Source organism: Somniosus microcephalus, chromosome 11 (genome assembly GCF_052327205.1).
Source record: "Somniosus microcephalus isolate GS21.2 chromosome 11, FLI_Smic_1.0, whole genome shotgun sequence".
Lineage (NCBI taxonomy): Eukaryota > Metazoa > Chordata > Chondrichthyes > Squaliformes > Somniosidae > Somniosus > Somniosus microcephalus.
This window is the reverse complement of record NC_140997.1, coordinates 116,876,997-116,948,728: the sequence shown is the minus strand read 5'-3', so window position 1 is coordinate 116,948,728 and position 71,732 is coordinate 116,876,997. Positions and strand designations below refer to the sequence as shown.

Sequence of the window (71,732 nt, the reverse complement as noted above, 5' to 3'; positions counted from 1 at the left end):
CCGGTGACGTTGGAACTGTCCTCCCCTCGTTCCCCATAAAATCTGCCTGGCCTGCCTTTGGACTTATGAGGCATACCATGCCTTTTGCCTTCCGGAGGGCCCGGCTCAGATTTTCTATCCTCTCTTTACAGGGGCTGTGGTCTGCCTCCTCAAACCTCTGTTCGCTCGCTAGCTTATATGCTGCCTTTACCTCCTGTACTTTCTCTTCCCATTCCCATCTGCCTTGCCAAGCGGGCGTTTTTCTCTCGCAACCTCAACTCATTTCCCTTGGCCTCAGTGATTTGGCACCATAGGTATTCCAACTGGGCCTTGTGTTCTCCCACTAAATGCACTCTCTCCTGATTCAAAGCCTGCAAAGCTACTAATAACTTTTCCCCTGCAAGAGCCTTATCCTGGATCTCCAGGGCTGACTCCCTTAACTCAACTGCCTGTGCTGCAACGAGCCTGTCCAAGAGCTTGACCTGCTTTTTAAAGCACATCAGCCAAACTGCCTTCTCTAAGGACTTCTTGTGTTCCTTTCCCTCTGTCCACTTAGCTGCTGCATCTATCGGACGCCCAGCCTTTAACAGAGTGGTGATCCACTTCTTAGCGATATTCACCTTGCTAAACACGTAATCAGAAATCCGTTCCTCCATCATGGTTCGCTCATCCAAACCACTGTCCACTGCATCGCAACCTTGTTGCTGATGTCCTGCCGCGGTCGCCATTATGTAGGGGGTTGTGTGGGATGGCGCGTACGCCCAGTCAGTTATGCCTCTGACTGTTTGTGAGCGGTTCGAATCGCTCCCACGCCCCTGGGTTCTAGACACCGGACTTAGGTACAAGGCGGCGATACAGAAAAGATTCGAGTAGACAGGTGGTTGGATGTAAGCAAAACCAAGATTTTTATCGAAGAGGAAATTAATACAATCTTATGAAAAAGTTACTGGTATACACTTCTACAGGCAAAATACATAAGAATAACTATACTTATACAGGAATGGGGAACACACGGCACATCGAGGGAAAACAACTATTTTAACAATCCCCTTATCCTTATCCCACCCCCTATACCTAACTAGATTAAGCTATGAGGGGTCAGAACTTCATGCTCACCAATCAAAAGGGGTCCGCTGAACTTGAAACAGCGGTGGGGTTCGGGCTCCGCTCTTGGTGCTCTCTGGAGCCTGCCATCGCCACGTGGTCTCCGGGTGCTGCAAGAGCATTGTCCAGGTACAAGTACCCCAAAGTTAAAGTCTCTGCTTGGGTACTTTACCTTGCAGGGATGGCGGTTTCTCTTCCTCGGCCGACAGTTTGAGTTTGCATGAAGATAGTCGCAGGTCAGCTAAGGCTGAAGGCCCAATGATTTGAAGCCTGTCTTCAGTCGTCTTCCTCACTTTGTCTCCCCCTCGCCTCGTCGTGTCCCGCCTCGCCTGGCCTGAATTGTCCATGTCTGCCTGATGCAGTGCCTGGGCGAGTCCGGATGGAGTGGGGAAAAGGCACAGGCAAAGACCAGGGGGTAAGCGTGGGACGGGGAAAGAGCAGCAGCCACAAGGGCGAGGGGCCAGAGCTGGAGCAAGGCTGAGAGCAGAGCAGAGAGGGTTGCTGGTGGGCCTACAATTATACTTCTTTGGATGGCCCTTAACTGCGCGCCAAATCAGGTTAGTTCTTTGTCTTAATTTTGGTGGGCTATTTTAAATAACGGTGGCAATCTACTCTAACTGTTTTTAGATGGCCGGTAATCGCATCTACCGGCCCGATAATTGACTTGTTTTGTCATGAATGTACCTTGATGGGCCTGTCCAGCCTCGATGGCTTCCTTAATCTGTTGCCGATTATATATGCAAACTGCTTGATGGCCTTAACTATAGGCCTAACTGGGTTTAGATTTGTCTCCAATTTGATCTAATACATAATTCAAAGTCCTGTTTGGTTTTACAAAGGCAAAGTCTCTCTTCACAGAAACTGCAGCTTTGGTTTTGATTTCTTCACAAGCTGCCTGTGCCGCAGAGTCCAAGTTTTAAAAATCTCACAGGCTTTCTGCCATGAGGTGCGGACGCCATTTTGGGTACCCTTTTTCATTAAAATGTCCATGCAGGGTCCCTTTTCTTAATAATAACCTTTGGGAAAATGTAGAAATTTTGCAAATCTTACAGCCTGTAGAATACTTTACTATTTCTTTTTATATTCCTTGATAATTTAATTTTGACATTTCTATTTGCCTTCTGAATTGTTTTTTTGACTTCTTTTCTAACCTTTTGATATTCCCTTTTGTCATCCTTAGTTGAGGTGAATAGCATAGATGCATTTAAGGAGAAGATACATAAACACATGAAGGAGAAAGGAATAGTTGATGGGGTGAGATGAAGTAGAATGGGAAGAGACGCATGTGGAGCATAAACACTAGTATGGACCAGTTGGGCCAAATGGGCTGTTCCTGTGTTGTAAATTCTATGTGATGTACTGTGTTATCTGTTTGGACCTGCTAAGGTGTGTTTGTCATTGTTGCAGGAGAATACCTCAGACTGCGGTGGTGGAGCCCTGTTGATGCCCTCATTCTGCATCTTACTAGCTCTGCAGCTGTTTCTCCTGTCTTGGACTGCCAATCTCAACCTCTTTCCCTGGGCCAGCAGCCTTTGATTTGGGACCTTCCTGTAACTAGTTATCAGCTGTGCGATTCTCATGGCTGAGGACTTCCCTTCCCCTGGAAGCCTAATTCTTCATTCCAGTCTCACATCTCCGTGTTGTCATGTGGTGGAGCTGCAAACTGTGTGTGTGTGTGGAGCTGGTCTATTGTGGTCGTCTGGACAACCAGTATTTTCCTGGCAAGATAACTTGTGGGGAAAGCAGGATTTCATGGATCTGCTTTGTGGAAGACCCTTTACATGAATAAGAAGATGGGAAACGCAAGAGGAGCCCATCGTCACCTTGTGTGGGCCCCACTGCTTTCCCAGACTTTCTCTTTACATTTAATAGGAGACCTTGGCAGTTTCAATGTTACTGGATAGCATTACTTCCATTGGTATATTCTGCTTTTATCTGCTTTTGAGACAGGTTGCATTTATTTATGCACTACTTAGTTTTGCCAAATGAGATGGCTTTGATCACATATTTTGATTGACAGCCAAGTTACAGGGCAGTTCTCCAACTGAAGTGGCTGTAACATAATGACATCAGCAGTCAGGATAGCATGTTACTCATTGTTACCTTCCAGTTGCCAGAATCCTTCCTTTTTATACCACTGCTTCCATTTTTATTCAGGGAGCTCTCTGCCCTCAGTAGTGAAATATGTACCTCACAAATTCTTTTAAACTCATCTTAAATGTTCCTTCATCTGAGCACCGGGGCTGCTACCAGGCAGGTGCCCTGTCAGAGGTTCAGGTTCTCCAGCTGTTGTTTGCCTTCCGCTCCCAAACCTGGCTGTAACTGTGGAACAGATGTGCAGGCGCATGTCACAGGCAACTTTAGAAAAATCCAAACGAAACGGTCTCATCGTAAAAAGTTGTTTTGCGCAGTTACCATCCGTGGGGTAACTGAGGAGGAAAACGGGGGGGGGGGGGAGGGGGGGGTGACTCATGGTGGAGGCTTGTTCCAGCCTCCCCTTTCCACTGTGTGCTGCTTATAGATGACTGTAAGTGACCTATGGTGATCGAGGATGTGTGTAATATATGTTAGTTGAGATTGGTCGAAAGTGTTGTCGAGTCCCTTACTTGAGAGAAAGAGAATGTGTGTTACGTTATTTGTAAGCCGAGTGGGTGTTGCCTACAGACAGGCTCATTATTTGTGCATCTGTTCCTTGAGGAAGATCAACACTTTGGAAGAATAACGTCCAAGAAATCGTTGAACAAAAGTCAGTAAGTGTAGCATTTATTGGACATGTTAAGTGCTGTGATATTGTTAAACTATAGACACTCTAGGTGGCTATAGTGAGTGAAATCCAACACCTGTTAGATATCAAACTTCCCTATAAATAAAACTTACACACCTGGGGATTTTTAAATCTCTACCATCCCAAGAGGACATTACTCTTTAGATATGTTACTTATACACAGTGGTTCACTCATAAAATAAACTTCATATCCAAAAACTATTTGCTGTGTGTTACTCTTGCTCTCCTCCCCTAGTTCTATTTTCATGTGAATAACCTTTTATTCAGGCTGGGGAACATAGCGTCCTTATTGGCTCTCATTAACAAGCACCGCATCTCAGTAGTCCTTGTTAGCAAGCAAGTGCACCTTAGTGTATTTAAACTGCAGCTACCAGTCTGATACCATGCACAGAGCTCCCCTTCCCAGCGGTTACAATGTCAATCTTTAGACAGCAGGAGTGGGAGTGTCTGCACTCCCAAAGCAGTTAAATGAGCTCCAGCTGGGTTTAAAGAAAAACTGGCTAGAGATCCAACTCTGAGCATTTTCAAACCAGGTCTGACCCTGCACTGGCTAATGTCAAACCCAAATGGCGTGAGACTGCCTCTCCCAGGGGTCTCGCACTGGTTCTCTCTGGAGTCAGGCAGGGTTAGGCCTCAACACCAGAGCTAAGGTGCAACTTTAGCATCAGCACAAACTAGCACTAGGAAGTCAGTGTATAAACGAACCTTCATTAACAAACACCCCCACTTTTTATTTGGGACAGTTTACTATATTAAAGGCGCTATATAAATGCAAATTGTTGCTGTTGTACCTTATTACTTCTCTTTGGTAAGTACCGTCTTTCAATTATCCTCATTAGGAAATGCCTTCACTTTTATCTCATTTGGAAGGATCCTTGTTAGTTCTTAACAAACCCTTGCACGTTTTATAACACAAGCAAGCAGCTGTTTTCAGAGGTTCTTAGCAGCTAGGGTAAGAATGTGAACTTGCTGGAATCCCAGCTGCAACCACTAGTGGCACTGGAGGTGCCTGTACTGCATGTTGTCCTTGTATCATGATGATCTGTGCTTACACCATGGTCCCATTATCTCCAATGTCCAGCTGTTGCATCCTCCATATTGCCACATATCATGTGCTGACCTCTATTGCCATTGGGTCAGCTCTCTGCTGCACTCCACATCACTCTCCTCTACCTACTGCCTTTCCTCTGTGTCCATGGAGTTCCATCACTAGACTACCACACTCCATGCTGCACTCCACATGACTCACATCACATTCAGGATGCTGTCTCTCTCTCTCCATGTTGAAGCCTATGCTATTACATTTCCACAAATCCCTGTAATCTGCGCCCAGTTTAGTTGTACTTTGAGGTCAGGGATCTGCAATACTTATGGGAGATGGGGACAAGAAAGAGAGAACAGTACAACGGACCTGGACAGCTGAAGGAATATAACAGAATTGAACAGGTAAGAAAAATGTAGAAAGTAGATTGAAACAGGCAAAGCCGAAAACAGTAAAATGGGGAAGAGCAGAGAAGGGAAACGGGAAGAGCAGAGGGGGCAACGGGAAGAGCAGAGGGGGCAACGGGAAGAGCAGAGGGGGCAACGGGAAGAGCAGAGGGGGCAACGGGAAGAGCAGAGGGGGCAACGGGAAGAGCAGAGGGGGCAACGGGAAGAGCAGAGGGGGCAACGGGAAGAGCAGAGGGGGCAACGGGAAGAGCAGCGGGGGCAGCGGGAAGAGCAGAGGGGGCAGCGGGAAGAGCAGCGGGGGCAGCGGGAAGAGCAGAGGGGGCAGCGGGAAGAGCAGAGGGGGCAGCGGGAAGAGCAGAGGGGGCAGCGGGAAGAGCAGAGGGGCAGCGGGAAGAGCAGAGGGGCAACGGGAAGAGCAGAGGGGCAACGGGAAGAGCAGAGGGGCAACGGGAAGAGCAGAGGGGCAACGGGAAGAGCAGAGGGGCAACGGGAAGAGCAGAGGGGCAACGGGAAGAGCAGAGGGGCAACGGGAAGAGCAGAGGGGCAACGGGAAGAGCAGAGGGGCAACGGGAAGAGCAGAGGGGCAACGGGAAGAGCAGAGAGAGGAAATGGGAAGAGCAGAGGGAGGAAACGGGGAAGAGCACAGTGGAAACGGAAAGGGCAGAGGAGGGAAAACGGGAAGAGCAGAGGGGAAACGGGAAGGGCAGAGGGAGGAAACGGGAAGCACAGAGGGGAAACAGGAAGGGCAGAGGAGGTAAAATGGGAAGAGCAGAGGGGAAACGGGAAGGACCGAGGAGGAAAACAGGAAGAGCAGAGGGGAAATGGGAAGGGCAGAGGAGGGGAAATGGGAAGAGCAGAGGGGAAACGGGAAGGGCAGAGGAGGGAAAACGGAAAGAGCAGAGGGGAAGCAGGAAGGGCAGAGGAGGAAAAACGGGAAGAGCAGAGGGGAAACGGGAAGGGCAGAGGGAGGATACAAAGCAGAGAAGAGAAAATGGGAAGAGCAGATGAGGGAAAACAGGAAGCACAGAGGGGAGAAAACGGGAAGAGCAGAGGGGAAATGGGAAGGGCAGAGGGAGTAAAAAAATAAATAATGGGAAAAGAGTTGACACACTGACCTCTGCAGGAATGGACATGTTACTTGCACATTTGACACTTGCTCACATTTGAATTAACTTTAATACAGGAAACTCTAAAGTGCAGTCACCACGTGCCAGGAGTTTGACCTGCAGTCTCTGCGGGATGTGCTCCATACGCTGTTACTTTATTATGTATATTTTTTAATTACTCACCCATGGTGCTTGCATTTTATTTTCCTGGCTGGATTTGTAGAACTTTGAATAACTCCTAACATTACAGTCATCATAATTTCAAAGCAGTTGGTTTGGAAGCAATATTCCCTCTAATTTTTATTTTTACTGGGCCGGTGACAAACTACTCTTGAGTGCGACGTTTTTGTCCATGGGCAGTTTTCATTTTTAAACAACAACATAGACCACTGAAAGCAACCATGCCAGTTAATAAGGTTGATATTTATTGAGAAATAACAACAGAAAATGCTGGAAATACTCAGCAGGCCAGGCAGCATCCGTGGAGAGAGAAACAGAGTTAACGTTTCAGGTCTGGGTCCCAGACCTGAAATGTTAACTCTGTTTCTCTCTCCACGGATGTTGCCTGGCCTGCTGAGTATTTCCAGCATCTCCCGTCTGTCTTTCTCTGTTTTCCAGTGATGGGAAATTCTGTCAAGGTTGACAATCTACCTCTCCTCGAACAGGTCACATTATACTTCTACTCTCACACTTCCCAATCTACCTCTCCTCACACCCGTTACATTCTACCTCTCCTCACACCCGTTACATTCTACCTCTCCTCACACCCGTCACGTTCTACCTCTCCTCACACCCGTCACGTTCTACCTCTCCTCACACCCGTCACATTCTACCTCTCCTCACACCCGTCACGTTCTACCTCTCCTCACACCCGTCACGTTCTACCTCTCCTCACACCCGTCACATTCTACCTCTCCTCACACCCGTCACATTCTACCTCTCCTCACACCCGTCACGTTCTACCTCTCCTCACACCCGTCACGTTCTACCTCTCCTCACACCCGTCACATTCTACCTCTCCTCACACCCGTCACATTCTACCTCTCCTCACACCCGTCACGTTCTACCTCTCCTCACACCCGTCACGTTCTACCTCTCCTCACACCCGTCACATTCTACCTCTCCTCACACCCGTCACATTCTACCTCTCCTCACACCCGTCACGTTCTACCTCTCCTCTCACCCGTCACGTTCTACCTCTCCTCACACCCGTCACATTCTACCTCTCCTCACACCCGTCACATTCTACCTCTCCTCACACCCGTCACATTCTACCTCTCCTCACATTCTACCTCTCCTCACACCCGTCACGTTCTACCTCTCCTCACACCCGTCACATTCTACCTCTCCTCACACCCGTCACATTCTACCTCTCCTCACACCCGTCACATTCTACCTCTCCTCACATTCTACCTCTCCTCACACCCGTCACGTTCTACCTCTCCTCACACCCGTCACATTCTACCTCTCCTCACACCCGTCACGTTCTACCTCTCCTCACACCCGTCACATTCTACCTCTCCTCACATTCTACCTCTCCTCACACCCGTCACGTTCTACCTCTCCTCACAGCCGTCACATTCTACCTCTCCTCACACCCGTCACATTCTACCTCTCCTCACACCCGTCACGTTCTACCTCTCCTCACACCCGTCACGTTCTACCTCTCCTCACAGCCGTCACGTTCTACCTCTCCTCACACCCGTCACGTTCTACCTCTCCTCACACCCGTCCCATTCTAAATCTCCTCACACATCCCACACCGAGACCGTTGGCTCCCCTTTCCCGACACAAAAGCTCACACTTTCAGGACAGTGGGTGAAATGCGAAAGGAGCGGGGAGGATACACACACCTTGAAAGCCTGGGCTTGGATCATAAACAACCTTAAAAATCCATTCATCTCATCAGACAGTGAAATGGCACTGACATAATCTGATCTCTCATCCATTATCCATTAACCTAGACAGCTTCAATTAACCTGCAGTTTCCAGGCTGGTATACGTGGTTCAGTCAATGCTGAAGGCAGGTGTTCATTGGCTATGCTCCATATGTATGATCAATAACCCAATCTGCACCATAAACCTGCCCGTCAAAAAGCATTAGGTGCTCATTGAGACTAAATCCACTGATCAACTTCACCCCTGACTGATTATCTGGCCATGATGGGCTGTGCCCACAGGTTTTGTGACCTTTAGTTGCTGTGGGCTCTTTCTGGACCATTTGGCTCAAGGTTCAGTGCTGAGGCATTGAGAGCTGCTGAATGGGGAGTGCTCCCGAGTCTCGCTCTAGTCCAGAGCTGTTAACCAGACGCTCCGCGGGCCTGATCACCAGGGGTGGATTGGGAACTTAAAACAGCCCTGGAAAATATTCTGAAAGTGGCCCATGTCGCCCATCCGATAGTAGTCTTATAACCTCATTTTCAGTAACCCAATCCTACTCACTCGGTTATTGTTATGTCATTTGTAGACAAATTACAAAGAACTCATGATTTTATAATAGTTTTATGAAATGTATTTATTTGTAAATACTGCTTACTGTACAATTGCATGTACTGCTTATTTACAAAGCAACTGAAAACATTAATTAAACAAAAATAGCATCATACACATAAAGCAAACTGAAAATCAGTATGTAGGACACTATCTGAAAATAACAATACAACTGTCAGGTTATTGTAAATAGAGCTCCTTGCGGAACATAGAAGATAGGAGCAGGAGTAGGCCATTCGGCCCCTCGAGCCTGCTCCGCCATTCAATGAGATCATGGCTGATCATCCAAATTCAGTACCCTGTCCCTGCCTTCTCCCCATATCCCTTGATCCCTTTAGCCTTAAGAAATATATCCAACTCCTTCTTGAATATATTTAATGAACTGGCCTCCACTGCACTCTGTGGCAGAGAATTCCACAGGTTCACCACTCTCTGGGTGAAGAAATTCCTCCTCATTTCAGTCCTAAATGGCTTACCCCTTATCCTTAGACTATGACCCCTGGTTCTGGACTCCCCGGCCATCAGAAACATCCTTCCTGCATCTAGTCTGTCCAGGCCTGACAAAATTTTATAGGTTTCAATGAGATCCCCTCTCAATCTTCTAAACTCCAGTGAGTATAAGCCCAATCGACCCAATCTCTCCTCATACGTCATTCCTGCCATCCCAGGTATCAGCCTGGTGAATCTTTGCTGCACTCCCTCCATGGCAAGAACGTCCTTCCTCAGGTAAGGCGACCAAAACTGCGCACAATACTCAAGGTGCGGTCTCACCAAGGCCCTGTACAATTGCAGCAAGACATCCTTGTTCCTGTACTCGAACCCTCTTGCTACGAAGGCCAACATACCATTTGCCTTCTTACCCGCCTGCTGCACCTGCATGCTTACCTTCAGCGACTGGTGCACAAGAACAATGAACTTCTCAATGATACATCATCAATGATTGCATCAGGGTCTATACTATGTAGAATGTTGTAATAGATTAAATCATGGTTTTAAACAAAGAAAATGCGTCCATCCGACAGTGACATGTGCCACAGGGCTGATTAATGTGAGCTGCAGAAATAGATGATTAAACGGGATCATTTTACAAATGATGAGTGGAAAGGCTCCTTGTTACTTGGCCTTTCATTCACCTGAGCCAAATGAAATTATTCTGCACCGATGACTTCTATTGTTAAGTGTTTAGTAATCGGAATAGTCTCCTCTCAAAGCTTGGTTTTATTACATAATGCGTCTCCCTCATTAAAACAGTTGATTCTAATTTGCTGGTCAAAATTGACAGCTCTCATATACCTTTAGCCGCATGTGCGCCTTCCTTGCGCTTAACTGCATTAACAGAAAGGAGACAGCAGAAACCCATTGTTCTGAACAAGCAAGGTCGCGGCGGAGCAATCGGCAGCTCCACTTGTTAAGGAAGGATGGCGGGAATAGAATACCACACAGTCCTTCAAGTTCGATTCAAGTTTAGTAACAATTTTTGAGCTTTATGAGAAATGTTGCCTCCTGGTTTCAGGGTCGGTTTAGGATGCATTCTGTGCAATAGACACGTGCAAACCAATTTTACTATTTTTAAAACGTGTTTCCCCAAAAAGATTTGGCACGCACTCCGTTTTAAATGTACAATGTCGTTTTATTTACCGTGTTTGGATTTTATGCAAATCTCTTCCAGCTCCCCCACTTATGGGAGGGGAGGGGCAAAAAAAGGAAATCGATTGAAGAGTTTGCGGAAAGCTGCTAAGTGCAGGCTGAAGTGGTCTACCTCTTCGCACGCACTTGAACCCCAGCAGGGCAGCCCAGGGATCGATCCGGGGTTGTTTAAAGCGAGTCCCACCGAGGGTGTGCCGCTCTGCCACAACACGACTTTCTGCCACCCGAGACTCTGGCTCAATCCTCTGAGCTGCACCACAAAGCAAAGTATAATTGCATCCCGGCAAGAACTGAAAGCGCAATCAAATAAAACATTAATGGCGCACGATTAGTGTTTGTGTTAATAATAAAAAGTGGCTATTTTCCGGCGGCGGCGGACCTGTGAGGAGCGGCGAGGCGGCAGCGGTGATATAAAGTGAGGCGGCAGAGCAGGTAGGCTTACCAACCTCAGAGCTCCGAGAGAGGGAGAGAGAAGTCAAAAGTAATCAAAGTGTGACATCACCAGAAAGCAGGTAAGTGATTGGTTGGTATTTCTCTCTTTCTCCTTTTTTCCAATCTTAAATTTTGTGGTTTATAGTTTATAGAATGTCTGTGGTGTAGCGGGGACTGCTGGTAAACAAGGGCCCTTCAGTATATCATTTAATTGTAGTGTAATTGGTGGGACTGATTTGATTTAATTTGAATTAATTAAAGGGTAAGTCATGGCAGCAGAGCCCGGCCCCGTTGTATGCTCCTCCTGCACTATGTGGGAAATCAGGGACACTTCCTGTGTCCCTGACGAACATGTGTGCGGGAAGTGTATCGGCGGGAATTTCAGCGGCAGCAGCAGGGCTATAAAAGTCTCCAGAGACCAGGTAAGGCCTCAGAGCGTCGGCGGGAATTTCAGCGGCAGCAGCGGGGCTATAAAAGGCTCCAGAGACCAGGTAAGGCGTACCAGTCTCCGAACTCGGAACTCAGAGGGAAGGAGAGAAGTAAAAAGAAATCGAAGTGTGACATCACCAGAAAGCAGGTAAGTGATTGGTTGGTGAGTATTTCTCTCTTTTTAAACTTAAACTCTGTGGTTTATAGTTTCTAAGGTGTGATATTCATCATCTAGAATCGGGGCAGAGGGTATTTAAAAATAATATTAATAAATTTAATTAATTACATAGAATGGGAGAGCAGGTGATGTGTTACTGCTGCAATATGTGGGAGCTGGTGGACACCATTGATGCTCACGGTGATCACATTTGCAGTAAGTGTTGGCTGCTCGAGGAATTCTGGCTCCGTGTTGATGAGCTGGAGTCCAAGCTTCAAACACTGAGACACATCAGGGAGGGGGAGAGTTACCTGGACTCTGTGTTCCAGGAAGTAGTCACACCAATTAGATTAACTAATTCAGATGTAGTCCGTGGTCAGGGACAGGAGGGTGTGACTATGAGTGAGGCAGGTATGGGGGTCCAGGAGGTAGTGTTGGAGGAGCTGCAGCCCTTGCTCTTGTCCAACAGGTTCGAGGCTCTTACTCCCTGTGAGGACAGCAGCAGGGACTACAGGGAGGATGAGCAACCTGGCCACAGCACCGTAGAACGGGGGGCCATTCAAGTGGGGGGGAGTAAAAAGAAATGTTGTAGTGGTAGGGGATAGTATCATAAGAGGGATAGATAGGGTTCTTTGCAGCCAAGAGCGTGAGTCCCGAAGGTTGTGTTGCCTGCCTGGTGCCAGGGTTAAGGACATCTCCTCTGGGCTGGAGAGAAACTTGGAGTGGGAGGGGGAGGATCCAGTTGTCGTGGTCCATGTTGGTACCAATGACATAGATAGGACAAGGAAAGAGGTTCTGCTGAGGGAGTATGAGCAGCTAGGGGCCAAATTAAAAAGCAGAACCACAAGGGTAATAATCTCTGGATTACTACCTGAGCCATGAGCAAATTTGACTAGGGTAAATAAAATCAGAGAGTTAAATGCGTGGCTCAAAGACTGGTGTGGGAGAAATGGGTTTTGCTTCTTGGGACACTGGCACCAGTACTGGGACGGGAGAGAGCTGTTCCGTTGGGATGGACTTCACTGGGCCAGTGCTGGAACTAGAATCCTGGCAAATTGAATAACTAGGGCTATAGAGAGGGCTTTAAACTAATTAGTGGGGGGGAGGTTTCAAGAGAGCGAAAAATAAAAATGTCAGCGGATAAGGCAATAGAGCAAAGTAGCAGTGGGGAAATTAAAAACCAGAGCGTGTCAGGAAGGGACAGAATATATAAAGGTAAAGTAGTAAAGGGGGTAACAACAGGAATAAATTGTCACAAAACATATTTAAAAGTTCTTTATCTGAATGCACGTAGCATTCATAATAAAATAGACGAGTTGACAGTACACATAACTACACATGGGTATGATCTGGTGGCCAATACAGAAACATGGCTGCGAGGTGACCATGACTGGAAACTAAACATCCAGGGGTATTTGACTATTAGGAAGGACAGACAGGAAGGAAAGGGAGGTGGGGTTGCTATGTTAATAAAGGATGGAATCACTGCAATAGTGAGAAATGATATTGAGTCAAAGGATCAGGATAGTGAAACAGTTTGGGTGGAGATAAGGAATAATAAGGGGAAAAAGTCACTAGTGGGCGTAGTCTATAGGCCTCCTAACAGTTGCAACTCTATTGGTCAGAGTATAAATCAGGAAATAATTGGGGCTTGTAATAAGGGAACAGCTATAATCATGGGAGATTTTAACTTTCATATTGACTGGACAAATCAAATTGGGCAGGGCAGCCTTGAGGAAGAGTTCATAGAGTGCATTAGGGACGGGTTCCTTGAGCAGTATGTTACTGAACCAACCAGGGGGCAGGCAATCTTTGATCTGGTCCTGTGTAATGAGACAGGATTAATAAAAAATGTCCTAGTAAAGGATCCCCTTGGTCTGAGTGACCATAACATGGTTGAATTCCAAATTCAGTTGGAGGGTGAGCGAGTTGGATCTCAAACCAGCGTACTAAGCTTAAATAAAGGAGACTATGAAGGTATGAGAGCAGAGTTAACTAAAGTGGACTGGGAAAATAGATTAAGGTGTAAGACGGTACAGGAGCAGTGGTGTACATTCAAGGGGATATTTCACAACTTTCAAGAAAAATATATTCCACTGAGGAAAAAGGGGCGTAAAAGAAAAGACAGCCATCCGTGGCTAAGTAAAGTAATAAAGGATAGTATCCGACTGAAAACAAGGGCATATAAAGTAGCCAAATCTAGTGGGAGGATAGAAGATTGGGAAGCATTTAAAAGCCAGCAAAGAATAACTAAAAGATTAATTAAGAAAGGGAAGATAGATTATGAAAGTAAACTAGCAAAAAATATAAAAACAGATAGCAAGAGTTTCTACAGTTTTATAAAAAGAAAAAGGGTGGCTAAAGTGAATGTTGGTCCCTTAGAGGACGGGACCGGGAAATTAGTAGTGGGGAACATGGAAATGGCAAATACGCTGAACAAATATTTTGTATCAGTCTTTACAGTAGAGGACACTAAAAATATCCCAACACTAGACAAACAGGGGGCTATGGGGGGGGGGGGGGGAGGAGCTAAACATGATTAAAATCACTAAGGAGATGGTACTTGGTAAGATAATGGGACTTAAGGCGGATAAATCCCCTGGAACTGATGGCTTACATCCTAGGGTCTTGAGAGAAGTAGCGGTAGGGATTGCGGATGCTTTGGTGGTAATTTTTCAAAACTCCCTGGATTCAGGAAAGGTCCCAGCAGATTGGAAAACTGCTAATGTAACGCCCTTATTTAAAAAGGGAGGTAGACAAAAGGCTAGAAACTATAGACCAGTTAGCCTAACATCTGTGGTTGGTAAAATGTTGGAGTCCATTATTAAGGAAGCAGTAACAGGACATTTGGATAAGCATAATGTAATTGGACAGAGTCAGCATGGTTTTATGAAGGGGAAGTCATGTTTGACAAATTTGCTCGAATTCTTTGAGGACGTAACAAACAGGGTGGATAAAGGGGAACCAGTGGATGTGGTGTATTTGGACTTCCAAAAGGCATTTGACAAGGTGCCACACAAAAGATTACTGCACAAGATAAAAAATCACAGGATTGGGGGTAATATACTGGCATGGGTGGAAGATTGGCTATCTAACAGAAAACAGAGAGTTGGGCTAAATGGTTCATTCTCGGGTTGGCAATCAGTAACTAGTGGTGTTCCGCAGGGGTCAGTGCTGGGTCCTCAACTCTTTACAATCTATATTAACGATTTGGAGGAGGGGACCAAGTGCAACGTATCCAAGTTTGCTGACGATACAAAGATGGGAGGGAAAGCAGTGAGTGAGGAGGACATAAATAACCTGCAAAAGGACATAGACAGGCTAAGTGAGTGGGCAGAAATTTGGCAGATGGAATATAATGTTGGAAAGTGTGAGGTTATGCACTTTGGCAGAAAAAAATCAAAGAGCAAGTTATTATCTAAATGGAAAGAAACTGCAAAGTGCTACAGTACAAAGGGATCTGGGGGGTCCTGGTGCATGAAACACAGAAGGTTAGTATGCAGGTACAGCAGGTGATCAGGAAGGCCAATGGAATCTTGGCTTTTATTGCAAGGGGGATGGAGTATAAAAGCAAGGAAGTCTTGCTTCAGTTATACAGGGTACTGGTGAGGCCACACCTGGAATACTGCGTACAGTTTTGGTTGGTTTCCATATTTAAGAAAAGATATACTTGCTCTCGAGGCAGTTCAGAGAAGGTTCACTCGGTTGATTCCGGAGATGAGGGGGTTGACTTATGAGGAAAGGTTGAGTAGGTTGGGCCTCTACTCATGGGAATTCAGAAGAATGAGAGGCGATCTTATCGAAACATAAGATTGTGAGGGGGCTTGATCGGGTGGATGCGGGGAGGATGTTTCCACTGATGGGTGAGACTAGAACTAGGGGGCATAATCTTAGAATAAGGGGCTGCCATTTCAAAACTGAGATGAGGAGAAACTTCTTCACTCAGAGGGTAGTAAATCTATGGAATTTGCTACCTCAGAGAGCTGTGGAAGCTGCGACATTAAATAAATTTAAAACGGAGATAGACAGTTTCCTAGCTGATAAGGGAATTAAGGGTTATGGGGAATGGGCAGGGCAGTGGACGCGAGTCTAGGTTCAGATCAGCCATGATCCAATTGAATGGTGGAGCAGGCCCGAGGGTCCGTATGGCCTACTCCTGCTCCTACTTCTTATATGTTCTTATGTATCCAGCTGCAGCTACTGACAGACTGCATTGCGGCGTTGGAGCTGCGAGTGGATGCATACTGGAGCATTCGCGATGCTGAGGATGCCATGGATAGCATGGTTAGGGAGTTGGTCACACCGCAGGAAAAGGCTGCACAGGCAGGAAGAGAATGGGTGACTGCCAGGCAGAGTAGTAGGCACAGGCAGGTAGTGCAGGGGTCCTCTGTGACCATCCCCCTCTCAAACAGATATACCGCTTTGGATATTGTTGGGAAGGATGGCTTATCAGGGGAAGGCAGCAGCAGCCAATGTCCTGGCACCAGGGGTGGTTCTGCTGCACAGGACGGGAGGAAAAAGAGTGGGAGAGCTATAGTAATAGGGGATTCTATTGTAAGGGGAATAGATAGGCGTTTCTGCAGCCGCAAACGTGACTCCAGGATGGTATGTTGCCTCCCTGGTGCAAGGGCCAAGGATGTCTCGGAGCGGCTGCAGGGCATTCTGGAGGGGGAGGGTGAACAGCCAGTTGTCGTGGTGCATTTTGGTACCAACGATATAGGTAAAAAACGGGTTGAGGTCCTAAAAGCTGAATATAGGGAGTTAGGAGGTAAATTAAAAAAATAGGACCTCAAAAGGTAGTAATCTCAGGATTGCTACCAGTGCCCCGTGCTAGTCAGAGTAGAAATAGAGGGATATTTCAGACGAATACGTGGCTAGAGGAATGGTGCAAGGGGGAGGGATTCAAATTCCTGGGACATTGGAACCGGTTCTGGGAGAGGTGGGATCAGTACAAACTGGACGGTTTGCACCTGGGCAGGACCGGGACTGATGTCCTAGGGGGAGTGTTTGCTAGTGCTCTGGGGGAGGGTTTAAACTAAAATGGCAGGGGGTTGGGAACCTGAGCAGGGAGACAGAGGAAACAGAAACAAGGATAGAAGCAAAAGACAGGAAGGAGAGAAACAAAGGTGGCAATCGGAGAAATCAAGGGTTTAAATCAAACATGGCCACAGCAAATAATAATTCTAAAAGGTATGAGTGTTAAAAAACAAGCCTGAACACCTCGTGTCTTAATGCGAGGAGCATTCGTAATAAGGTGGATGAATTAGCTGTGAAAATAGAGGTAAACGGATATGATATGATTGGGAATACGGAAACATGGCTCCAGGGTGACCAAGGCTGGGAACTCAACATCCAGGGGTATACAATACTCAGGAAAGATAGGCAAAAAGGAAAAAGAGGTGGGGTAGCATTGCTGGTTAAAGAGGGGATTAACACAATTGAAAGGAAGGATATTAGCTCTGATGATGTGGAATCTGTATGGGTAGAACTGAGAAATACCAAGGGGCAGAAAACGTTAGTGGGAGTGGTATACAGACCTCCAAACAGTAATGCGGAGTTTGGGGGTGGCATTAAATGGGAAATTAGAGACACGTGCAATAAGGGCACAGCAGTTATCATGGGTGACTTTAATCTACATATAGATTGGGCTAACCAAATTAGTAACAATACTGTGAAGGAGGAATTCCTGGAGTGTATACGGGATGGTTTCCTGGGCCAATATGTCGAGGAATCAACTGGAGATCAGGCCATCTTAGACTGGGTATTATGTAATGAGAAAGGATTAATTAGCAATCTTGTTGTGCGAGGCCCCTTGGGGCGGAGCGATCATAATATGATAGAATTCTTCATTAAGATGGAGAATGTTCTTCCTTAAGATGGAGAGTGAAGTAGTTGACTCAGAAACTAGGGTCCTGAATTTAAATAAAGGAAACTACGATGGTATGAGGCGCGAGTTGGGTAGGATTGATTGGGGAATGTTACTCAAAGGGTTGATGGTGGATCGGCAATGGCAAACATTCAAAGATTGCAAGGATGAACTACAGAATTTGTTCATCCCTGTTTGGCATAAAAATAAAACAAAAGTGACTCAACTGTGGCTAACAAGGGAAATTGGGATAGCATAAGATCCAAGGAGAGGACATATAAATTGGCCGGAAAAAGCAGTAAACCTGAGGATTGGGAACAGTTTAGGATTCAGCAAAGGAGGACAAAAGGATTAATTAAGAGGGGGAAAATAAAAACTGACTGTAAAAGCTTTTATAGATATGTGAAGAGAAAAAGATTGGTGAAGTGAAGCGTAGGTCCCTTGCAGTCAGAATCAGGGGAATTTATAACGGGGAACAAAGAAATGGCAGACCAATTAAATACATACTTTGGTTCTGTTTTCACAAAGGAGGACACAAATAACCTCCCAGAGATGTCAGGGAACATAGGGTCTAATGAGAGGGAGGAACTGACAGAAATCAGTATTTGTAGGGAAATGGTGTTAAGAGAAATTGACGGGATTGAAAGCCGATAAATCCCCAGGGCCTGATAATCTATATCCTAGGGTACTTAGAAATAGTAGGTGCATTGCTGGTCATCTTCCAAAATTCGATAGACTCTGGAACAGTTCCCATGGATTGGAGGGTAGCTAATGTTACCCCACTATTCAAAAAAGGTGGTAGAGAGAAAACGGGGAATTATAGACCGGTAAGCCTGACATCGGTAGTGGGGAAAATGCTGGAGTCCATTATAAAAGATGTAATAGCAGAGCACTTGGAAAACAGTGACAGGATCAGACAAAGTCAACATGGATTTACAAAAGGTAAATCGTGCTTGACTAATCTACTGGAATTTTTTGAGGATGTAACTGGTAGAATAGAAAAGGGAGAACCAGTGGATGTGGTGTATTTGGATTTTCAGAAGGCTTTCGATAAGTTCCCGCATAAGAGATTAACTTGTAAAGTTAAGGCACATGGGATTGGGGGCAAGGTACTGACTTGGATAAAGAACTGGTTGGCAGACAGGAAGCAAAGAGTTGGAATAACCGGCTTTTTCCGAGTGGCAGGCAGTGACTAGTGGGGTACCGCAGGGATCGGTCCCAGGACCCCAGCTATTCACAATATATATAAATGATCTAGACAAGGGAACTAGATGTAATATCTCCAAGTTTGCAGACGACACAAAGCTGGGTGGGCGTGTGTGCTGTGAGGAGGATGCCGAGAAACTCCAGTTTGATTTGGACAGGTTGGGTGATTGGGCAGAAGCATGGCAGATGCAGTATATTGTGGATAAATGCGAGGTTATCCACTTTGATGGCAAAAACAAGGCGGCAGATTATTATCTGAATGGCAATAGATTGGGAGAAGGGGAAGTGCAATGAGACCTGGGTGTCTTTGTGCAGCAGTCGCTGAAGGTAAGCATGCAGGTGCAGCACGCAGTTAAGAAGGCAAATGGTATGTTGGCCTTTGTAGCGAGAGGGTTCGAGTACAGGAACAAGGATGTCTTGCTGCAGTTGTACAGGGCCTTGGTGAGACCACACCTTGAGTATTGTGTGCAGTTTTGGTTGCCTTATCTGAGGAAGGATGTTCTTGCCATGGAGGGAGTGCAGCGAAGATTCACCAGACTGATACCTGGGATGGCCGGGATGACGTATGAGGAGAGATTGGGTCGATTGGGCTTATACTCGCTGGAGTTTAGAAGAATGCGAGGGGATCTCATCAAAACTTATAAAATTCTAACGGGACTAGACAGACTAGATGCAGGAAGGATGTTCCCGATGGCCAGGGAGTCCAGAACCAGGGGTCACAGTCTAAGGATAAGGGGTAAGCCATTTAGGACAGAAATGAGGAGGAATTTCTTCACCCAGAGAGTGGTGAACCTGTGGAATTCTCTACCACAGAAGGCAGTGGAGGCCAATTCAATAAATATATTCAAGAAGGAGTTAGATATATTTCTTAAGGCTAAAGGGATATGGGGAGGCTACTGAATTTGGATGATCAGCCATTGAATGGCGGAGCAGGCTCAAGGGGCCGAATGGCCTACTCCTGCTCTTATCTTCTATGTTTCTATGTACCACCCCCTCTCTTGTAGGACTTTCTACATGCTGGCACAAAAAGCTCTCCTGGATGCACTTTAAGAATTCCGCACCCTCTAAGCCTTTCACATTATGACTATCCCAGTTAATATTGGGGAAGTTGAAATCCCCTACTATTATTACCCTATTATTTCTACACTTCTATGAGATTTGCCTAGGTGTCCCAGGTGTCGGTGGAGATGTTGCACTTTTCCCAAGGGTGTCCTTGAAGCATTTCCTCTGTCCACCTGGGGCTCTCTTGCCGTGTCGCAGCTCCGAGTAGTGCGCTTGTTTTGTGAGTCTCGTATTGGGCATGTGGATGATGTGGCCCGTCCATCAGAGCTGATCGAGCATGGTCAAAGCTTCGATGTTGGCCTGAGCGAGAACACTGACGTTGGTGCGCCTATCCTGCCAATGGATTTGCAGGATCTTGCGGAGGCAGTGTTGGTGGTACCTCTCCGGTGCTTTGGATCCATGGTCCATGTTTCTGAAGCATACAGGAGGGCGGTTATCACTATTGCTCTGCAGACCATGAGCTTGGTGCTGGGTATGGGGACCTGTTCTTCAAACACTCTCTTCTTCGGGCGACCGAAGGCAGCACTGGCACATTGAAGGCGGTGTTGGACTTCGTCATCGACATCTGCCCTTGTTGACAGTAGGCTCCCGAGGTATGGAAAGTGGTCCACGTTGTCCAAGGCCTCGTCGTGGATTTTGATAATCGGGGAGCAGTACTGTGTGGCGGGGGCAGGTTGGTAGAGCAACTTTGTCTTACGGATGTTTAGTGTAAGGCCCATGCTCTCTTACGCTTCGGTGAAGGTGTTGACAATGGTTCGGAGTTCGGCCTGCATACTGTAATTCGATGACAGAGGATGGGATGACCTTGGATCTGGACTGGAGGCGACGGAGGTTGATCAGTTTCCCGTTTGTTCTGTAGATTAGCTCCACTCCAGCAGCGAGTTTACTGAGGGCGAGATGGAGCATTGCAGCCAGGAAGATCGAGAACAGCGTTGGTGCGATGACACAGCCTTGCTTGACCCTGGTCCATACGTGAATTGGGTCTGTGGTGGATCCGTTGGTCAGGATCACAGCTTGCATGTTATCGTGAAACAGGCGGAGGATGGTGACAAACTTGAGGGCAGACGAATTTGAGGACACGCTATAATCCCTCATGGTTGATGGTGTCGAAGGGCTTTGTGAGGTCAAAGAAGGCCATGTACAGCGGTTGGTGCTGTTCCCTGCATTTCTCTTGTAGTTGACGCGCGGTGAAGATCATGTCCATTGTGCCCCTTAGTGGGCGGAATCCGCATTGCGACTCTGGGAGGAGCTCTTCAGCTACTGGGAGAAGGCGATTGAGGAGGATTCTTTCGATTACTTTCCCTGTGGCAGACAGCAGGGAGGCTCCTCTGTAATTACCGCAATCGGACTTGTCACCTTTCTTGACGATGGTCACGATTACGGCGTCATTGAGATCCCCTGGCATGCTCTCCTCCTTCCAAATAAGAGAAATTAGTTCATGTATTCGCGCCAATAGTGCTTCTCCGCCATGTTTTAGCACCTCGGCTGGGATTCCATCTTCTCCTGAGGCCTTGTTGTTCTTCAGTTGTCGGATGGCCTTTTCAACCTCATGCTGGGCTGGGGTTGTGCTGAAGTGGTGGCGGGTAGCATGCTGTGGGATGGAGTTGAGGACACTCGCGTCGAAGACAGAGTCCCGGTTAAGGAGATCTATGAAGTGCTCCTTCTAGTGGGTACTGACTGCCTCTCCATTCTTGGCCCGCAGTGGGGTAGGACCTTGTGTGCTTGGGCTGTAGGTGGTCTTGACTGTGCTAAAGAATCCACGCACGTCATGGTTGTCGGCTAGCTGCTCGATCTCCTGCGCTTTCTCCACCCACCATCTGCTCTTTAGGTCGCGAGTTTTTTGTTGGACCTCGGCCTTCAGGCGTCTGTAGAGCTGCTTTCTTGCTCTCGAGTTGTGTTGCCGTTTCCTGATTAGGAATGCCTTGCGCTTGTGGCTTATTAGCTCCTGGATCTCCTGATCATTCTCGTCGAACCAGTCTCTGTGTTTCCTGGTTGAGTGACGGAGCGTCTCTTCACAGGTGCTGATTATTGAGGCCTTGAGTGCAGACCAGGCGCTGTGGACACTCTGTGTCTCTGAATCACTGGGAGCCGTCAGGTTGTTTGTGAGGTGCAGGCTGAATAGGGCTTTCTTAGCGGGGTCTTTGAGTGCTCCAGCGTTGATTTTCCTGTGGCATTGTTTCTGTTACTGCCGCTGTTTTGGGGCTACGTTGATGGAGATGACAGAGCGGATTAGGCGGTGGTCAGTCCAGCAGTCATCAGCTCCTGTCATGGCATGGGCGATGCACATGTCCTTGCGGTCCCTTGCTTGGATGATGACATAGTCCAGCAGATGCCAGTGCTTGGAGCGAGTGTGCTGCCATGAAGCTTTGTACTTGTTTCTCTGATGGAACAAGGTGTTGTTTATGACAAGGCCATGTTCTAAGCATTTCGTCTGGAGGAGGGTACCGTTGCAGTTGGCTTTCCCTATCCCCTCTCTGCCAATCACACCTGCCCAGAGGTCTGTGTCCTTCTAACTCTGGCATTGAAGTCGCCAAGGAGGATCAGCTTGTCGCCTGTTGGGACTCTGAACAGGGATTGCTCGAGGCTGGAGTAGAATTCCTCTTTGGTCTCGTCTGTGGCTTCCAGTGTTGGGGCATATGCACTGATGACCGTAGCACACTGGTTCCGGCCTAGGGTGAGCCGTAGAGTCATGAGGCGTTCATTTATTCCACAAGGGGAGTCTCCGTGACGTTCAACTAGCTCATTTTCTATGGCGAAGCCTACCTCATGGAGGCGGCGTTCTTCTTCAGGTTTGCCTTTCCAGAAGGTGTAACCACCGCCTTGCTGCTTGAGCTGGCCTTCCCCTGCCCACCAGGTCTCGCTTAGGGCGGCGATGTCTATGTCGAAACATCAACGATAGCAGTACGGCATTCTGGTCTGTCGCTGTTGGGGTTGTCCATGAGGGTCCTGACGTTCCAGGTCCCGAACTTCATTTTAAAGGGTGGAAGATGCATGTGCGTGAATTCTTTTAACGTGGGGTGGCCATTACTATCACACGGGCTTGACAGAGCAAGGTCTTGGTCCAATGGCAAGGGGATCCAAGACGATTGGAGACCAAGCTCTGCTACATCGGCCTAGTACACACACACATACTCCTACTGTCCTCCTCCCTCCTTCCCGCAGGTCCTCCCTGCCTGGGTTGCATAGGCTGCAGTGTGGGCCTCCCAACCCCGCTATTGGCCCGACCCAGCAGGGTCCTGCCGCGCTGCTCAGCCAATCACAGCTGCTCTCTTTTTCTGGCCACGCTGCTCGGCCAATCATAGCCACTCTTTCTCTCTCCGGCCGCGTTGTTGCCACTGGCCTTCGGTGCTCAGCCCCTCCCCCGCGGCCTGTGCGCTTCAGTGCGCGGCACCTTCTCCATTGCTGCTTGGCCGCGCACGCACCTGCCTGAGGAAACATTGATTGCACCATAGAATCGCACCGACAATCACTCGCAGTATCGCAAAGCCTCATCCCCATTATAACCACACCTAGTATCGCATGATAGCATCACCCATTCGCAATATTGCATCCCAGAATCGCTCCATTACAGCCACATGCAGTATCACATCATAGATTCGCCCCATTACAAATACTCGCAGTATTGCACCATAGAATCGCGAACCTTTACAACCACATAGCAGTTCCCCAATTAGGATGTGACCAGTTATCCTCCATAAACTTGAGCTCATCCAAAACTCTGCTGCCCATGTTCTAACTCACACCAAGTCCTCTTCACCGATCTGCTCGCTGACCTACATTGGCTCCCGGTCCAGCAATCCCTCGATTTTAAAATTCTCAGCCTTGATTTCATGTCCCTTGTCCCTCTGTATCTGTAACCTCCTCCAGCCCTGCAAGCCCCCCCGCCCCCGACAACTCTGCGCGCCTCCAATTCTGGCCTCTTGAGCATCCCCGCTTTTCATCACTCCACCATTGGCGGCAGTGCCTTCAGCTGCCAAGGCCCTAAGTTCTGGAATTCCCTCCCTAAACCTCTCTCAATACACTCCTTAAAACGTAATTCTTTGACCAAGCCTTTGGTCAGCTGTCCTACTACCTTATTAAAAAAAAATTATATAGCGCCTTTCACGACCACCGGATGTCCCAAAGTGATAACGCTCCTGTGAAGCAGCTTGGGACATTTTACTATGTTAAAAGCACTACAGAAATGCAAGTTGTCGTCGTTTGGTGTGCTCCATGCCCATACTTTACCTAATGTACGACCAGAGCACTCAGGTACAAGCATGTAAATGTGTTATAAACAGAATAAATGTGTGCTTAGAGCTCTATAGAGCAGGGGAGGTAAACATGATTTACTTCACTGTAGGCACCAGTAAGCCGTTCACCTACAGAGAGCTCGAGTCTGGGCAGCTGTAACAGGGTCATAATGGCCCGGATTTTGCAGTGGGTAATGATGGTGAACTGTCAGCGTTCGCCGCCATTAGCCCTCTGAAACTGACCACAACTTCAGGATTTAGCGCATGTGCAGCTACTTTATCCCCATGTGAAAGTCCCAATCTTTATTTCGCTCTCCAAGATTTTTAAAAAGTGAGGATAAAAGTTGCTTTTTATTTCTTGGTTTGCTGCCTGTGAGACTTCTTCAGTGTGATTGGCTGCTTAATTGCGTCACTTCTGCACTGCACTAGGAATCCCCTATTCACAGCGCTAAAATCAATTACACGTCGAGAAACCTCAGAGATCGCAAGATCTCTGGGGCAGCTTTGTATGAGGTCAGTGGCAAACACATTCACTTCGCCGCTGATCACAAATTACAGGCCATAGTTATCAAAGGGAGGTGCCCACATTCATTACTGGTACCTCAGTGACTCTAATCCTTCAAAACTACTCATCAGATCAAGCCTGATGTGCTAGTGCAGGATTCCCCCAGCTAGTGTTGTCAACCCTCCTGGATTGTCCCAGAGTCTCCAGGAATGCAACATATATCTCATGGTCACTACCGCCAGAAGCATCGGGAGAATAGAGCTCGCAAACCACCTTTGGACTTCACCGATATAAATGTCCATCTATCTTCAGCTACCGGCAGGCAGCTCCCGGGTCCCCAGAACACTCACGTGACCGCTGGGGAGAAACCGCTAGAGAGTCCCTGACTCAGGGCCCCCGCTCCACAGGCCGACCTAGAGTCCCTGGGCTCAGGGCCCCCGCTCCACAGGCCGACCTAGAGTCCCTGGGCTCAGGGCCCCCGCTCCACAGGCCGACCTAGAGTCCCTGGGCTCAGGGCCCCCGCACCACAGGCCGACCTAGAGTCCCTGGGCTCAGGGCCCCCGCTCCACAGGCCGACCTAGAGTCCCTGGGCTCAGGGCCCCCGCTCCACAGGCCGACCTAGAGTCCCTGGGCTCAGGGCCCCCGCTCCACAGGCCGACCTAGAGTCCCTGGGCTCAGGGCCCCCGCTCCACAGGCCGACCTAGAGTCCCTGGGCTCAGGGCCCCCGCTCCACAGGCCGACCTAGAGTCCCTGGGCTCAGGGCCCCCGCTCCACAGGCCGACCTAGAGTCCCTGGGCTCAGGGCCCCCGCACCACAGGCCGACCTAGAGTCCCTGGGCTCAGGGCCCCCGCTCCACAGGCCGACCTAGAGTCCCTGGGCTCAGGGCCCCCGCTCCACAGGCCGACCTAGAGTCCCTGGGCTCAGGGCCCCCGCTCCACAGGCCGACCTAGAGTCCCTGGGCTCAGGGCCCCCGCTCCACAGGCCGACCTAGAGTCCCTGGGCTCAGGGCCCCCGCTCCACAGGCCGACCTAGAGTCCCTGGGCTCAGGGCCCCCGCACCACAGGCCGACCTAGAGTCCCTGGGCTCAGGGCCCCCGCTCCACAGGCCGACCTAGAGTCCCTGGGCTCAGGGCCCCCGCTCCACAGGCCGACCTAGAGTCCCTGGGCTCAGGGCCCCCGCTCCACAGGCCGACCTAGAGTCCCTGGGCTCAGGGCCCCCGCTCCACAGGCCGACCTAGAGTCCCTGGGCTCAGGGCCCCGCTCCACAGGCCGACCTAGAGTCCCTGGGCTCAGGGCCCCCGCTCCACAGGCCGACCTAGAGTCCCTGTGCCCTGCTCCACAGGCCGACCTAGAGTCCCTGGGCTCAGGGCCCCCGCTCCACAGGCCGACCTAGAGTCCCTGGGCTCAGGGCCCCGCTCCACAGGCCGACCTAGAGTCCCTGGGCTCAGGGCCCCCGCTCCACAGGCCGACCTAGAGTCCCTGGGCTCAGGGCTCCCGCTCCACAGGCCGACCTAGAGTCCCTGGGCTCAGGGCCCCCGCTCCACAGGCCGACCTAGAGTCCCTGGGCTCAGGGCCCCCGCTCCACAGGCCGACCTAGAGTCCCTGGGCTCAGGGCCCCCGCTCCACAGGCCGACCTAGAGTCCCTGGGCTCAGGGCCCCGCTCCACAGGCCGACCTAGAGTCCCTGGGCTCAGGGCCCCCGCTCCACAGGCCGACCTAGAGTCCCTGTGCCCTGCTCCACAGGCCGACCTAGAGTCCCTGGGCTCAGGGCCCCGCTCCACAGGCCGACCTAGAGTCCCTGGGCTCAGGGCCCCGCTCCACAGGCCGACCTAGAGTCCCTGGGCTCAGGGCCCCGCTCCACAGACCGACAGAGTCCCTGGGCTCAGGGCCCCGCTCCACAGGCCGACCTAGAGTCCCTGGGCTCAGGGCCCCGCTCCACAGGCCGACCTAGAGTCCCTGGGCTCAGGGCCCCGCTCCACAGGCCGACCTAGAGTCCCTGGGCTCAGGGCCCCGCTCCACAGGCCGACCTAGAGTCCCTGGGCTCAGGGCCCCGCTCCACAGGCCGACCTAGAGTCCCTGGGCTCAGGGCCCCGCTCCACAGACCGACAGAGTCCCTGGGCTCAGGGCCCCGCTCCACAGGCCGACCTAGAGTCCCTGGGCTCAGGGCCCCGCTCCACAGGCCGACCTAGAGTCCCTGGGCTCAGGGCCCCGCTCCACAGGCCGACCTAGAGTCCCTGGGCTCAGGGCCCCGCTCCACAGGCCGACCTAGAGTCCCTGTGCCCTGCTCCACAGGCCGACCTAGAGTCCCTGGGCTCAGGGCCCCGCTCCACAGGCCGACCTAGAGTCCCTGGGCTCAGGGCCCCGCTCCACAGGCCGACCTAGAGTCCCTGGGCTCAGGGCCCCGCTCCACAGGCCGACCTAGAGTCCCTGGGCTCAGGGCCCCGCTCCACAGGCCGACCTAGAGTCCCTGGGCTCAGGGCCCCGCTCCACAGGCCGACCTAGAGTCCCTGGGCTCAGGGCCCCGCTCCACAGGCCGACCTAGAGTCCCTGTGCCCTGCTCCACAGGCCGACCTAGAGTCCCTGGGCTCAGGGCCCCGCTCCACAGGCCGACCTAGAGTCCCTGGGCTCAGGGCCCCGCTCCACAGGCCGACCTAGAGTCCCTGGGCTCAGGGCCCCGCTCCACAGACCAACAGAGTCCCTGGGCTCAGGGCCCCGCTCCACAGGCCGACCTAGAGTCCCTGGGCTCAGGGCCCCGCTCCACAGGCCGACAGAGTCCCTAGGCCCTGCTCCACAGGCCGACATCAGCTGCCGGGCCTCCAAACTGGGCAGCATTTAGTTAATTCTATTACAGATTTGAATTATACCGACAGACAGGGCAGCGCCCCGCCTCCTGTCGCGGTCTGAAGCTGTCAGTGCGGGGCGGCAAAGGTCCTGTCGCGGTCTGATGATGTCAGTGCGGGGCGACGAGGGTCCTGTCGCGGTCTGATGATGTCAGTGCGGGGCGGCGAGGGTCCTGTCGCGGTCTGATGATGTCAGTGCGGGGCGGCAAAGGTCCTGTCGCGGTCTGATGATGTCAGTGCCGGGCGACGAGGGTCCTGTCGCGGTCTGATGATGTCAGTGCGGGGCGGCGAGGGTCCTGTCGCGGTCTGAAGCTGTCAGTGCGGGGCGGCAAAGGTCCTGTCGCGGTCTGATGATGTCAGTGCGGGGCGACGAGGGTCCTGTCGCGGTCTGATGATGTCAGTGCGGGGCGGCGAGGGTCCTGTCGCGGTCTGATGATGTCAGTGCGGGGCGGCAAAGGTCCTGTCGCGGTCTGATGATGTCAGTGCCGGGCGACGAGGGTCCTGTCGCGGTCTGATGATGTCAGTGCGGGGCGGCGAGGGTCCTGTCGCGGTCTGATGATGTCAGTGCGGGGCGGCGAGGGTCCTGTCGCGGTCTGATGTTGGCAGTGCGGGGCAGTGACTGAGGGAGAGGCTCGGTGTCGGAAGGAGCGGGCTTGCGGTCTGAGCGCGATCCTGAGCGGACACACCGACAGCAGCGAGAGAGCGGCCTGTGACCGAGCGCCTTAGTGTCCCGGGTCTCGCCTCGCCGAGTCTGGGCAGGGCCGGGTGGCTGCGTCACCGCCTCTCGCAGGTTGCGACTAACGTGGTGAAGTGAAGGCCGGAGCCGGCCGGCCGGCTGGTGGGGGTTCCCCGCGCTCCCCAGGCCGGGCCGGGCGGTGCAGCCCATGCATTGCCCGGGCCGCCTCTCCCGCTCAGCGCCGCCCTCCGTCCCCAGCCCCGTGAGCCGAGCGGCCCCGCCCGAGCCGCGGCCATGAAGCGGTACCTGCCGGTTGCGAGGCAGCACTGCCTGGCGGCCCTGGCCAGCACCAGCGTGGTGGTGAAGGCCCTATGCGGCACGGTGTTGGCGCTCTACTGCCTCTCCTTCCTGGCCGACACGGTACACGGCCTGGGGGTCACCCCCGGCTACCTCTTCCCCCCCAACTTCTGGCTCTGGACCCTGGTCACCCATGGCCTAGCCGAGAACCACCTGTGGGACGTGGCCGTGGGGCTGGGGGCCGTGGTGCTGGCCGGGCGGCTCCTGGAACCTCTGTGGGGCGCGCTGGAGCTCCTGGTCTTCTTCGCCGTGCTCAATGTGTCGGTGGGAATCCTGGGCGGACTTTCTTACCTCCTGACCTATGTGGCGACTTTCAATCTGGACTACCTGTTCACCGTGCGCATCCACGGCATGTCGGGCTTCGTTGGCGGAGTGCTGGTGGCTCTGAAGCAGACCATGGGGGACGCGGTGGTGCTGAAGGTGCCCCAGGTGCGGATGAAAGATGTGCCAATGATGCTGTTGCTTGTTGTGGGCGCCCTGCGGCTGACCACGCTGCTCAGTAGCTCGCTGCTGGCATCTTACGGGTATGGAGTGCTGTCCAGCTGGGTCTACCTTCGCTTCTACCAAAAGCACAGCCGGGGCAGAGGAGACATGTCTGACCACTTCGCGTTTGCCACCTTCTTTCCCGAAATCCTGCAGCCGCTTGTCTCGATGGTGGCCAATGTGATTCACAGTGTGCTGGTGAAGATCAGAATTTGCAAGAAGACAGTCAAGCGATACGATGTTGGGGCACCGTCATCCATTACAATAAGCCTGCCTGGCACTGACCCACAGGATGCAGAACGGAGAAGGTACTTAATTTTTTAGAAATGGAGAGAAATGTTGCATTATGTTGGGAGATTTTGGGCCATAGAAATTATTTACCAGTGCAACTCCATTACACAATCTAGCAAATAGGGGCATGAAGTGCAAGAGTTGAGGTAATGATAAATCTGTACTTAAATTCCATTATTATATGTGGGTCACCACATTGACTTTAGTAAAGACCTGTCGTCTATGCAGCATTATGTTGAGGCTCAATGGAAGCCATTATGTTAAAACTTGCAAATTTAAGATGAGCTGTATTGTAAAATTCCAGCCTCAGCTTGGGGAGGCATTGGATGGAGGTGAAACAACCTTCACCGTCCCTTTGCCTGTATGAGAGAGAAAAAATAAATTGATTGCAACCTGAGCTGAGCTGTTTTGTCCGGGGCCCAGCACAAGTGATAATGGCTGAGGCTTCGGATTAAGGAATGTGTGTGACACAAAGGTGCCTAGACATATATGAAGAAAAATAGCTTAGCTGAAGATTCATCAGTGGCTCAGGGAGTGAGTAGTTGAGTCACACAGACCAGGACAGTCCCAGGCTCTAGCCCTGAACTTTGCTGTTAGCTAATCTGAGCCGTAATGGCAGCAGCAGCACTACAATTGATGTCTATGTTCCCAAGTAAGGGAGGAGACAGATTGGCCATTCTTTCTGCTCCTATCCGGTGATCTCTGCTGAAAATGCACATGTGTGAATATTGGTGAGGACAGGCTTGGTCTTGGCTTTGTTTACAAAAGAGAAAGACACTGGAGAGGAGGTAAAACCTGGATTAGTTGAAAGTGAGATGAAAGAAACTATAAATAAAAGTAAGAATTACAGAAGATAGTTAAGTTAAAGGAAGGCAAAGTGCTGGGGCCTAACAGGATGTGTCTAAGGATCCTGAGGGAAATGTGGGAAAAATAGCTGAAGCCAGTTACTGTAGTTTAACATCTGGTGCGGGGAAATCTAGAATCTTTAAAGATGAAATTATTAAATATCTAGATGAAGAGGAAATAATTAAAAGCAGCAAACATGGATTTCAGAAAGGAAAATCGTGCTTGCCAAACCTGACTTTTTTTGGGTGGGGAAATGCAGCGGATGTGGTGTACATGGACTTTAGGAAAGCCTTTGTCAGGAGACTACTGGAGAAGATTAAGTGGGATGGAATTAGGGAGTGGGTAGCAAATTAGATTTTAAAAACTGGTTAGTAGGGATTGGTCACGCTAATACGTGTATACTACAGACCACCTAATAGTGGAAAGACGGTGAAGGAAGAGATATGTCAGCAAATATGTGAAATGAGTAAAGGACATAGAATAATAATCATGAAGTTATTTTAACTACCCCCAAATAAACTGATAAGCGGCAGTGACGGGTACAGGGAATGGAGTTTTTACAATGTGCGCAGGACTCCTTTCTTTCTTACTATGTAAAAAACCCAACAAGAGAAGGGGCACTACTGGATCTAGTAATGAATGGATAATGAACGGGAACAGATAAGAGAAGTAAGCGTAGGAGAACATCTAGGCAATAGCAATCACAACATAATTAGGTTTAAGATAAAAATTGAGAAGGATATAAGTAAGATAAAGACCAAAGTAATAAATTGGAAAAAAAGCTGATTTTAAGTAGATGAGCAGGGAATTAGGGAAAATAAACTGGAAAAAATTACTGACAAAGGAATAGAACAGCAGTTGGAAACATTTAAAATGGTGATCAATACAATCCACGAAAAATATATATCATTAAAAAGCAAGAACTAGCCAATAATTACACACCATGGATGAATCAAGAAATAAAGGGCAAAATTGAAACTAAAGAAAAAGGCATACACTAACTACATAGATAATAAAGGAGAGAATGACAAAAGGAAATATGAAGAGGTTTGGAAAGAAGTCAAAAGAACAATTGGGAAGGCAAAGAGGAACTACAACAACAACTTTTATTTATATAGCACCTTTAACACAGTAAAATGTCCCAAGGCACATCACGGGAGCGTTATCAAACAAAATTTGACACCGAGCCACATGAGATATTAGGGCAGATGACCAAAAACTTGATCAAAGGGGTAGGTTTTAAGGAGCGTCTTAAAGAAGGAAATAGAGGTAGAGAGGTTTAGGGAGGGAATTTCAGAGCTTAAGACCTTGGCAGCTGAAGGCATGGCCGCCAATGGTTGAGTGATTAAAATCAGGGTTGCTCAAGAGGCCAGAATTAGAGGAGTGCAGATATCTCAGAGGGGCAAGGCCATGGAGGGATTTGAACAAGGATGTGAATTTTAAAATCGAGGCTTTGCTTAACCGGGAGCCAATATAGGTCAGCGAGCACAGGGGTGATGGGTGAACGGGACTTGGTGCGAGTTAGGACACGGGCAGCAGACAGAGCTTTGGATGACCTCAAGTTTATGTAGGGTAGAATGTGGGAGGCTGGCCAGGAGTGTGTTGGAATAGTCAAATCTAAAGGTAACAAAGGCATGGGTGAGAGTTTCAGCAGCAGATGAGCTGAGGCAGGGGCGGAGTCGGGCGATGCTACGGAGGTGCAAATAGGCGGTCTTAGTTATGGCGCGTATATGTGGTCTGAATCTCATTTCAGGGTCAAATATGACACCAAGGTTGCAAACAAAATTAAATTATCAAGGAATATAAAAAGAAATAGTAAAGTATTCTACAGGCACATACATAACAAAAGAACAATCAGGATAAGGATAGGGCCACTAAGAGATGCACATGATAAACTCACAGATAATGACAATGAAATGGTATAAATATTGACTAGTTACTTTGCCTGGGTATTTACCAGGGAGACTGACAGGGTGGACATGACATTGGAAGAAGAGATCAAAAAAGATATAAAGACAATTAAGATAGAAATGGGGAGATAATCGATAAACGAATCAAACTCAGAGAGGATAAAACTCCTGGTCCGGATGGATTGCATCCGTGCATATAAAAGAAGTTAGGGAAGAGATAGCAGAGGAACTATTACATACATATAAAAATTCATTAGAAAAGGGAATAGTGCCAGAGAACTGGCAGACAGCTAATGTGATTCCTATATATAAAAGGGAGATGGAACAAGCCCAGGGAACTATAGACCAATTAGCTTAACATCGGCGGTAGGAAAGATAATGGAACCCTTACTCAAAGATGTAATAGAAAAACAATTAGAAACTGAAAATATAATGAAGAGTAGTCAACACGGATTTCAGTTGGGTAGGTCATGCTTGACCAGCCTTATTGAATTCTTGGAAGAAGTAACAAAGGGTAGATAAGGGTAAGGCAGTAGACGTAATATATTTGGATTTTCAACAGACCTTTGATAAGGTACCGCATAGTTAACATAACTAAGGGTATGTTAGACTCGTGGAGTCGGGACAAGTAGCAGAATGGAGAGCAAACTGGCTACAAAACAAAGTAGTGGTTAAAGATAGTTACTCAGATTGGCAAAAGGTGGGAAGTGGTGTCCCACAGGGATCGGTGCTGGGTTCACTGTTGTTCACCATTTACATAAATTATTTGGACTCTGGAATCGGAAGTACAATTTTAAAATTTGCAGGCGACACCAAATTGAGGGTGTAGTTCATAGAGGAGGACTGCGATAAAATACAAGGCATTAATAACTTGCAGAATGGGCGTGTAATTGGCAAATGAACTTCGATATAGTTAAGTGCGAGGTAGTACATTTTGGTAGCAAGACTAAGGAGGCCACATACTCCTTGGAAAGTAAGTGTCTAAATGGGGTAGAGGAACAGAGGGATCTGGGGGTAGAGAGACACAAATCAGTAAAAGTAGTGACACCGGTTAATAAGGCCATAATAAAAGCAAACAAAGCACTGGGGGTCATTTCTAGAGGGGTGGAATTGAAAAGTAGAAAAGTTATGTTAAACTTGTATAGAACCTGGGTTAGACCACACTCTGAGTACTGTGTAGAGTTCTAATCTCCATATTATAAAAAGGATATAGAGGCACTGGAGAAGGTGCAAAGATTTACTAGAATGATAGCAGAACGGCGAGGTTATCAGGAAAGATTGAGCAGGCTGAGGCTCTTTTCTCTAGAGGGGTGACCTGATCGAGGTCTTTAAGATTATGAAAGGGTTTGATGGGGTAGATTTAGAGAAGTTGCTTCCACTTGTGGGGAAGACCAGAAGTAGGGGCCATAAATATTAGATAGTAATAAATCCAATAGGGAATTCAGGAGAAACTTCTTTACCCAGTGAGCGATGAGAATGTGGTGCTCACTACCACAGGGAGAAGTTGAAGCGAATAACATAGATGCATTTTAGGGGAAGCTAGATAAAACACATGAGGGAGAAAGGAATTGAAGGATATGTTGATGGGGTTAGATGAGGAAGGGTGGGAGGAGGCTCGTGAAGTATAAATACCTGTTGGGCTGAACGGCCTGTTTCTGTGCTGTATAAGTATTATGTAAGGGAGGAAACTGATTAGGAGTTAGATAGTTTCTCAGTGGTTGGAAGTGGGTAGTGGTGTCACACAGAGATCAGTTCTTGGATTTCTCCTGTTCACTGTGGACATTAATGATTTGGATACAGGACGAGAGGGAGTGATGTTCAACTTTGTAGACAATACTAAAATAGGAGGCATAGTAAATAATTCTGAGGACCAAAGGAAGCCACAAGGGGATAGTGATAAGATTGTGGAATGGGAAAATACTGGCAGATGGAATTTAATATCGGTAAATGTGAGGCGGTACATTTTGGTTTTAAAAAAAAATTATACTTTGAATGGGAAAAGGCTGGGTGATGTGGAAGAACAGAGGGATTTGGGGTTCAGGTTCACAAGATATTAAAAGCAGCACCTCACTTGTATAAGGCTGTTAAAGAGCCAACAGAATACTGGGTTTTATGGCAAGAGGTGTAGAATATAAAAGTTGAGATGTAATAATCTTTATAAAACCTTAGTGCGGCCACAGTTGGAGAACTGTGTGCAGTTTTAGGCTCCACACTATAGGAAGGATGTTGAGGTAATAGAGAGGGTACAGAACAGATTCACTAGGATGCTGCCTGGTGTGTGGACATACAAATACAAAGAAAGACTTGGAAAACTGGGGCTGTTTTCAAGAGAACAGGAGATTATGGGGTGGTTTGTTTGAGGTGTTTAAAATAATGGGGTAAAATAGATTTTTTAAAATTCGTTTATGGGACATGGGCATCGCTGGCAAGGCCAGCATTTATTGCCCATCCCTAATTGCCCTTGAGAAGGTGGTGGTGAGCCGCCTTCATGAACTGCTGCAGTCCGTGTGGTGAAGGTACTCCCACAGTGCTTATGGGAGGGAGTTCCAGGATTTTGACCCAGTGACGATGAAGGAACAGCGATCTACTTCCAAGTCAGGATGGTGTGTGACTTGGAGGTGGTGGTGTTCCCATGCGTCTGCTGCCCTTGTTCTTCAAGGTGGAAGAGGCTGCGGGTTTGGGAGGTACTGCCGAAGAAGCCTTAGCGAGCTGCTGCAGTGCAACTTGTAGATGGTCCACACTGCAGCCGGTGGTGGAGGGAGTGAATGTTTAAGGGGGTGGATGGGGTGCCAATCAAGTGGGCTGCTTTGTCCTGGTTGGTGTCGAGCTTCTTGAGTGTTGTTGGAGCTGCACTCATCCAGGCAAGTGGAGAGTATTCCATCACACTCCTGACTTGTGCCTTGTAGATGGTGGAAAGGCTTTGGGGAGTCGGGAGGTGAGACACTCGCCGCAGAATACCCGGGGGGGCGGGGGGCTCACAAGCAGCAATGTGATAATGGCCAGATAACCTGTTTTAGTGATGTTGATTAAGAGGTAAATGATGAGGATAACTGGGATAACTCCCCGGTTCCTCTTTGAAATAGTGCCATGGAATCCTTTACATCCACCTGAGAGAACAGGCAGGCCCTCAGTTTAACGTCTCATGCGAAAGAGGGCACCTCCGATGTGCAGCACTCTCCCTCAGTACTGCACTGGGGTGACGGCCTGGATTTTTGTGATCAAGTCTCTGGAGTGGGACTTGAACCCACAACCTTCTGGCTCGGATGCGAGAGTGCTACCCACTGAGTCACAGGATGTGGAACAGGGTGAGGTGCTCAAAACTAGAAGGTGCTGGAGGAGGAAGGGACACAACGAACTGTGATTAGGTGATGAGAGTCAGAGTGCTGCCACGACAATGTGGGCGGGGAATGTGTTTGAACAAATAAGTGGGTGGTGCCGTTTCGGTGAGACCCAAAGATTCAGGTTCTAGACTTAACCAGGCTGAGGTCATGCATTGGAAAGACCTTGTTTGGAAAGGACCAAACTCTTTGGAGGGCAATATAAAATAGAGCAGTAGTTGGAGGCCTTGCTGAAGGGAACTGATGGGATTGGAAAGCTCAAATCCATCCTAGACTTCAATCCTGGGGAGGCTTTTCTACTGCACTGCTCACATTCTTGGAAAGTAGACAACTAAAGGTTTGTTGTCTAATAGGTGAACCCTCTGAACACCCCTACCCTTCAATCTCTCTTTTAACCCCCCCCCCCCATCAGAACCAATAATAGTGGTATGATGTAATTTTAACCTTGGGACTAGTAACTTTCCATCAGTAGATTGTAGATTTGTTATTTTTGTCCCTGAATCTGCATTGACCCCAGTAGTTTTCCACACAATTTTCTGTAATCACGACTGTGTGCAGACCAAATGAGATATGCAAAGTAAGCGCAAGGATACAAACTGGAATCATGGTCCAGTAAAAGTAGATTTAGGGGAACAGGAAATTAAATGTATGGGCAGGCAATGCAGGATGGAATGAAGAAGAACTAGCTACCCAACAGATACTCCATGAATAATTTCAAAATAGCAAAGGGTGAAATTGAAAAAGACCTATGGACCTTGGACAGTACTGAACAGGTCCAAGCATTGCACAGCGGCAATCAAAGTAAACCGGGCTGGACTATATCGTCACAAGCAGTAATGATCGCAGTGGCTACAGCCCACACATTGAAGACTGTGTCTAGCTCTGGTGACCAAATGCAAAGCGGACATTCAAAGGCTGGAGGCAAAGCAGAGAAGAGTCATGAGGCTGAAAAAGTGTGGACTTTTCAGCTTTCAAAGGAGGGGACCAAGAGGTGATTTTATGCAGGTGTTTAACAAGGTAGTTTGAAGCTAAAGCTACTTCACACTGAATTTCAAGAGCTGGACAAGGCGACACAGGTTCAAACTGGTAGTTTAGGACTGATGGTAAGAAATTCTTCACAGGAAAGAGTGATCAAGCCATGGAATGGATTTCTTGGTGCAGTAGCAGAAGCAAAAACCCTGGAATTATTTATTTAAAAAAAAATAGGTGCAGCAGTGGGAGGGGAGGTGGGAGGAGACTGTGGGGTCTTTCAGGATGGATAAACTGAGGTGGGCTTGAATGGACTTGTTTATCTGTATTTATCTGCAGTGAATTTCAGGCTGTAATCCAATTGAAGGGATTGTTACAGGCTGGAATCTAATCAAGGACCCAGGTGGTTTATATACAGAATAACCGATAACTGGCAATGAGTTAAAGAAATAAAGAACAAACTTGCATTTGTATAGTGATTTTTCAGGACCTCGGGGCGTCTGAAAGCGCTACATGGCCAATGAAATACTTTGAGGTGCAGTCAATGTAGGAAACGCAGCAGCCAATTTGCACACACCAAGTTCCCACAAACAGCAGAGATAATCTGTTTTAATGATGTAGTTGAAACTTAACTATTGGCCAGGCCACTGGATACCATTCCTAGCCACCTCAACTAACACTTTTGTAGAGTAGTTATGGAAAAGGACGAGGAAAAATCAAATGTGAAAATACTCAACTGGAGGAGGGCTAATTTCAGTGAATTGAAAAGGGATCTGGCCCAGGTGGATTGGAATCAAGAATTGGTAGATAAAGAGTAAATGAGCAATGGGAGGCCTTCAAAGAAGAGATGGTTCGGGTACAGAATAGATACATTCCCACAAGGGGGAAAGGAAGGGCATCCAAAGCTAGAGCTACCTAGATGACTTAAAGACAGAGATTAAAATGAAACATAAAGGAGACATGTGGCAGATGGAATTTAACGCAGAGAAGTGTGAAGTGATACATTCTGGCAGGACAAATGAGGAGACACAATATAAACTAAATGGTACAATTTTAAAGGAGCTGCAGGAACAGAGAGACCTGAGGTGTATGTACACAAGTCTTTGAAGGTGGCAGGACAAGTTGAGAAGGCTGTTAAAATAGCATATGGGATCCTTGGCTTTATAAATAGAGACGGAGCACAAAAGCAAGGAAGTTATGCATTATAAAACACTTGGTTTGGCGTCGGCTGGAATATTGTGTCCAATTCTGGGCACCACACTTCAGGAAGGATGTCAAGAACTTAGAGGGTACGGAAAAGATTTACTAGGATGTTAAGATTTGAAAGACTTCAGTTACGTGGAGAGACTAGAAAAACTGGGGTGGTTCTCCTTGAAGCAGAGAGGGTTAAGGGGAGATTTAATAGAGATGTTCAAAATCATGAATGGTTTTTATAGAGTAAATAAGGGGAAAATATTTCCAGTGGCAGAAGGATTGGTGACCAGAGGGCACAGATTTGAGGTAACTGGCATAAGAACCAGAGGCGAAATGAGGGGGGGAAATTACTCGGCGAGTTATGATCTGGAATGCACTGCCTGAGAGGGTGGTGGAAGCAGATTCAATAATAACTTTCAAAAGGAAATTGGATAAATACTTGAAGGGGAAAATTTTGCAGGGCTATGGGGAAAGAGCAGGGGCGTGGGACTATTTGGAGAGCCCTTTCAAAGAGCCGGCACAGCACGCTGGGCCGAATGGCCTCCTTCTGTGCTATATCATTCTATGATTCACCCAGACTGTGTACGAACAATGACGGACGAGAAAAGACCCACTAGTCCATCCAGCCTGTGCCCAACTGTGATGCCTTGTGCATCATAATACTGTATCTTCATTCCCCACCACACTCGAAATTTAAGTATCCAATTTAAATACCTATATCAGCTCCCCTCTCGGTCTGCATTTCTCTAAAATATATAGCTGTATTGGAGCCTATCTTGGTAAGTAAGAGACCTATGGCTAGACATCAATCTGGCACCTCTCCGTACCTTCTTCAGAGCCTTGATATCCTTTGCCAAGGGCAGGCATCAAAACTGGACACAGTTATTCAAGTGCAGAAGTACCAAAGTCCTGTTAGAGTTGCAAAGGGGTGGAAAGTTTCCGGTAAATTTCCGGAAATTTTCCACAGGAAGTTTAGCTTGGGAATTTTGGGAATTTTGCCCAAAAAAGCACATGCTAGCATAATATTGCTTTTTTTGTATTTCTTTCTTTTTTTTCCACAGGTCCTCTCTTAAAATTACTAACAGAGATGGAATCTTAATTATTAAGGAATTTCTTAATCAATATATGTTTATCTTCTTACTTGGCTTGTTTTAATAATTACAAGTTTTGTGTGTGACTGTGAACAAATGTGTCCTGATTGGGTGGATGAGCGATTAGCTCCCTCTATTTGTAATATTTGCATATTGAATTGTGATTGGCCTGCAGGCATCTGTAAGACTGCTATAGTTTTTTTAAGATCCAGGTTAGGGGTCCTGAGGGAAGTCATTTTGTTTTCTGCTGATGTTGTGATGATGCAGTAAGTAAATCAGACTTTATACCAAATAAACCAGTTACTTGTTGAACTCTGTTGTCCTTCAATTTAAAATATACAAAATAATACACTATTGGTGATGTAGCGTCGTGTGTGTACAGGTCATACTTCCATCACATGGAGCATCAGCAAAAATGTACTCACCCTGTTGCAATCGTGCTGATCGACCGCAGTTCGACACAGAGATGAATGCCCTTTATTTCTCTGCATAGAACAATGCCACGTTTACCGTCGGATGTGTGGAAGCATTTTACCCCAGGCATTAAAGATGGAAAGACTGGGTACATGTGCAAACACTGTAGAAAGCCATATGTAAAGAATGCCACAAAGATGCAGCAACATTTATCCAAATGCAACAACTTCACTCAAAGCTCACAGCAGTCAGCCCAGAGTTCCTCTGCTTCCATTCAAGAAGATGATGGTTCTCATTCAGCATCAGGCTCCTTACCATCAGCAACTCCTGGCCCATTTGGAAGGTTCTTTGATACAATGGATAACCATAGCCAGAAGAATGCAGATGAGTGCCTTGCTCGAGCTGTATATGCAACAGGCTCACCCCTCATGCTCACAGCCAATGTGTACTGGAAGAGATTTTTCAATGTTATTCGCCCTGCATATTGTCCTCCCACCAGACATGCTTTGTCTACTTATTTGCTGGAGGTTGAGTATAACAGAGTCCAAGGAAAGCTCAAAGAAACGATAGCGATGGCAGACTGTGTTGCAGTTATCTCAGATGGGTGGTCAAATGTATGAGGGGAGGGCATCATAAACTACATCATCTCCACTCCTCTCCCAGTGTTCTTCAAGAGCACAGACACGAAGGACAACAGGCACATACATTGTTGATGAGCTGAAAGCGGTCATCAACGATCTTGGATCACAAAAGGCCTTTGCAGTAGTTACTGACAATGCTGCGAATATGAAGGCTGCTTGGGCTCAAGTGGAGGAGGCCTACCCTCATATTACGTCTATTGGGTGCGCAGCTCATGGGCTTAACCTGCTCCTCAAGGACATCATGGGTTTGAGAACCATGGAAGCACTGTACAAGAGAGCCAAGCAAGTTGTTAAGTATGTCAGGGGAAAACAGGTAGTTGCAGCAACCTGCAACTCCAAGCAAATGACAAAGAACAAGAACACCACACTGAAGCTGCCCAACAACACTAGATGGGGTGGTGTTGTCATAATGTACAACAGCCTTCTGGAGGGTAAGGAGTCGCTGCAAGAAATGGCAATATCCCAGTCTGGGGATATGGAAACCACCATCAAGAAAATACTGCTGGATGATGTGTTTTGGGAGAGAGTGGTTAGCAGCCTTAAACTACTCTCACCAGTAGCATCTGCAATTGCTCAGATTGAAGGAGATGACGCTGTCTTGTCAGATGTTCTCAGGCTTTTTACTGATTTAAAGGAACAAATCAGCATTGCCCTACCCACATCCCTGCTGCTCAAAGCAGAGGAGAAGGCAATTGTTCAATTCATACAGACGCGTCAAGAATTTTGTGTCAAGCCGATTCATGCTGCAGCATACATGCTGGACCCAAAGCATGTTGGGAGACCAATAGTTTCTGGAGAACAGATCAACAGTGCTTACAGTGTGATTTCTACCCTCTCACACCATCTCAATCTGGATGTGGGCAAAGTTCTGGGAAGTCTGGCAAAGTTCTCTACCAAGCAAGGTCTTTGGAATGGGGATGGGATATGGGAATCATGCAAGCATATCAGTGCACATACCTGGTGGAAGGGACTTTGTGCATCTGAGGCCCTGTCACCTATTGCATCGGTGATACTCCAAATCCCACCTTCATCAGCGGCCTCTGAACGAAACTGGTCACCTTTTGGGAATATGCATACAAAGGTGCGCAACAGGCTGACTAACAAGAGAGTGGAGAAACTGGTGGCTATCCAGGCGAACCTACAACTTATTGAGCCAGATACAGAAGTGTCCACCACACAGCTAGACACTGACACAGAGGAGGAAATGGACACGTCAGAGCCAGAGTCAGAGAATCAGGAGGGGCAATGAGGAGTAGAAGACTCAGAAGACTCATGAGTAGAAGATTCAAAGGGACAAAATAAGGACAAATTACAGGCTAAATAAGCTGACGCTCTTTTTATTTTATTTTAGATGGGTCTTTTTTGTGGGGGTTCAATAAAGTTCAAAATTATAACCTAAATAAAGTTTTGAAAGCCTGTTTTTATTTGTATGGAACAGTATGTCTATTTTGACGACAAAGATAATATAAGGGTCAGAGACAAAAACCATCAGTGTGCAAAAAAACTCTAAATTCCCGAAAATTCCCATGGAAAGTTTCCTCTTTTAAAAATTCCCAGAATTTTGCAACCCTAAGTCCTGTACAGCTTAAGTTTAATGCTCTTTGTTTATTTACATTGTAACTGTTGTTCTGAGGAATGAATTACAGGCTGGCATCTGATGAAGGTTATGCAGACCCGGGAGCGATTTATGGTTGAAGTTCAGTGGTGGGATTTGGATGTTTACATATAGAATAACTGATAACCCGGGAATGAGTTCCAGGCTAGAATCTAATTGAGGGGAGTGCTTATTGTATTTTATTCTCGGGATATGGGTGATTGTGGCAAGGCCACATTTATTGCCCATCCCTAGTTGCTTGACAAGGTGGTGATGGGCCGCCTTGAACTATGCACTCCTTATGCTGATGGTGTTAGCTCGGGAATTCCAAGATTTTAACCCATTGACGATGAAGGAGCAGTGATAACTCAGGATGGTGTGTGATGTAGATTAGAACTTTCAGGCAATGATGTTTCTATGAAGTTGCTGCTCTTGTTCTTCTTGGTGGTAAGAGTTGCAGGACAAGGTGCCCCTGTTGAAATAAGCTTAGTGAGTTGCTGCATTGCATCCTGTAGATAATTCATGCTGTAGCCACTGTGCGTCAGTGGCACGAGTGTTTATTGAGTCCAGTGGCAGGAATGCTGATCAAACCGGTTGCTCTGCCTTGGATGTTGTTGAGCTTCTTGAGTGCTGCTGCTGCACCCTTCCAGGCAAGTGGTGCTTATTCCATCACATTCCTAACTTGTGCCTTTTAGATGGTGGTGAGGTTTTGAAAGTTCAGGAGATGTGCCACCTGTCCGAGTACTCGGGCTCTGCCCTTCTTATGTAGCCATGGTGTTGATCAGGCTGGTCCAGTTAAGAGGTTGTTGGTGGGGATTCAGTGGTGGTGTTTAAGGTGGTTGGGCTTTTTCTTGTTGGAGATGGTCATTGCCTGACACTTGTGTGGCATGAATGCTACTTTTTCAGCCCAAGCCTGGATGTTACCAAGGTCCTGCAGTAGGTGTGCATGGGCTGCTTCATTATTTGTGGAGTCGTGAATGGAGCTGAACACCGTGGGATTATAAGTAAAGGGCCCAATGCCTGACTTTATGATGAAGAGAAGGTCATTGATGAAACAGCTGAAGATGTTTGGGTGGAGGACGCTGCCATGAGGAACTCCTGCAGTGATGTCCTGGGGGCGTGATTATTGGCCTCCAACAACCACAACCATCTTTCCATGTGTCAGATATGATTCCAGCCATGGAGGGTTTTCCCCTTGAACCCAATGAGCTCAGTTTTACTAGGGATCCTTGGTGCTATATTCGGTTGAATAGTGCTTTGATGTTGCGGACAACTTCTTTCACCTTTCCTTTTGCATTTATGTCTGGATCAAAGCCAGTGATGAAATCTGGAGCCACGTGATTCTGGGAGAACCTGGATGAGAGCCAGTGAGCAGGTTATTAGTAAATAGACGCTGCTTTAGTTGATGGGGCAGAAGTAGGCGAGGTTGTCCTTTTTGTGTATGTAATTGGGTAGATGCTAGTGTTACAGCTGCACTGGAGTAGCTTGACTAGGGGAGCAGCTAGTTCTGGTGCACAGATCTTCAGCAAACAGCTAGAATGTTGTCATGGCCCATTGCCGTACACCCAGCTACTTAATGTTACTTGTAGCAAACTGAATTGTTTGGACACTGGCGTCTGCGATGGTGGCGTCCGCGAAACATAGAAACATAGAAGATAGGAGCAGGAGTAGGCCATTCGGCCCTTCGAGCCTGCTCCGCCATTCAATGAGATCATGGCTGATCATTCAATTCAGTACCCTGTCCCTGCCTTCTCCCCATATCCTTTGATCCCTTTAGCCTCAAGAAATATATCCAACTCTTTCTTGAATATATTTAATGAACTGGCCTCCACCGCCCTCTGTGGCAGAGAATTCCACAGGTTCACCACTCTCTGGGTGAAGAAATTCCTCCTCATTTCAGTCCTAAATGGCTTACCCCTTATCCTCAGACTATGACCCCTGGTTCTGGACTCCCCGGCCATCCGAAACATCCTTCCTGCATCTAGTCTGTCCAGACCTGACAGAATTTTATAGGTTTCAATGAGATCCCCTCTCATCTTCTAAACTCCAGTGAGTATAAGCCCAATCGACACAATCTCTCCTCATACGTCATTCCTGCCATCCCAGGTATCAGCCTGGTGAATCTTCGCTGCACTCCCTCCATGGCAAGAATGTCCTTCCTCAGGTAAGGCGACCAAAACTGCGCACAATACTCAAGGTGCAGTCTCACCAAGGCCCTGTACAACTGTAGCAAGACATCCTTGTTCCTGTACTCGAACCCTCTTGCTACGAAGGCCAACATACCATTTGCCTTCTTAACCGCCTGCTGCACCTGCATGCTTACCTTCAGCGACTGGTGCACAATAACACCCAGGTCTCTTTGCACTTCCCCTTCTCCCAATCTATTGCCATTCAAATAATAATCTGCCTTCATGTTTTTGCCACCAAAGTGGATAACCTCACATTTATCCACATTATAGTGCATTTGTCATGTTTCTGCCCAATCACCCAACCTGTCCAAATCGTACTGGAGTTTCACGACATCCTCCTCACAGCTTATCCTCCTCACAGCTTACCCTCCCACCCAGCTTTGTGTCGTCTGCAAATTTGGAGATATTACATCCAATTCCCTCGTCCAGATCATTAATATATATTGTGAACAGCTGGAGTCCGAGGACCGATCCTTGCGGTACCCCTCTAGTCACTGCCTGCCACTCGGAAAACGACCCGTTTATTCCAACTCTTTGCTTTATGTCCGCCAACCAGTTCTCTATCCAAGTCAATACCTTGCCCCCAATCCCATGTGCCTTAATTTTGCACGCTAATCTCTTATGTGGGACCTTATCGAAAGCCTTCTGAAAGTCCAAATACACCACATCCACTGATTCTCCCTTATCTATTTTACCAGTTACATCCTCAAAAAATTCCAGTAGATTAGTCAAGCATGATTTACCTTTTGTAAATCCATGTTGACTTTGTCCGATCCTGTCACTGCTTTCCAAGTGCTCTGCTATTACATCTTTTATAATAGACTCTAGCATTTTCCCCACTACCGATGTGAGGCTTACCGGTCTATAATTCCCCGCTTTTTCTCTACCACCTTTTTTGAATAGTGGGGTAACATTAGCTACCCTCCAATCCATGGGTACCGTTCCAGAGTCTATCGAGTTCTGGAAGATGACCAGCAATGCATCTACTATCTCTAGGGCCACTTCCTTAAGTACCCTGGGATGTAGACCATCAGGCCCTGGGGATTTAGCGGCCTTCAGTCCCATCAATTTTCCTAACACCATTTTCCTACAAATGCTGATTTCTTTCAGTTCCTCCCTTTCATCAGACCCTATGTTCCCCGGCATCTCTGGGAGGTTATTTGTGTCCTCCTTTGTGAAGACAGAACCAAAGTATGTATTTAGTTGGTCTGCCATTTCCTTGTTTCCCATTATAATTTCCCCTGATTCTGACTGTAAGGGACCTACGCTTGACTTCACCAATCTTTTTCTCTTCACATATCTGTAAAAGCTTTTACAGTCAGTTTTTATGTTCCCTGCTAGCTTACTCTCATATTCTATTTTCCCTTTCTTAATTAATCCCTTTGTCCTCCTTTGTTGACTCCTAAACTGCTCCCAATCCTCAGGATTATTGCTTTTTCTAGCCAATTTATATGTCCTCTCCTTGGATCTTATACGAAAGAAGGCTGAATAGTATTCGGGAGTGAGTTACAGGCTGAAGTTTTGATGGTTAATATGTAGAATAATAATGAATAACCAGGAGTGAGTTACAGGCTGGAATCTAATTGAGGGGTTTGAATGATTTTTAGAAAAGCAAACAGCAGAGGCAAGTTACAGGCTGGAATATAACCATTCCGCTGATTATTTTAGCCACTGAATTATCCTTTGTCTCCATAGGACCTCTCCCAACTTCAAAAACTGGTAGCGCATCATAGCATTGGACCTTGTTTTAGATTTAATGTATTAATCACATTTACATAACAAAAGACGAACTGGAGAATAACAGTAATATAATACATAGATATTTATAGTTGAAATCCTTAAAATTAGCTCCTTGAAAGGAAAGCAAATGGTTCCAGTTTAAACACTGAGCTATTCTTTTGTAAATATCTTCTTTATATTGTGTTTATAGTATTCAAACAGTTGTAGCTGCTTAAAGATCCCTAAAAGGTGTTACTGGGCCTTCCTGGATTTGAATTATTGGCAGTCATGCATACATTTGAACAAATCAGTCTGTGATGACAGTAGATTGGCTCCCCTCCCTCGAGACAGACACGTGCAACATTTGCGTGGAGTTTAATTGGGGCACGATTCTGGCAGCTCATTTTCTTTTAAAACTTGTGGCTTGTGACCGAATTAAAGGGACCATTACAAAGTTAAAATAAGACAGAATTGCTGCATTTTCTGACTTCGCCAACTTTTGAGCTTAATACTTGACAGCTCCTTGTGACAGCATGTTTTGGGAACTATGAGCATGTTGGATAACCTTGTTCTATCCTTGCAGGCCTGTTGCAACAGATGTATATTTTTGTCATGAATAGACTGTAACTGTATTAAAGTATTGTGGTCAAAACATACAGGAAACTTTGTGCTATCCGGCACTGACGGGACCGAGCTGTTGCCATCCCATCAAAACTGCCAGACAAACCAGCGCTAATGTTGAAACATACGGAGATTTTGAGCTCCGTATCTGGCAACAAACCCTGTTGCTTAGCAACAGCTTCTAAACAGTCGGCCGTACCTTGCAAGCGTCTCTGTAGTTTAGCAACAGCTTCAGCGAGACCTTGCAGAGCCTGACTGGTGGGAAAAAAAAGCAACGAAAAGAAAAAAAACCTAACTAAACGGCTCCTGATTTTTGCCGGTGGCTCGAGCATTCCAGACACTTAACCTCAGGATAAACCAAAGTTTCCTGTACTATTAATACAATTCTGTGTAAATAACTTGTAGATTCCAAAGGGTTTGGATGATGCACAAACATTTTTTTTCAATTGTAGAATAAGCCTGCTTTTTGAAGTGTAATCACTGTTGTAATGTAGGAAGCGTGCACAGCAAGCTCCCACAAACAGCTTTTAAGTGTTGGTTGAGGGATAAATATTGGCCACGACACCGGGAGAACTCCCTTGCTGCTCTTCAAATAGCGCTGTGGGATCTTTTATGTCCACCTGAGAGGGGCCTCGGTTTAACATCTCATCTGAAAGACGGCACCTCAGACAGTGCAGCACCCCCTCAACACTACACTGGGAGTGTCAGCCTGGATTATGTGCTGAAGTCTCTGGAGTGGGACGTGAACCTACGACCTTCTGACTCGGAGGTGAGAGTGCTACCAACTGAGCCATAGCTGACACCATGAAAACTTGAGGATAGGGCAAGCTAGTATGGGATCTGTATACGGCATTTTCTGCCCCAGTGGACTAGACCACTTTATTAAGTTTCGGCTTGTGTCAGTTCATCGTGCGGCTACTTGGCTCATTTGGGAGTGAATCTGTGATAATAGTCCAGCTGAGGAATGGCCGTATTTGTATTGTGTTCGTTGACAGACCCAGGGCACGGTGGAGCCTGTGATCGCCTGGTCAGGCCTCAGGTTGTGACCCAAGTAAAAAAAACCTCAGCCTAACCATCAGCCTTGTTGCACTTAACATCTCATCTGAAAGGCGGCACCTCCGACATCGCTCCCTCTACTACACTGAAATGTCAGCCTAGATTATGTGCTCAAGTTCTTGAGTTTAATATTTTACATTCCACCCCCATCATAACATAAGAAATAGGAGCAGGAATAGGCCAATCGGCCCCTCGAGCCTGCTCCGCCATTCAATAAGATCATGGCTGATCTGATCCTAACCGCCAATCCACTATCACAGAACCATCTCCTGAATCTAACAGAATTAGACACGAAATAGGAGCAGGATCAGGCTACACGGCCCCTGGGCCCGCTCCGCTACCCACAGGGCCATGACCGATCCGAACCTAGACTCATGTCCAAATTCCTGCCCGCTCCCCATAACCCTTAATTCCCTTTACTTCTAGGAAACTGTCTATTTCTGTTTTAAATTTATGTAATGATGTAGCTTCTACAGCTTTTTGGGGCAGCATATTCCATGGACCGACCACCCTCTGAGTGAAGTAGTTCCTCCTCATCTCAGTTTTGAAAGAGCAGCCCCTTATTCTAAGACTATGCCCCCTAGTTCTAGTTTCACCCATCATCGGGAACATCTTCCCCCGCATCCACCCGATCCAACCCCTTCACAATCTTATATGTTTCAATAAGATCGCCTTCATTCTTCTGAACTCCAATGAGTAGAGTCCCAATCTACTCAACCTCTCCTCATATGCTCATCCCCGGGATTAACCGAGTGAACCTTCTTTGTACTGACTCGAGAGCAAGTATGTCCTTTCTTAAGTATGGACACCAAAACTGTACGCAGTATTCCAGGTGCAGTCTCACCAATACCTTGTACAACTGAAGCAATACCTCCCTATTTTTATATTCTATCCCCCTAGCAATGAAAGGCAAGATTCCATTGGCCTTCTTAATCACTTGTTGCACCTGCATACTAACCTTTTGAGTTTCGTGCACCAGGACCCCCAGATCCCTTTGTACTTCAGTACTTTCCAGTTTCTTGCCATTAAGATAATAACTTGCTCTACGATTTTTCCTGCCAAAGTGCATAACCTCACACTTTCCAGTATTGTATTCCATCTGCCAAATCTCTGCCCACTTACTTAGCCTGTCTATGTCCCCTTGCAGGTTTTTTATGTCCTCCTCACTCACTACTTTCCCTCCCATCTTAGTATCATCTGCAAACTTTGATATGTTACACTCGGTCCCCTCCTCCAAATCGTTAATATAGATTGTAAAGAGTTGGGGACCCAGCACTGACCCCTGCGGAACACCACTAGTTACTGATTGCCAGTCTGAGAATGAGCCATTTATCCCAACTCTGCCTTCTGTTAGATAGCCAATCCTCTATCCATGCCAGAATATTACCCCCAATCCCATGATTTTTTTATCTTAAGCAATAATCTTTTGTGTGGCACCTTGTCAAATGCCTTTTGGAAGTCTAAATACACTACGTCCACTGGTTCCCCTTTATCCACCCTATATGTTACTTCCTCAAAGAACTCCAGCAAATTTGTCAAACATGACTTCCCCTTCATAAAACCATGCTGACTTTGTCCTATTAAATTATGATTATCCAAATGTCCTGTTACTGTCTCCTTAATAATGGACTCCAAAATTTTACCTACCACAGATGTTAGGCTAACCGGTCTATAGTTTCCAGCCTTCTGTCTACTGCCCTTTTTAAATAAGGGTGTTACATTAGCAGTTTTCCAGTCTGCCGGGACCTTTGCCTAGTCCAGGGAGTTTTGGAAAATTATTACCAATGCATCCACAATCCCTACCGCCACTTCCCTCAAGACCCTAGGATGTAAGCCATCAGGTCCAGGTGATTTATCCGCCTTGAGTCCCATTATTTTACCGAGTGCCACTTCCTTAGTGATTTTGATCGTGTTTAGCTCCTCCCCCCCCTTTAGCCCCCTGTTTGTCCAGTGTTGGGATATTCTTAGTGTCTTCTACTGTAAAGACTGATGTAAAATATTCATTCAGTGTTTTTGCCATCTCCATATTTCCCACCATTAATTTCCCGGTCTCATCCTCTAAGGGACCAACATTTACTTTAGCCACCCTTTTTCTTTTTATATAACTATAAAAACTCTTACTATCTGTTTTTATATTTTTTGCTAATTTACTTTCATAATCTATCTTCCCTTTCTTAATCAATCTTTTTGTTATTTTTTGCTGTCTTTTAAAGTTTCCCCAATCCTCTATCCTCCCACTAGATTTGGCTACCTTATATGCCCTTGTTTTTAGTCGAATACTATCCTTAATTTCTTTACTTAGCCACGGATGGCTGTCTTTTTTTACACCCTTTTCTTCTCAGTGGAATATATATTTTTTGGAAGTTGTAAAATAACTCCTTAAATGTACACCACTGATCATGTATCGTCTTACCCTTTAATCTATTTTCCCAATCCACTCTACTCAATTCCGCTCTCATACCTTCATAGTCTCCTTTATTCAAGCTTAGCACGCTTGTTTGAGATCCAACCTTCTCACCCTCTAATTGAATATGGAATTCAACCATGTTATGGTCACTCATTCCAAGGGGATCCTTTACTAGGACATTTTTAATTAATCCTGTCTCGTTACACAGGACCAGATCTAAGGTTGCTTGCCCCCTGGTCGGTTCAGTTACATACTGCTCAAGAAACCCATCCCTAATACACTCAATGAACTCATCCTCAAGGCAGCCCTGCCCAATTTGATTTGTCCAATTAATATGATAGTTAAAATCCCCCATAATTATAGATGTTCCCTTATTACAAGCCTCAACTATTTCCTGATTGATACTCCGTCCAACAGAGTTGCCACTGTTTGGAGGCCTATAGACTACGCCCACTAGTGTTTTTTTTCCCCTTATTATTCCTTACCTCCACCCAAATTGTTTCATTATCCTGATCTTTTGACCCAATATGATTTCTCTGCATTACAGTGATTCCTTCCTTTATTAACATAGCCACCCCACCTCCCCTTCCTTCCTGCCTGTCCTTCCTGATCGTTAAATAACCTGGTATGTTTAATTCCCAGGCATTGTCACCCTGCAGCCATGTTTCTGTAATGGCCACAAGATCATACCCATATGTAGTTATTTGTGCCATTAACTCGTCTATTTTGTTACGAATGCTACGTGCATTCAGATAGAGAACTTTCAAAGATGTTTTGTGACACTTAGTTCCTGCTTTTGCCCTTTTTATTACTTTACCTTTTACTCCATACCTTCTGCCCCTTCCTGACACGCTCTGGTTTTTAATTTCCCCACTGCTACCGAAGTCTATGACCTTCTCTGTTGTCATTTTTATTATTTGCTCTCTAGGAACCTACCCCCCACTAGTTAGTTTAAAGCCCTCTCTACAGCCCTAGTTATATGATCCGCCAGGACTCTAGTCCCAGCACTGGCCAAGTGAAGCCCGTCCCAACGGAACAGCTCCCTCCTGCCCCAGTACTGGTGCCAGTGTCCCAGGAAGCAAAACCCATTTCTCCCACACCAGTCTTTGAGCCACGCATTTAACTCTCTAATTTTATTTGTCCTAGCCAAATTCGCTCGTGGCTCAGGTAATAATCCAGAGATTATTACCCTTGTGGTTCTGCTTTTTAATTTGACCCCTAGCTGCTCAAACTCCCTCAGCAGAACCTCCTTCCTTGTCCTATCTATGTCGTTGGTACCAACATGGACCACGACAACTGGATCTTCCCCCTCCCCCTCCAAGTTTCTCTCCAGTCCAGAGGAGATGTCCTTAACCCTGGCACCGGGCAGGCAACACAGCCTTCGGGACTCTCGCTCTCGGCTGCAAAGAACTCTATCTATCCCCCTAACGATACTATCCCCTACCACTACAACATTTCTTTTAACTCCCCCCCCACTTGAATGGCCCCCCGCTCCACGGTGCTGTGGCCAGGCTGCTCATCCTCCCCGCAGTCCCTGTTCCCATCCTCACAGGGAGTAAGAGCCTCGAACCTGTTGGACAAGTGCAAGGGCTGCGGCTCCTCCAACACTACCTCCTGGATCCCTGTACCTGCCTCACTTCTAGTCACACCATCCTGACCCTGGCCATGGACTACATCTGAATTAATTAATCTAATTGGTGTGACTCCCTCCTGATACACAGAGTCCAGGTAACTCTCTCCCTCCCTGATGTGTCTCAGTGTTTGAAGCTCGGACTCCAGCTCTTCAACACGGAGCCGGAGTTCCTCGAGCAGCCAACACTTACTGCAAATGTGATCACCGTGAGCATCAATGGTGTTCACCAGCTCCCACATATTGCAGCAGTAACACATCACCTGAACTCCCATTCTATGTAATTAATTAAATTTATTAATATTATTCTTAAATACCCTCTGCCCCGATTCTAGATGGTGAATATCACACCTTAGAAACTATAAACCAAAGAGATTTAAGCTTAAAAAGGGAGAAATACTCACCAACCAATCACTTACCCGCTTTCTGGTGATGTCACACTTGGATTACTTTTTACCTCCCTCCTTCCCTCCGAGTTCCCAGACTGGAGACTGGTCGGCCTTACCTGGTCTCTGGGGCCTTTTATAGCCCCGCTCTGCCGCTCGAGTTTCCTGCCGACGCACTGAGGCCTTACCTGGTCTCTGGGACTTTTATAGCCCCGCTCTGCCGCTCGAGTTTCCTGCCGACGCACTGAGGCCTTACCTGGTCTCTGGGGCCTTTTATAGCCCCGCTCTGCCGCTCGAGTTTCCTGCCGACGCACTGAGGCCTTACCTGGTCTCTGGGACTTTTATAGCCCCGCTCTGCCGCTCGAGTTTCCTGCCGACGCACTGAGGCCTTACCTGGTCTCTGGGGACTTTTATAGCCCCGCTCTGCCGCTCGAGTTTCCTGCTGACGCACTGAGGCCTTACCTGGTCTCTGGGGCCTTTTATAGCCCCGCTCTGCCACTCGAGTTTCCCGCCGACGCACTGAGGCCTTACCTGGTCTCTGGGGCCTTTTATAGCCCCGCTCTGCCGCTCGAGTTTCCTGCCGACGCACTGAGGCCTTACCTGGTCTCTGGGACTTTTATAGCCCCGCTCTGCTGCTCGAGTTTCCTGCCGACGCACTGAGGCCTTACCTGGGCTCTGGGACTTTTATAGTCCCGCTCTGCCGCTCGAGTTTCCTGCCGACGCACTGAGGCCTTACCTGGTCTCTGGGGCCTTTTATAGCCCCGCTCTGCCACTCGAGTTTCCTGCCGACGCACTGAGGCCTTACCTGGTCTCTGGGACTTTTATAGCCCCGCTCTGCCACTCGAGATTCCCGCCGACGCACTGAGGCCTTACCTGGTCTCTGGGGCCTTTTTTCGCCCCGCTCTGCCGCTCGAGTTTCCTGCCGACGCACTGAGGCCTTACCTGGTCTCTGGGACTTTTATAGCCCCGCTCTGCCGCTCGAGTTTCCTGCCGACGCACTGAGGCCTTACCTGGTCTCTGGGGACTTTTATAGCCCCGCTCTGCCGCTCGAGTTTCCTGCTGACGCACTGAGGCCTTACCTGGTCTCTGGGACTTTTATAGCCCCGCTCTGCCGCTCGAGTTTCCTGCCGACGCACTGAGGCCTTACCTGGTCTCTGGGACTTTTATAGCCCCGCTCTGCCGCTCGAGTTTCCCGCCGACGCACTGAGGCCTTACCTGGTCTCTGGGACTTTTATAGCCCCACTCTGCCGCTCGAGTTTCCTGCCGACGCACTGAGGCCTTACCTGGTCTCTGGGACTTTTATAGCCCCGCTCTGCTGCTCGAGTTTCCTGCCGACGCACTGAGGCCTTACCTGGTCTCTGGGACTTTTATAGCCCCGCTCTGCCACTCGAGATTCCCGCCGACGCACCATCTTTCTAGATTGTAGAGCTTGAAACTACAGAATATACACCAGAGGATAAACGGTGGCATAGTGGTTAGCACTGTTGCCTCACAGCGCCAGGGACCCGGGTTCAAATCTGGCCTCGGGCGACTGTCTGTGTGGAGTTTGCACATTCTCCCCGTGTCTGCGTGGGTTTCCTCCGGGTGCTCCGGTTTCCTCCCACAGTCCAAAGATGTGCGGGTTAGGTTGATTTGGCTATGATAAATTGACCCTTAGTGTTAGGGGATTAAATACGTGGGGTTACGGGGATAGGGTGGGATATGTGTCGGTGCAGGCTCGATGGGCCGAAATGGCTTCTATCTGCACTGTAGATTCTGTGATTCTGTGATATACAAACACATACACAGGAAAGGGCAACTATGGGCACACATGCATGATAATTACAGATGAGGAAGGCCATTCTGCCAATCTTCATCTATCCAGTGAGACCCTATGTCACCCCATTGCAACATCCAATTGTTTCTTAAATGATTCTAGGGTTTTCACCGCCATTATATCTGGAATTCTATTCCATACATTGATCACTCTGTTTAAAAAAAAAACTCCCTGAATTTGCCTTTCACTAGGCCCATATATCTTTAGCTGCTTCATCAATGACCTTCCTTCCATCATAAGGTCAGAAGTGCTGCTGTTTGCTGATGAGTGCACAGTGTTCCATTCACAACTCCTCAGATAATGAAACAGTCCATGCCCATATGCAAACAATATCCAGGCTTGGGCTGATAAGTAGCAAGTAACATTTGCACACAAGTGCCAGGCAATGACCCATCTCCAACAAGAGTTAGCCTAATCACTTCTTGACATTCAACGGCATTACCATTGCCGAGTCCCACACCATCAACATCCTGGGGATCACCATTGACCAGAAACTCAACTGGACCAGCCGCATAAATGCCGTAGCTACAAGAGCAGGTCCAAGGCTGGGTGTTCTGTGGTGAGTGTCTCACCTCCTGACTCCCTGAAGCCCCTCTACCACCTACAAGGCACAAGACAGGAGTGTGATGGAATACTGTCCACTTGCATGGATGAGTGCAGCTCCAACAACAACTGCAAGCTCGACATCATCCTGGATAAAGCAGCCCGCTTGATTGGCACCCCATCCACCACCTTAAGCATTCACTCCCTCCACTACTGGCGTACCATGGCTGCAGTGTGTACCATCTACAGGATCCACTGCAGCAACTCGCCAAGGCTTCTTTGATAGTACCTCCCAAACCCGTGAGCTCTACCACCTAGAAGGACAAGGGCAGCAGGCACATGGGAACACCACCAGCTCCAAGTCACACACCATCCTGAAGGGAGTGCAGGTCCTGGGCTCTTCTCGGACATCTGCTCCCTTCAGGCATGGCCCCATGCTACACAGTTTGTAGGGAGATGATATTACTATTACCTGATCAATGCACTGAGGAGGGAAAGACTACATTAGATACACCGATTTTATTAGCTGTACGGATAGCACAATGTAACGCAATCCTACACAAGTTTAATTCCCAATCTCAGCCATGCAACTGTGGGAAAGCAAATCTAGCTGAAGAGTTATCCTGAGCCACTTTTCATAGAATCATATAGCACAGATGGAGGCCATTTGACCCATCGTGCCTCTGCCAGCTCTTTGAAAGAGCTATCCAATTAGTCCCACTTCCCCCTACCCTTTCCCCATAGCCCTGCAAATTTCTGCACTTCAAGTATTTGTCCAATTTCTTTCCGAAAGTTAACTTTTTCCTGATGATTGGCTTCAGACTGTCATTGCTGGAGTCTGTCCTGCCACTTGGGGCAGTGCATTCTGTGTGACTCTAGTATCCGGAATATTCTGAATTGCCATATGATTTAGCACATTGTCCTTTCACCTTTGGGACCTCAGCTTGAGTCCAATCTAGACCGATGGGGATGAAAGTCTTTACTGGTTGTATGGGTCAGGACCAAATTAGTTTGGGACAGTCTCTCAGTACCCAAAGCTAAGGTATAAAATGGTGCTTTGGTCACAAGAGTGTGGAGAATGTCTGCTGCAGTTAGATCACATTTTTAAGATAGATTAGGGTACTGAGAGTGTGTCCCGGCACAGGTGTGAATGCCTTTTGGGTGCGTTGCCGATTCTCATTTCCAGCTGAAACTGCCAAGAGTGTCTGAAGACAGACACTGACAATGTAGCAAGTACCATGTGCAGTCTCGTGTGTTTTTCTCCACATCCTAACACAGTCTTCATTTTAGCCATTTCAGAAGGATGTGGGGCTGTGTGAACCTGCCAGCATTCAAACACAAGACCCTCTGGCCCAGAGTCTGACGCTGAGCTGCCCGATCTGTGATGAAAGACAGAGTTAAACACTGCTGGGATTCAGTGCTCAACTTGCTGAGCTAACAGATCCGTGTCAGTGTCGGAGCATTGCTGTGGTAGAGCTGCCGCCTCCAAACTATTGCACCTGACCTGTTCCACCCTGACTCTAGGATGCCAAAAGTGGACAACTGTTCCATTTTTTGTGACTTATTATGCTAATCGAGATGTGGGGACGGCTGTGGTGAGGGAACAGCACATTTGTCCCACTTCTGTCACCAGCTGTTGGCATTGAATGCTCCCAGGTCAGGTATAACACACCCAAATGCAGAGTAAAAACTCAGCTCCAGCCTGAGAAGTGTGCCTCATACCATGCTAAATTCAAATGTTCCATTTCACACACCATCGATCCCTGTGGCCTTGGAGTGAGATTGCAAATTTGGTGCAGAATTGTTGATCATTTTGTGCTGCCTCCCCATAGGAACTGGGTTGTAATGATCCCAAACTTACTTTGCATGTAGGATTCTTGTAGCCAGCGGAGACTGATGATGTGATCACCATGAGGTGGACTAGAATGTGGGAGCAGATTTAAAAGAACCATTGGTTTACCCAAAAAAAAACCTCACCTTTGCGAAGAAATAGTGACCAAGTGTAGAGCACGCGGTGATAAATTTTCACCCAGGGAATGGTGTACAACTCCCAAAGAAAATGTGTTGTTTGATTTCTTTGCTGCTTCTAACCAGGGAAAGGGAGTGAATCTGTTGGCATGACCAGGCATACTTCCAAATGAATGAATGAATATGAAGATAAGATGATGTCTTTAATGTTGGATAGTGTGTGTGAAACCTCTATCTACACTTTACAAGGAGTTCGAAGGGAGCAAGTGACTTCCTGAAACTGCATTTCTTGGAAACCGAACGCACAAACTGGCATTGGCAGCTCATTCAGACACTAATGGCCCTGTACTTGCAATGGGTGCTGGGCATCCCCAGGTGCTCCTGCTTTTGTAAGGGTCACCAGAGCTTCTATAGCTGTTAAACAAGAATTTTCTATTTACACCTCAAGTTTTGAAATACTTTGTGTATACCGTCTTGGGATTGGGTCAGAACTAAGAGACTGGGGTCGATTTTACTAAAGCTGTCGGGAAGGAGGCGGGACTACAACTTTCGGGTTTTAGTCCCGCCTACATCGACGTTCGGCCAATCCACGCGATTTTCACTTGATTGACCTTGTTGAGCCCGCCCAGCGGGCTCAGCAGGCCAATTAAGGGCCACCCGGCAACAGGTGACGTCACAGACTGAAATTTCATCTGTCAAGAGGTCTTGGCAGATGAAATATCAGTGTTTCACAGCTGTTTGAAGCTGTCAAACACTGACAGTCTGACTTCTAACCTGAGTCCTTCTACACAGACTCAGAACTGTCACCGGCAATGAAAGCTGAAGGCTGTCACTTTTGACAGCTTGCAGCCATTTTGCTTTCAGTGCCGGCTGAGTGATGGACTCCCAAAACCTAGAGGAAGAAAGGCTGTTAAGGTAAGTACAGGTAATTTAAACTTCTTTACACACTTTAGACACACCAAACACACTTGCCTTTGCACTCATGCACCCATCACTCACCTGAGCACCGACATCGCGACCCCGCCAAGTCCTTCGACCCGACGGCCCGCCTGCTCTAACCTGGCGTGGTTTGGAGCCGTCGGGGATCCCACACGACACCCCTCAAAATAGGGATTAGGCTAAAAACTGCCTGTTAACTACCTGTTAACAGGCAGTTAATTGACACTAATCCCTTCCTGCCTCGGGTCAGCGGGTCCCAGTGCGGGGCGGGTACCTGCCTTCCCTGAAATTTATGTGGAGGCAGGTTTTGGGCGGGATGGTGTCGGGACCCCTGAAATCGGGATCCCCCCCCCCCCCCCCCCCACGCCTGAAACCCCGCCTGACGGCTCCAGGAAAATCTACCCCACTGTGTCTGTGTGTATCTCCAGATGCATTGCATAGAAGTCAATGGTTTTTTCCAAGGTATTAACAGTGAGCTGTACAGGTGGGCATATAGCAGTCACTAAGCAGTTAGAATTGGTAGCATCTGAATCTACTCTTGCTTGTTGCAGTTTATTGAATTTGAAATGATTCGAGTGCTTGATATGTGGTGAATGTTGAAAGTGGTTTGTACTTTGAATAATTCAGATTCTTTAATATTCTGCCCTTTGCCCCTAGACAGTTGGCATTGAAAGCTCTGAATGAACGGCTGAAACGTGTTGAAGACCAAGTCGCTTGGCCCAGTATGGATGAAGATGACAAAGACGATTTGTCTGAAATGCCTTTGCTTGCAGAGAGCAGCAGGAGTGATGGAGATGATTCTGGAGCAGCAGAACACATTGCATTCCAAGGTCTTTCATCGGGATCTTAAGAGACCATCAATGGATGACTTGTCCAGTTGGGCGGGAGCAAAAGTAGCTTTAATGCTGCACAGATACCCCTGCCCCCCCCCCCCCCCCCCGCCCCATCAGTACTTCAAACTGTTTAACTCCAGCACCTACAATCTGTATGGAAAATAAGTGCGGCAGTAAAAAGACTATAAAGGCCTGTGCAACTGTGGTGCTCATAGCCAGGCTTCAGCAGGATTTAATGTTTTTTAATTCTAGCTGGTGGCTATAACTATTAGAGGTGGCATTTGAACTGGTGATTAATTAGATACAACTTTTGCTGTTCGTTCTGAAAATTCATTAATTTACAGTCTTATTTTGAAGTGTCCTTTTCTGATTAGAAAGAGCAAATACTAATTAGTTTAATTGCAATGTAGTAAAGAAGGTTGCGGGGGGTGGGGGGGGGGTGGGTGGAGAGAGAGACGATGTATGCTGCCACTGAGATCAGATTGAAAGGAACAGTCCGAAAACACAACTTGGCTCCTAAGTTGTCCTTTTGGGTAATGTGCCAAAAAGAATATTCCACATTGCAAGACCATGCCATCTGTGGGAAATTGAAGCTGGCACCATTGAATACCTGTGGCACTAGTTCTCTATCCCTGGAGATCCCCGTTATTGTATCTGAGCTTGTCACATTCTTATTTGATTGGATTCACCTTTTGCAATTTTCTTCTTTTCACTATCTTCCTGTCATCATGTGTCTGCAAGATTAGTAACATTCCAGGTTACATATGATCGTACGGGTAAACAGAATCCAAAATTCAATCAGGTTTGGTAATTTGATGCCCTTTAGTATTCTCCTTATTCTCTTATTGAGCTTCTTTTCCTGCCATCACTTTGACCCTTCAGTCAAGAGTATGGACAGTATAGTCCTTCAGTAAAAGTTGCTTCAATCTGGGTGCAGATTTTCTCGAGAGCGCAGAAGTGTGCTCCTCCCCCCACTTCACCTCAGCAATGGATAGATTTGAATGGTTGCCTTCTCAAAGAGCTGGCAAGTTATTGGCGCTGGTTCTGAATATTCTGCATAAAAACTGTAAAAGCAATTGTTCCAGTTGCACTGGGAGTTGGACTGAATTGGGTGTGTGCTATTTTGAATCCTCCGCAATTGTAAAAGGGGCAGTGAAAACAACCTCTTCGAACAACCACTGACTTCCTTATTAGCCTCTTGACTTGTTTTCTTTTGTGAAATATATAGATCTGAGAAAGCCCAGTTCCTTATTTCTGTCCCTTATACAAGAACTAACTGTTACCACATACTGCAACATCCCAAGGAGTTTATACCCAAACCAGGGCTTGTTCCAGTACTGATTCAAGTAGCAAACAGAAACAGCAATCGGGCAAGTCTCCATAAAGCGTGTGTGATGGGACAGGGATACTAAGACCTCTATGAAATGGGATAAGAAATCAGTACGAAAACCTCTTTGTTTTTTGTGAGTCCCATTTAAAAGTGTTGACAAAACTATCTCCTGTTCCTTTCCAATCCAGTACTTTTGATAAGGTGATAATGTCAGGCGGTGGACTGTAAGTGGTCAGCATTTTGCATCGCTCTGCTGTACCAGCACCATTCTAATTTTGTCTAAGAATTTGATAATCATTATGGCGAACATTTAGCAAGGAAGTAGCTATCATTTTTAATGCATTTAAATGTGCAAGATACTTTAAGATTATTTTAAAAAAACATTAATCTCATCTAAGTGATTTAATGTTATGTTTTGATTTTCTGTGGGTGAATTGTCATTGTCTTAATGCTGTGCTGTGTACTTTACCAGAGTAGCATTTACCAACAGACTAATCTCTCTTGCTGGGCTTCACTTAAATTGTAGGTTTCTTTTCGCATATCCCTATGTATCATAGTTGCGTAGGTCAGTCCAATAAACTTTGCAGTCTCGTGTTCACTTCTCATCACCCCAAAAACGTTTGTTTCAGTTGAATTGATAAACGAGGGATTTTTTTCTCAAACATTTTTTTTGTTGTCTTTAGCTTGTGCTCACAAGTCCAGGGGTGCGGTAGTGTGTAGTGGTTACTGTCGAAACCTCGACTCCGAGTAAGACTAACACACAAGCAGTACCGTCAGATTATTAGTTTATTTTACTTGTGCACAAGGGGAGAGTGCCTAGTCAAGGGCTAGGCTAGCAACTCCGAAAATCATCAGTAATCGCAGCATATTTATACACTTAAGTAAACAAGTTCCTCAGCGATGTTATTATCTAATTAACCACTTTAACAGTGTTATCAAATCAACATTCATCTTTGCCTAGTAACAGTTACCATCTCCTTATAGGGACTAGCCTTTTCTCGACCCTTACTCATTGTTGTGTCTGGTTTCGGTTATCACATCCTCATTGTTGTTACAGCTGCTGACAGCTTGTCTGGTATTAGTTGCTGAGGTAAGCTCTAATTCTAAGTTGACTGAATATAATATCCCAGCAAGCCTTGCAATCTATAGTTGCCCCTTTTTCTATATTTCTACATTCCCCCCATTCGTCCTTACAAGGACAATAATTTAGTCTAACTGAATTTTACAGAGTCTTTCCATCTTCATGGTTTCTGCCTTTTCTGGGGTTGTTGCTATCATCATAGTGGCCGCCCCCTCCGGTACGGCTGCAGCCCCTAGACGCGCACAGCAGCATTTTATCAGGACAAATACCAAATATAGGGCAAAAGATAATGATCAGGAATATGATCAGCCCTTGTACTAAGGACTGACCTATAGGCCCCAACCATCCGCCTGCCCAATCAAATATGCCCCAAGAACCTGGTTCTTTTAACTTTTCAACTTCTTTCCGGATGTGGTCCGCTAAGTCACCTATTTCCTCAGAATTGTCAGGAATGTATGTGCAACACTCAGATCCTATCAGGGCACATGTTCCACCCTTCTCTGCTAGCAGATAGTCTAGAGCCATTCTATTCTGTAGGGCAACTGTGCGTATTGCCACCATCTCGGTGTTGATTTTACTCAGTGACTCAGCCGTGTCATTGGCTACTTCCTCAAGAATCGAGGCTACAAGCCGAATTTCTTTTATTGCCCTGGCCGTTCCATACCCGGGGAATAGGATAGCGAAGAACCGTTCTGTTTCTGTAATAGCTCTTTTGGATCGATAATGTTGATGATTCGCTAGAGAGGGCAAGTGATGAATGTATGGCACCACATATGCCAGGTAACATGATCCTGTCCAGCCGCTTGGCAACTAGGGGTATGCCTTGTGGCCACAAAGAAAGTATGTCCCATTGTGCGAGGTGGTTTTATCAACATCAAACCCTGCGGATACCAGGGAGTAGTTGAAAGTACCTGTCCGGTTGGTGTATGGGACTTTGTGTACAACCATAATACTGAGAGGACGTATAAAGGGGGAACCCGTCAACAGTACCAGTTACTGTAAAATTATACTCGCACCGACTAGTGCCTACGAATATTCCCCCAGCCAAGTTCCTTACTAAACATACTGTCCCCAGTAGCCTTCCCATACTTGTGGCCTTGGTGAGGGTGAGGAAGGGAGGCTGTTGGGAGCAGTCATACCTTGGTTGGTACCACCCTTCGAAGGTATTCAGATAATATCCCCCCCGCTTTCCAGGGCTCTGCAGACATGAGGTAAAATGACAAACTAGAGGATGCCTCTCTTCCCGTCTGTTACCACAGACGCAACTCTTATCATCCTAGGGGATTGGCGTGTGCCGTTCTGGTATATATACTATTCAGATTAAGTGGGACAGGTCTAAGAGGAATCCCTCCCTTAGAGTGGATAGGGATTTGGGTACATACCCAACAACCTCGTTTTCTGTAGCGTATTTGTGGGACATATACAAGAAGGTGTTTACATGCAATTCGGGCATTACAGGTATTATAAGTGTCACAAGGAAACATAGTCCGAATGTCCATTTCCATTTACTGATGGGGTTGGTGATTCTTTTCCTCGTGTTCTGGAGCTCTTTTGCAGTGTGAGGCGTGGATCCATGTTGGTCTCTCACCTTTACAGCAGTATTGGTGGTTAACAGGATCTGGAACGGACCTTCAAAACTTGGGTGAAGGCTACTCTTCCTCTTGAACACCTTTACATAAACGAACTCGCCAGGCTCCAAGCTATGGCATCTTCCTTCGGCAGGGTCAACTTGGGCTTCTTTTACCTGCGAATGAAAACTAGAAATACATTTTGTTAGAGCAATGCAATAGTTTAGCATATTTTCTTCCATTTTGTGAATGTCCATTTGTTTAGCAGTAAACGGTGCAGAAAAAGGCAAACGTTGAGGACGTCCCATGACTATTTCATGTGGTGATAATCCTGTTCTATTTGTTGCTGACCGCATTACCATCAATGCCAGGGGTAACAGTTCGACCCATTTGAGTCCAGTCTCATCACATAACTTAGCGAACTTATTTTTCAACATTCCATTATATCGCTCCACCAGCCCGGCTGACTGGGTGATAGCTGCAGTGAAAATGCTGATTGATTTGCAAAGCCTTACACATCTCTTGCATAATTGTCCCAGTGAAATGTGACCCATTGTCACTCGAGAGTTGTACAGGTATACCGAATCGTGGTACAATTTCCTTTAACAAATATTTAGCGACAGTAACAGTGTCATTCTTTTTACATGGAAAAGCTTCAACCCATTTAGAAAACACATCTATAATAACCAATACGTACTTAAAACCTATACATGCGGGTAATTCAATAAAATCCATTTGCAAATTCACAAAAGGTCCTGTTGGATTTGGGTGGGAGGCAGACTACTTTCTCCGTTTTTCCCGGATTCATCGTCTGACAGGTAGTACACTTTTCACTAATTTGTTTTGTAATTGCCGAAATACCCGGTGCGTACCATGTCTGTGCAATATAGTCTGCCATCCCCCCTTTGCCCGCATGTGTGAAAGTATGAACACAGCGGGCAATCCATGGGAGCAAAGATCTGGGTGCCACCACACGGCCGTCATGGTGAACCCACACTCCCTCCGGTGTTTTAATGCATTGATCTTATGCCTAATTTGTCTTTTTCGAGAATGCTGTATGCAATGCAGTCCAACAATTTGTCCAGAAATCACCTTGTGGTCTTGTGGTAGGACCTGCAGCTTGATCCTGGCGATGTTTTAAGAAACCATCAAAATGCTGCTCTAACATTCTAAACTTAGACTCCTTTAACCATGCTTTCATCAATATTTCCCCATCCAAAATACTTGGTTCATGGCAAAGGACAATTGTTTTTAACTGTTCCAGAGCCTTTTCTAATTCTAATCTTGGGCCTGGAAGCCCATCCACCATAGTTCTTAATTCACTTGGGGTCCAAGGTCGGTGGACCGCCACTGGTGGCCCTCCTGCTTGTTGGGTATTTGGAAAATATCTGAGCAGGAACATTCCAGGTGGGTCAGGATCCGATGTCGGTACGGCCACTATTGGAGTTACTGACCCAGTTGCCTGGCTGTCATGTCCCGCCGCTCCCTGTCCTTCCAATTTCTGTCTATGTTGTCCTAGTGACTGTGCTTGTTTTTCTTGCTGCTGTTGTTGCCTCAGACGTTCCTGAGCCCTAGTATTATTTGCGGGTGCGCCTGACCCACCTACTTGTGCTGCGGCGCCGTGACCATCCCCATTAGGGTTGTTGCCTGGTTGTTGAATCGGGGCAGCAGGATTGTTTACTGGACCCTGATTTGGCCCACCTGGATTTTGGACTGGTTGGGGTTGGTATGGTGGCGGTGGATAGGGATTATATGTTATTATATTTCTTCCTCTACTTCCTCCTCCTCGTCAGTCCAACGAGGGGCAGTTGGTCTATTTCTTCGTGTCCCCCTTAATATCATTTGTTTATGAATTCCTACATCCCCTTTACCTTCCTCTACTTGCTTTTTTCTTTCTATGGCCTGCATTACTAGCCTCGATACTTCGCTCACGTCTTTTTTTAGCTTCTCGTTTCCAGTCCCCAAATGCTGACCAGTTCATCACCACCTTACCACTCCTTCCTGGGTCCCTATTTAAGAGGCGCTCCTTGAGACGTTATCCTGTCGAGGTTAAATGTACCATCTGGTCGAAACGGCCTATTTCCCTTTTTGGTCCATTTTACCCATTTTGGTAAGTCATTTATTGATGTCTGACCACAATTCTGGAGCATATAACAGGCTGGTGTGCCTTTTTCTGGTATTTTACTTGCTCCGGCACCCATTCTTAATGGTTGAGGTTATCACAGGTATTCGGTATCACAATCCTTCCGTTCCAACCGAGTTCTCTACGCCCACTTCACGTGACCCATTTGGGCTCTTAATTCGGGCTCAGTCTGGGTGTGTGAGATACTGTTGGACACGGACCACGGGTGTGTCGATCAACCGATCACTGTTTACTCTCCACCAATTTAAGTGTTTCTGAGACACAACCTCCCTTACTGAGTTCCCTGTTATGTCTTCCTATGAGCTCACAGACAATTGACGCACAAAAATACGCACATAATATTACGAAGATAATAAAAATCGCGAAGACCCAAAGGGGTATACAGATCATAATCCTTATGCTCTAACTAAACATATAGTCAATTCTCAGTCTGCGTTGTACGCCCCTACAGACTGAGTCCTTAACACAGCAACTTAACAACTTTAAGATCCTATCACACAAGGATCGATCCTATCAAACAAGGATCACGTCCCTCCTTATTTCTCCCTATCACACAAGGGTAATTGTTTCCATCACACAAGAAACAGGGATCTCTTAACGAACCTAGTTATTTAATAATTCTAAGATCCTGTCCAACAAGGATAGGCCTGATCACACACGGACTCTGTCCCTTTTCACCTTTACCCTATCACACAAGGATAATTGTTTCTATCACACAAGAAACAGGGACCTCTTAACGACATCTTTTCTTACCTTCCCCTTATACAATCTGCCCAGCCTGTTTCAGGGTTCAAGTTTTCGGAATCTGTCTCCTTTTACCGTCAAGCTGAAAGAGGAAGTGATTACAAAAATTTCAACTCGACCTTGAAATGAGTCTTACAGATCGCAGTACTCCCGCCGAGACAAACAGACTACATTTGCGCACCGTCCAAGGAAGGGCCCCTTTAGTGACTAAAATATCACCGATAACTGGCCAGTTAGGGTCCTTCCTTAGAGAGTCACCGTGTTTTTGTCCGTTTACTCACCGGCAAGTAGTAAGCGATCTCAGTGAAACCTCCAAGTAATACTGTCAAAATCTCGACTCCGAGTAAGACTCTAACACGCAAGCAGTACCGTCAGATTGTTAGTTTATTTTACTTGTGCACAAGGGGAGAGTGCCTAGTCAAGGGCTAGGCTAGCAACTCCGAAAATCATCAGTAATCGCAGCATATTTATACACTTAAGTAAACAAGTTCCTCAGCGATGTTATTCTTATCTAATTAACCACTTTAACAGTGTTATCAAATCAACACTCGTCTTTGCCTAGTAACAGTTACCATCTCCTTATAGGGACTAGCCTTTTCTCGACCCTTACTCATTGTGTCTGGTTTCGGTTATCACATCCTCATTGTTACGGCTGCTGACAGCTTGTCTGGTATTAGTTGCTGAGGTAAGCTCTAATTCTAAGTTGACCGAATAGAGAGTTGCCCCTTTTTCTATATTTCCACATTACATTAATGGACAAATAATCCAGAGAACCTGAGTTCAAATCCCACCATGGCGGTTTGAGAATTTGAGTTCAATTTTTGTTTAATCTGGAAATAAACTGTACATCAGTAAAAGTGATCAGGAAGCTGTTGGACTGTCGTAAAAATCTAACTGGTTCACTAATGCCCTTTAGGGAAGGAAACCTGCCGTCCTTACCCACTCTGGCCTATATGTGACTCCAGTCCCACACCTCAAGTTAACACTTAACTGCCACTCCGTTGTATCAAACCGCTACACTGCAGCAATTCAAGGAGAAGGGCCACCACCACCTTCTCAGGGCAGTGAGGGAGGGAAATAAATGCCGGTCTTGCCAGTGATGCCCACAACCCTAGAATGAATTTAAAAAAGCAACCATATCCAATATACAAATTAAAGTAAAAAGATAACTAGAAAAACTATTGATTTGAGGATTTTGTCATGTGTGGAAAAAGAGATGGCGGGGCAGGAATGTGAGGAAACATTCCCTGTGGGAGTAACAGCTGAAAGGGGTAGTACACTCAGCTGTCAGTGACCGACAGCGAAGGCCAGGAGAAGGGAATGTGAGTGAATAGCTGCTGCATTCATCTGCAGATTAAACTGAAGGCCTAGGAACAGGGCAATCAGCTGTAAGTTAGTGATTTGAGAAAATACTGGTGCCAATGGAAGTAGTGTGCACACTGCCTGGATAGAGGCATCTGATCTACCTGTAGGAGCTAGTCTTGAATCAGCTGAGGTGGGAGGGTGCCGGGGAAGAGAGAATTGAAACAAAAGTTTGCTTTATAACTCATGACTTGCTAATGAAATTGCATTCACAGAAGTTGGACATTTCATTCCTGCAATTTTGTTCATGTACTTACAGATTGCCCAGTGTTTTTTATTACAGGGAATTTCATCCCATTTTCGTTGTCTCAAATTATGCCTGCTTGCCCTAGGTTTTCTGAGGAAAAATTAGACTGGATGACAAAGGGACAAATGTGCCAATTGTCTAGCCCAGTTTGGCAAGAGATGCAGTCCATTATTGCTGTACTTTAGTAGCTTGGATTTCTCCCTTTGCGGTTGATAGGGTTGAAATTTGGCTCCGATATTTCAGTTGGCTATCCCAAGCCTTTCTAACACTCGTCCTTCTATTCACTCCAAAGTCTCTCCCCCCCCCAACCCCACCCCTCCACAGACCAATCGCAAAAGCAGTTGAGGGCGTATTGCAAGTGACGTGACACTTTTGAGTGCAAAAAAAATATAAAGACACAAACCTTGAAGAGCTCTTACTGCAGGAAAGTGATGTGAAGGATTTTTGTTATTTCACATTGCCCCTGAGAACCCTTGGGCTATTATCAGACACATGGGACTTGGGGGGAACATTCAGGAGTAAATAGAGAGCTGCTGATACTGCACCAGTTACAGTACACTCTGGGAGCCGGTTCCTGTTGCTACGTGGCTCAAGTTCAACATGATATTTTTCACCAATGACACAATGATGCTGTTTATATCAATGCCTTGTGTTTGAACACCATTAAGAATACTCCATCTGAAAGCCTGACCGTTGAAAAGAGACAATGTCTGTATGCTGTAGATACACCTTCTGGACGTTTCTGCAAATGTCTCTGGCCAATAATTGAATAATTAACACCTCGGGATCCCGGAATGGACTCCGGAGTGTGGGATATGGTGTCACATTTAGTCAATACTAACTTCTCATCGTGCATAATCTGTTAATGAAATAATTAACTTACATAAGAAATAGGAGGAGGAGTAGGCCATACCGGCCCTCGAGTCTGCTCCGCCATTCAATAAGATCTTGGCGATCTTCAACCTCAACTCCACTTTCCTGCCCGATCCCCATATCCATTGGGGAAACAATCTCTCAGCATCTACCCTGTCAACCCCTCTCAGAATCTTATGTTTCAATGAGATCACCTCTCATTCTTCTAATCTCCAGAGAGTATGGGCTCATTCTATTCAATCTCTCCTCATAGGACAACCCTCATCCCAGGAATCAATCTAGTGAACCTTCGTTGCATCCACTCTAAGGCAAATATATCCTTCCTTAGGTACAACGACCAAAACTGTACTTGCAAGTGTGGTCTCACCAAATCCTTGTACAATTGCAGCAAAACTTCCTTACACTTGTACTCCAACCCCCTTGCAATAAAGTCCAACATGTCATTTGCTTTCCTAATTGCTTGCTGTACCTGCATGTTAACTTTCATGTGTTTCTTGTACAAGGACACCTAACTCCCTCTGAACACCAACATTTAATAGCTTTTTTTATATTTCAATCATGGGATGTGGGCATCGCTGGCAAGGCCAGCATGTCTTGCCCATCCCTAATTGCCCTTGAGAAGGTTTGTCACCATTTAAAAAAAAATACTGTTTTTCTATTACTCCTACCAAAGTGAATAACCTCACATTTCCCCATATTATACTCCATCTGCCACCTTCTTGCCCACTCACTTAACCTGTCTATGTCCCTTTGCAGGCTCTTTGTGTCCTCATAGCTTACTTTCCCACCTAGCTTTGTGTCGTCAGCAGACTTGGATACATTACACTCGGTCCCTTCATCTAAGTAATTAATATAGATTGTAAATAGCTGAGGCCCAAGTACTGATCCTTGTGGCACCCTGCTAGTAACAGCCTGCCAACCTAAAAATGACCTGTTTATTCCTCCTCTGTTTTCTGTCCTTTAACCAATTCTCTGCTAATATATTATCCCCAATTCCATTATCTTGTGCAACAACCTTTTGTCTGACACCTTATCGAATGTCTTTTGAAAATCCAAATACACTATATTCACTGGCTTCTCTTTACCCTGCTAGTTACATCCTCAAAAAGCTCTACTAGATTTGTCAAACACCATTTCCCTTTCATAAAACCATGTTGACTCTGCCTAATCATATGATTTTCTAAGTGCCCTGTTACCACTTCCTTAATAATGGATTCCAGCATTTTCCCGACGACTGATGTCAGGCTAACTGGCCTGTAGTTCCCTGTTTTCCCTCTCTTCTTGAATAGCGGGGTTACATTTGCTACCTTCCACTCCACTAGAACAGTTTCAGAATCTAGGAAGTTTTGGAAAATCACAACCAATACATCCACTATCTCTACAGCCACCTCTTTTAGAACCTGAGGATGTAGGCCATCAGGTCCAGGGGATTTGTCATTTAGTCCCAATAATTTCTCCAGTATTTTTTCATTGCTAACATTAATTTAAGTTTCTCACTCTCATTAGACCCTTGGCTCCCCACTATATTTGGTATGTTTTTTGTGTCTTCTACTGTGAAGACAGATACAAAATCTTTGTTTAACATATCTGCTATTTCCTTACTCCCCATTATAATTTCTCCTGTTTCAGCCTCTAAAGGACCCATGTTTACTTTCACTACTCTTCCTTTTTACATACTTGTAGAAGCTCTTACAATCTTTTTATTTCTTGCTAGTTTATTCTCATTCTATTTTCTCCCTCTTTATTCATTTTTTGGTCATCCTTTGCTGGTTTCTAAAACTCTCCCAATCCTCAGGTTTACTACACTTCTTGGCAACATTATAAGTCTCTTTTAATTTAATAATATCCTTAACCTCTTTTTAGTTAGCCACAGATGGATCACTTTTCCTGTGAAATTTTTATTTTTCAACAGAATGTATATTCATTGAGAATTATGAAATATTTCTTTAAATGTTTGCAATTGCTTATCTAACTTGTAACCGTATTTCCCAAGTTGACAGTTTCAGTACTGGAAACAGCCGTTTAGGCAGCATAGGTTTTCAAACTGGGGATCCACCAGGGAATTGGGTTTCGGTATTTTTCTGTTTCTGTTGATTTACTAACACATTATATCTGCTGCTGATTGCTAACGAAACACATTTTCTTTTATGATAGCAGTTTTCTCCTGGATAATTGACGCTGTCTTTCTGAAGTTCAGAAAGGGTCCCCACAAGTGTATCAACATTTGTATGGCATCCTCCAGTGCATCAGTATTTGCCAGGAAATGCTGAGACGCCGATGGAAAAAGAGGAAAAAAAAGAGAAACTTAAAGATTCTTCAAGGCATTTTATGGCTTCGTGGCTCCTTGTTATCTAGCAGGTGCTATCCACCCTGTTTCCTTGCATTTTACCATTCCCTTATCATTTCTATTTGTCTTTTGATGCTTGATATTCGACCTTGCTATCTTTTTCCGCTTGCCTGTTGTCAGTCCCTGGTCTAAGAATTAATACCCATCTTTGAATCTAACAGCTATTTCTTACAATTCCCTTCTTTGAGAAGGAAATATCCTTATTGACTTCTCACAATCAGCTCTTGACTAATCTAGCTAGCTCTTATTGCTCTCTCAACTTGGGCGTTAGTAGGGAGTCTTGAAGATTTCTCCCTTACAGTCCATTCCTTTGATGGGGAGGAGCAACCTCTGACCCCTTACTCAAATTCAATTCACTGTTCCGGTGTTCCAATTCTGCCCCGCCTGGGGCTCCTCTGTTTCTTCTATCTTTCCTGATGTTACCCCGCCTGGGGTCTCCTCTACATTACTTCGGATTTTCTCTTTCGGTGTGCTCAATTAATTTGTTAATGCTTGTCATTCATGGGCATGAGTACCCAATTGGCTTATGTATCAAAGTCTTACTGCACATGTTACATATATCAAATACACTATCATTACAAGTTGGATAGCTACCAGAGCATGTGAAATAATACAAACCTAAGGGTGTGCTGATGTTTTAAGCCCAATATCCCACCAATGTGAGTTGTTCCCTATGCTGTCAATTTCAATATCTATTCTCGAGTTGTCTTGCTCCAAAACATAAAAATGCTTTAGGGAGGAGTTCAGTCGCATCATGAGCTCACTGAAACCCACAAACAACAGGGGAATGTCGTATCCGAGTATTCGAATTGTGCCACATAATTGTGTAGCTCATACTTAAAAACGTGTTGGTTGATGGGACAGGTCCTGTTAGACCCGTAAAGCATGGTAATTGCAGTAGTAGTGACACAGGAGGCACCACCAAAACCACCTCATACTGGATTCCTACCGGTTTTTCCCACGCTCTGTTACCTACAAAACACAATTATTACAGTCACAGTTAAATTCAGCCTTACAATCATTTCAAGCGACATTACAGTTTAACATCTAATCAACCTATCATGGATTTAAAAGATCCTCCAGATCTCTCTTACTTGTATCCATCTTGTGGATAATTCTTACTAAACATGATTTCTCCTTGGCCCTCAATTGTCCCAATCTAGATTCCATGTAACTCTCCACTTCAACTTCAATTTCAATCCCTCTAACAGGTACCAGTGTGTTTAACTCTATTCTGATTGTTTCATCAATTAGATAGTTTCTCGATGGAGTATGTGTCAATGCTTTAAAAGTTGTCTCGCTCTCCTGAGCCACATTAACCATTTCATGTTTTGCTGTTGTCAAGTAACTGAGCATGTCTGAGACCCGTTCTTCAGTGTAAACTCACCATACATTCCTGGATGGTAATTACTTCATACGTAACAAATCACATTTGCACACTCATACCGGTATCTCAATATCATGCCACCCATGCCATCCGATACAAGCCTTTCTCGGGCTTTCAGGTATCTTATCGAAAGATTGTAGTCGTCTAATGGCTGAATACTTTTTCAAGGTCTTACTTGCTGCTATTTAAGCTTTGACCTGAGCTCTCGGCCCTCTGCCTGTAATCTGGCCACTTCAGCCTGCTTGATTTCAAGCTGATTTTTAGCAGTAACTAGCTCTACATTAATCTCTTCCATTTCTTTCTCCTGAAGTGCTCTTTCCTGTAGTTGTGCTTTCACTAATGCGGTTTTCTCAGCTATTAGGCTCTCTAAAAGCATAATTTTTTTTTCACGGTCTCTATTGTTGCCTGACTTTTCTCAATGTTTTCCGAAAACTGCTTTAACCTGTCAACTTTTTCAAGTAAAGCATCTTCCTTCTCAGCTAGAAGGGAGGCAAGAGAATTTTCATTCTGCTTTGACTTCATTAATTTATTCTCCAAGTCTGAAACCAGTTCTTCCTTGGTCTGGCAATCTACCTGGAGATTTAGTAAGCGATCGTTCAAATTATTTTTTTCTTGTTTCAGATCATCGAGTTCAGACTGATTTTTTTTTCCAGTTTTGTTTCTGCTCTTTTAAACTGCCTGAGAGCATTTTGCAAGTTCTCATTCAGTAGTGTAATTCTCCTGTTTCAATCTTACACTCTCAATCACTTTCCTTTAATTACATGTGGGATATGTGCATTCCGTCCTTCACTACCCCAATATTCTGTATTCAGTACACCTCTTGTCCTTGGGCTTGGGGTGCCATTACGGTATTACCAATACCAACCCTAGGAGCCCATTCAGTAGTGCATTGTTTTAACACTTGAGTTAGGAGGTGTTGGTATAATTATTGAGTTTTCTTAGAACACCATGTAGGTAAAGCCATATTGGTTAAATCTAGCACTACCAGTACAAGTTCATGTTGCACATTATCATACAATTAGTTTACAAGATAACTTCCATTTATCAAATCATCATTTTCCTTCTATCACTGTGGGGAAATATTAACTTAAAATTAAGAAACTTAAATTGAATAATGTCCCATATCTTTAAATTTCATACTAAAGTTGTTGCTTGGTGAACTTAAACAGCTGTCAGTGAAAAGGGTTAACTCCTTTGCAGGATTTTAAGAAGGTGGCGCGAATCCTTATCAGGCGTAATTGCGTCACTTCACGTAAATTAAAAAAAACTTTCCTGATCGAAAAAGACAGTTGTGTTTTCACAGTTTAACTAAACAAAACAAAATAGGTGTTCTTGCAGAAAACAGTAAATTATGTCATATTTCTTATTGTCCTTTCTTCAAATGTCTTTCCAAAATACTGTAAAAACATAACTGGAGAAAAATTAGTTTTTCACATTTAACCAAATCAAATC

The 71,732-nt window shown here is 46.5% G+C and overlaps 2 protein-coding genes and 1 long non-coding RNA gene across 4 annotated transcripts in view; 2 read left to right on the top strand and 1 right to left on the bottom strand.

Moving 5' to 3' along the window:
- Nucleotides 1-4,642, top strand: part of LOC147110843 (voltage-dependent calcium channel subunit alpha-2/delta-2-like) — a 2,842,873-nt gene extending 2,838,231 nt beyond the window's left edge. Inside the window, exon 38 of the mRNA XM_085999971.1 lies at nucleotides 2,491-4,642. Within this exon, the coding sequence (XP_085856097.1) occupies nucleotides 2,491-2,619 (129 nt within the window). The 3' untranslated portion in view covers nucleotides 2,620-4,642. The remainder of the gene's footprint in view (nucleotides 1-2,490) is intronic.
- A 23,109-nt stretch (nucleotides 4,643-27,751) lies between these two features.
- tmem115 (transmembrane protein 115) lies at nucleotides 27,752-59,145 on the top strand. Of its 2 annotated transcripts, none has more exons than XM_086001209.1 (2): nucleotides 27,752-29,111; nucleotides 57,027-57,165. In XM_086001209.1, exons 1-2 carry the CDS (start codon nucleotides 28,258-28,260, stop codon nucleotides 57,034-57,036), a joined length of 864 nt encoding a protein of 287 aa, XP_085857335.1. In that variant the 5' UTR covers nucleotides 27,752-28,257; the 3' UTR covers nucleotides 57,037-57,165. The 2 variants fall into 2 exon arrangements, with proteins under 2 accessions (XP_085857335.1, XP_085857333.1); XM_086001207.1 differs by having other exon boundaries at nucleotides 27,766-29,111; nucleotides 57,023-59,145.
- A 151-nt stretch (nucleotides 59,146-59,296) lies between these two features.
- LOC147110841 (uncharacterized) lies at nucleotides 59,297-65,970 on the bottom strand. The gene is made up of 2 exons (XR_015079996.1): nucleotides 64,346-65,970; nucleotides 59,297-64,146 (listed from the first exon to the last, which is right to left on the bottom strand). It is a non-coding gene; the product is annotated as an uncharacterized LOC147110841 (long non-coding RNA).
- Between the last annotated feature and the right edge of the window lie 5,762 nt (nucleotides 65,971-71,732).

What these genes read in the sequence shown, in the direction of transcription:
- tmem115 (XM_086001207.1), top strand. Translation starts at nt 28,258, where the DNA reads ATGAAGCGGTACCTGCCGGTTGCGAGGCAGCACTGCCTGGCGGCCCTG. An exon ending in CAGGATGCAGAACGGAGAAG is followed by an intron (nt 29,112 to 57,022) that starts GTACTTAATTTT and finishes CTTTGCCCCTAG; the next exon opens with ACAGTTGGCATTGAAAGCTC.